The sequence below is a fragment of the Diaphorina citri genome, unplaced genomic scaffold (assembly GCF_000475195.1).
Source record: "Diaphorina citri unplaced genomic scaffold, Diaci psyllid genome assembly version 1.1 scaffold1053, whole genome shotgun sequence".
NCBI classification, from domain to species: Eukaryota; Metazoa; Arthropoda; class Insecta; order Hemiptera; family Psyllidae; genus Diaphorina; species Diaphorina citri.
Window position 1 is genome coordinate 23,488 of NW_007378482.1, and position 72,089 is coordinate 95,576.

Sequence of the window (72,089 nt, forward strand, 5' to 3'; positions counted from 1 at the left end):
TTTAACTAGGTATAAAATATTACCCGCTGGGATAAGAACCAGCATCCTCATCACAAAGCGTTTGCCCCAAATTATCTTGCGTTATCACTGTTATCAGTTGTCAAGGCTAGTACCTATAGTTTTTAAATAATAATAAATACACACATGTACCTACATTACCTACATGTTTAGCGCCACGATAGATATCTACCTACCTATTCGCCATATTTTACAACAGTCTACAGTTTTATAGGTACAGAGGTACTTATAGCATAGGCAGGCATCTATGTTTTTCCTAGGACCATGCTGAATTGATGTGTTTTGCCTCAGACAGGAATGACACTTTTCTGATATCTATACCGCTATACCTATATGATACAGGGTGTACCTATTTATGTAGGTAACGACTGTCTTCAACATGTCAGACATGTAAACAAGGGCCAAGTTAAACTTAAAATGTGACCTCATTTTAGGACACCCTGCCTCGAGGGCCGCAATATTTTACAAAGGCTTAGGTTAGGTGATAGAGAATGGACGACCACTGTTTATGTCAGAATATTTCTCTAGATATTACCAATATTATAGGTGTTATATTATTGTATTATAGGTGTTATATTGTTGTATTATAGGTGTTATATTATTGTATTATAGGTAGTAGGGTATAGTAAGTGTACCTACCTACTATTTTGTCACTGTACCTATGCAATAACCATAGCATGCGTATTTTACTAGGTAGGTATTAGGTTAGGTGTTTGATACAAGTCGCCTTGATTTAATTAATTATCTGCGTTAATGGTTTTATAATTAATTTTGTCAACTAATGTTTGACAATATGTCTGGACAGTTTAGACAATGACATTGTCAATAATGTCATGCGTTACCTGTAGTGATGGGTAAATACCCGGGTACTTATTTTTGGGGTAAATACCCTGGGTATTTACCCGGGTAAATACCCAATTTTTATAAATACCCGGGTATTTTCAAGAAGCGCCTCAGTTGAATTGTGCCCGGGAAATTAAAAAAAAAAAATCAAGTGATGATGTTTTTTATTTATTTTTCTTCTTTTTTTAAAATACCCGGGTATTTACCCACCCATACACCCATTACCAAAGAATCTCATCGGCACTCTAAAAACAGAGGTCAACCTATGTACCATCAAAAACATCTACATGATAGGACCTCATGGGAAAACATCCCCAGTAAACATCTTGAGGAAAGCATAGAAGTTCGTAACAAACCGAGTGTGTTTCATTCGAGTGAACCGCAGTGTTACTGAGCCAGGATAGGAGGGTTCTCGAGGTCTAAATGATTTGTCTTGTACAGAATGGTGTTCGTGTGGTAAGCAGAGAAGTCTTGGTTCGATCCCAACCGAGACATGGAGTTCTATACTTTTTAGTATGGGTTGATGGGAATGGGATCCGAATTTCGGGATGTTACTTGCGTACATTCATGCATTGTATAGGTACCATTTGTAGGTAGGTTAATTATAAAATTATAATACCTACGTACAGCGACTATAGAGTAAAGTACCTGTATGTACTATACGTATCAAGCATGGCTTAAGGACTTACGGTATACAATTACTTTCTTTTGTTCCTGGAGAAATTAAATCCAGCTACATAATCTAGAGTATCTAGACTCGTACCTAGTTCAAAATTATTTAATTATTTAACTTTTTAGGTACTGCACACGGAAGTAGGTACACAGGTGCAAGTAGGTATGTCAGATAAAATCAGTCCATGAAAGAACATAGGTGTACTGCAAAAAAACTAACAGAATTTATAAAGCTTCTTGCCAAATACACGAAAAAAATCAGCATGAAGTTTCTTTTTTCTTATCTTATCTCTTGTAATCAAGTTCTTCTAAATACATCAGGTAGGTAAGTTATTTTTGAAACCGGGTTCCTGAAGAAACTTAGCATCTTTTTTTTTCAAGCAAAGGTTTTTATCAGGGATCTCAATGTTTTTCTAGAAGTTATGGGTCAAAGAGCGAGAACTTGGCTTGGTACACTGTCGTGATACTAACGACCTAAAATTGCAATTTCTGTAAGATCATAATGATCATTTGGTGTGTGGTGCTTTGTTACTTAGGTATACGGACCAAAGTGAAAGAATGCTATGGTGATTTCAAGTGAATTTCTCTAGTGTAGAACTATTGTAGGTACCTACACTACCAACATCTCTTAGATACATGTAGCTAGATATGTGATACGTAATTATGTATTATCATAAATATCAAATTTCATACTTTTGTAATTAAATGTCAGTTATTTGTAATCCCTCGTGGCACGATGAAATTCGTTCTACGCACGTAACTAGGTAAAAGTTTTATATCCTTTTAGATTTATTTCTATCTTGGTTGGGAGTCAAAGTTCAAAGTTTTCAAAAAAGTCATCAGGAAATGGAAAGCCTTGCAGTTATATGGGAAGTCAAACAAAGACTGTTCAGAAGTCTTTAAAAAAGAAAATGCAACTAATACCGAATTACATGAAAATATCTATTCAGTTAGTTAAGCTGTTAGATATGCCGTCAAATAGGACCATATTGCCGTTAATTTAAGTGGACAGCCACCCAAATCTACAGACCTGAAGTCTAGAGGAAGAGGAAACAAATACTCAAATATACACTGACCAAATACACCCGAAAAATCTGATAGGTATACAGACCAAATAAACCCGAAGTATCTGCTATCTATTAGGTCCTGTCTATGAAAACAATAAACTCTTAGATAGTTTCACACTCGATTATCTAATTGGTGTAATTCTCTCTCAAATCAAATTGTTTTTCTGTGTGATGTCGAGCAATGTTTTGGCAAACACATCTTTGTCAGTGTCACCTAATGACGGCCTTCCATTGGCAAGTAGTTCTGTTATGCCTTATTGAGATACTGATGTGAGATCAATACCCGAGATCTTTCAATCATTCATGAGTTCATGACTAGGTCAAGTGGTAGAGAATGCCTCAGGCATTAACTTTGCCCCCATTGCAAAGATGAAGTTTTCTTTCATTTTTGCTCCTTTAAGTTTTTATGTCGACTTTTATCGTTTGTGTTGAAATAAATAAAGTGTTATGTAATATTGATATTGATCTACATAACTATATCATGGAAAGGTTTGACCATAATATTACAAGAAATAGATATTATTGCTGACGTAGGCAAAGGTCTTTCTTTAGCCTCATTTGAACCAAAAAAAGACCCGCCGGCGGTGGATTTTATCCTGAACGGATGAGGTTCGTTGTCGGAATGACTGCCTTTCTAGTATCCTGTCTTCCTTCTCTCTTCGATTTCGGGATGATATGACCTTAGCAGTTACAGTTCCCTGCTCTGTCAAACCTCTTTTTTTTTAATCTTCGAGTATCTTCTTACCTCATAAAATTTTGCTTCATATTTCGTTGGATTTGTTTTCAGACACTCCTGAATTCCGGCAATGAGACTACTATCTATATTATTGCCAATCCATACATTGATGCATAGGTTGAAAAGTTGATGCTAGGTATCACTTCTGATCAATTATTATTGCTACTTGAAGAACCTATCAATATTCCTCTTCACACCTATGAACCAAGGCAGAAGCAGAACACAAATGTTCAGCAGAAAATATAGGGATACATTTTGGTGGATCGGCAAAAGGGTTTTCGATGATACCAGAAAGCGCCTCTGACACTTCCACCAAGACTTAGTGATGTGTTTGTAAAATTGATTTTTTTTTTTTTTTTTTTTTTTTTTCACATTCACAGCATTATTGACTCTTAATTCCGCTCATTTCTCCAGTCCAATTACCTTGGAAGGTAGGGTTTATGTAGAGTGGTTGAACATATTTCAATTTTCACAGAACCAATTTTTAACCTTTTTTCAAAACTCCTGCAAAATAATTTGAACTTTGAACGCTACTTGATTGAAATGATCGCCTTGGATGATTACTGCAAAAAACTAGTAGCAATAAAATTTAGAGCTCAAAATAATACTTGTCTATCAATAAGTGGATATGGTAATCTTAGGAGGTGAGATATGGGCTAATAGATATAGCTACTCGAAAATGGGTAGGTAGGGGCTACGGGTATAATTGGGTATCCTGCCCATGAAAATAAGCTTCGTGCTTAAATTTCAAATTTAAATATTATGTAGAGTAGTTGAACCTATTTCAATTTCCACTGAACCAATTTTTATCTTTTTTTTTCAATCTAAAATAATTATTGCATACCTAGATATATTATGTCAGTAGTAGGTATCTACATGACTAATAATTGCTCCAAGTTCAATTAGGTACCTAGCTCCCACCTAGAATAAGTATTGGTGGGTAAGTGTTTTTGATATTTTTCTGATCAAATATTTTACAAGGGGGCTATTTAATTTCGAAATATTGGCAAGGGTTTCTTACTTTCTTTTACCCAGGTCAGTTTTAGCTGATGGTTTTGACCTCTTTGATTGACTAGTATAATTATGCATATAGAGCTAGGTCTAGGTATCTATAAAACCAGAACTTTCAAGGTAAAGAATTCAACCCTCTCAGAGCTCTGCTTGCTGAACTTTAACTTGAATAAATAATTTATGGCATAAATTTAAAAGTTTATGCCAATACTCCATTACTGTCATAACTGTCGGAGTAACTGATCTCTTTGAATATGATGAATTAGATATTACCTAATAATATTGATATTTGCACATATTACTTACTATTTTTTCAATTAATAAAAATAATTTTATAGCCACATTCTTCTAAGAAATTCAAATAGATACCTACTTATAATAAAATTTATAATTGTGGTAATTTATAATAATTTATAAATACCTAATTGTGCCACAAATCCCTCAAATACTTGGGTTTATAATTTACAAATAATGACTACATCCTATTATAGGTGTTGGTGACACAATTTTTATTTACTAATTGGGAATGCCATTCTTGGGAATACTCGTAGGTATGTTGGTTTACCAAATTATCACATAACTAGGGTGGAATTTCATTCATATTTGTTTATTCATTATAAAATTAGGAAAAACGACTTTTGTGCAATGAACTCTCAAAGAATTTGCCTATTAGAGTTTGTGTACCTAAACATGAATGTTGTATGACATGCTTGGGAAGTTGGTTTATACCTAATTATGACATACCTTAAGGTGGAAAAATTTCATGAATATTTCTGAAAATCGTGGTCCATAAAAAGAAAAACGACTCTTGTCAGAGTACCCATTTGTGTAATCATCTCTCAAGAATCTGCCTCTTGAAGTTGTTTTCTGGTCCACTAGTTCTGTCAGCTGTATGATAGTTATCTCATTGGACTAAAGATAGTACAGATAGCAACAGTAGTCAATCTGTGTTCGAATCGGTCAGGTGGCGCAGAATTTTGTTCTATTCGTTCTTCTGGATTCGCGATCTTTTTGACGAAAAAATTGACAGCACTAAACCTTACAATATCAAATGTACCACAATTTTTAGATGATTTTGTATTTATTTTATTTTTTCTTGTATAACCGATTATTTTACGAAATACCTAGGTTATCAATTTCTTTAAAGCTTCAATATTTTTCTTAATTGAATCAGTGTTTTTAGGGATTAATTTTCGGTTTTGGATCAATAGTGCCCATTTTTTATTCTATCTGGACCTTTTTTGAGTAATCTCAAATATATTGAAAACTTGGAGCCAAAGCACATTGGCATCCTCTTAACTTAGCTCGAGTTCAACACACTTTTTGGAATAGTTTTTCCACTGCTGTACTAGAGGATTGACAATGGATCATCAGTAATTGGACGCGCATGGTTGCTTTCTTCATAAGAAGGATTACCTTTATCAAAGGTAAGTGATTTCAGTAATTTTTTCAAAGATTTTGATACCTACTTTTGTCAGATTCTACTTCGCTAAGCATTGGGCAAAATATTTTTCCATAACTTTTATCTAGGTACGGTACCTACCTATATCAGACAGAGATATGAAAGCTATTCGCTAAGAAAAAATCATTTCGTTTTCCCTTCAAATTCACTGTTTATCAACTCTCTGTTGCCCTAAATTAATCGTGAAACCTGTTTTTGATAACATCTACATACCCTTATCACATCACAGATTGCCTTGTGCGCTTGTGCTTCATTTTCTTAATCCCGTCTTTTTGAATGAAAGTTTTGTGGAGCAAGGCGATCTCCTTGTTACTTTCCAGGTTATATCTGACATAACCAATCCATTTGGCAATCTTGCCATTTTGTCAATCATGTATACAGTTAAGGTTAACGGCCTAAGCAGGCCTTTGACCTAAGCAGGCCTCGCGGGGCACTTTTGTGGCCTACGCAGGCCTTAAGTGCAGTTTAAAGTTAACTCCTAGTTGTGTTCCTTGAAAATAAATGACATATTGTTGGTATGTTGGCAGGGTTGATTATTGAGATATTTACAGATCATGACACCAACTCACCTAGTGATAATTTATTCATGATCAATAAATAATTCATGTTACTTATTCGTGACACAAGTTCGTCAGTTAATGACCTTCCCATGGGAACCAGTTAGGGGTAGGGTTCCGCTATTTGCTGATTATGAGATTGCGAAGAAAATAATTGTTGGATTTGTTGGTGTTTTTTCCTCCTCTATAGGGGGCGTAAAAAGTGCTGTGGGATTCCGGTCAGAGAAATTCTTTTTGGCTGTCCATAATTTCTAGGCATTAGGTATGGGTATGGCTCATTTTCCCAAAACTATACATGAAATGTAGTATCTTTTTCAAGGGTTTCTTTTACAACCATTCCAGTAAAACCAAACTTTAATTGTGAAAATAAAAAGTCTCTAAACCAAATTAATCCCCACGTAATCAAGCTTATTGGGGTAGTGTTTAGCACTCCAAGTGAAGTCATGAAATTTATCAATGCATTTTACTGTGGGAAACGAGATTTGTGGAAACATTTTCGCTAGGTAGGTTCCCTTTTTTTACTTTCCTTATCCTATAGGAAGGAAAGTAATGTAATCGGGTCAAATTTTCGATGGTCAGTTTTTAGTGTCAAAACACGAGTGAACCGAGTTCGTTTGAAAACGATCCAGGTATTCATGCATTGGTGGAAGATGTACTACCAAACCATCAGTTAGGAGACACTGGATCCATGGGCCACTCAGACCTTTCACCAAGGCCTCTATCCATACCTCAGCCCATCGTATCTTCAGTACTAGACAAAAGAAAACCTCTCGGAGACCATTTGTCAAGGCCATACCAGATCAACTTAGTGCCAAACCAGTTGTCGCAAGACGAGTATTCTTCATGTACTACCAAACCATCAGTTAGGAGACACTGGATCCATGGGCCACTCAGACCTTTCACAAAAGCCTCTATCCATACCTCAGCACATCGTATCTTCAGTACTGGACAAAAGAAAACCTCTCGGAGACCATTTGTCAAGGCCATACCAGATCAACTTAGTGCCAAACCAGTTGTCGCAAGACGAGTATTCTTTCCAAATGGTGACCAACACGGATCCATCTAGCCCGATCCTGTACAAAACTAAAATCATGCAAAAGCATGCGCCATTACTTGACCATCACAAAGTCTTCAAACAGTTCAAAGGCAAGACGGAATCTGGGAAGAACTGTAAACCAGGTTACGGGAAATCGTACAATTCTATTTTGTGTTCAATGTCAGAGTCTCTGACGACAGCCCCAGTTGCCATCAGTTTACTCGTTGGAAGAAATACATAGGTAGTACGGTCTTGCTAATTTTTAATCCTTTAATTCCTATACCTGGAATACCTAAGATCTATTTATAGAACTTTGGTCTTCCTTTCAAAAAGGCTGGCACTAAAGGAAGTTGTTTTTATCAAAATGAGCTTTCCCCTTTGAGGACCTTTGAAGACGAGCGAAATGACCTTTGAGGAATGCTTGATACATGTCCACACCCCACACCACAAACCTTTTTTCCAGTCGATATTGATCGACTTCGCTAGACTGTAATCCTTGAGACCCAGCTTTAAGAATAAATTCTTTCTGATTCTGTAATACCTACTTATTCTGTATTCATTTTTCATTATATATGGTCCGGGCTAGATCCAGACTGGTAATTAAGAGGCTCATTTCATAGGCTTGAGGGAGAGATACTTTCTTTACTTACACTTGCATTTGTTCTGGTCCACAATAAGGGTTCGCCATTTAATGGTGGTAACAGTAATCAGGGTCCGTCATTTGGTAGTAATAGCAATCAGGGTCCGCCATTCAACGGTGGTAATCAGGGTGGTCTGCGGCCGTCTCAGGGTGGTAACTGGAATAAACCTGAGCCTTCCTACAGTAGTAATAGCCAGGCAGCACCTTCCTATAGTGGTAGCAGTAACCAAGCTAGACCTCCCAATAGTGGGGCTGCTCCGCAAAATTCGTACGGTGGGCCTTCCAAAGAATCCGTGGTTTTCCCCAGTTAAGACTGTAAAACGGCATGTTGTATTGGGCTTATGCTTTTTCGTACTTGAGATAAGATAACTATCTATAAGCTGCTTGTCCGTGCTTTCCGGCAGTTCTAAAAGACGAAATTGGGGGCCATGTTGACACGTTGATGAATTTCTTAAAACTTTTTATAACTAGAGTAGGTACCTACATCTAGACTACAATAACGTTGAACTTTTTTCGATCTTGATTGAATAATTTTGGAGGTTTGTATGGAGAGCAATGAGTAAGTGTGTTTTATATTTTGTAAATACTAGGCACCAACAGCTTTTACACACTTATTATTTTATGTTTACACCTGTACAGTACTACAGTATTACACTAGGTGCCTGATCACATCTATAAAGAGCCTGGTCCATTTCAGGTAAGTATGCAATGTGCCTGTAACATATTTATGTAGACAAGAAAAGATGATCCCCCTTTTTTGACCAAAGTTCTAAAATTTTACAGTTAATTTCCTACATTCATTATTTATTATTTGTATGTATACGTATTTTTAATTTTTACCTACTTTAATTTATCATGACGTGACGGTGCGGCAATGGAATCATTGAACTGACTACTTACCTATTTTATTTCTTTAGGATTATGTATGTACAATGTACAAGTTAACATAGGTATTAGAATCATAAAATTTTAACAAAATATAATTTTGTTGACAATATTTTTTCAATTTACTAAATTTACCAATTTGTTCTTTCAGCTTTTAATAATTACTTACTCATGTCCTAGCAGGTAATTATTTATCAGATATGCACATATCTTGTAGATCGATCATCAGGATGTCAGTTTATAATAATATGTGAATGAAACAAATTGGAAAAGTCAGAACAATTAGGTATGTATACGTAAGTAGTACGAGTATTTATACCATACATGTACAATTACATAAGGAGTACGTAGACGGATCCACATAGAATGTTCCTATTGGGTCATCTAGCTAGGCATTGGTGATTGCAAACTGCGTTAGGTACGTACCTACTTAGGAAATTTTCATTTGCGTAATGCTCAATAAAATTTTAAAGGCGACAAATACCCTATATTTTAGGTACCCTCTATATTCCATGAACCAAGGCAAAACACAGACGTTCAGTAGAGATAAGTTTTGGTTGATCGGAAACAAGAGTTTTCGGTGCTAACACCAGAAAGTATCTTTAACATATCCACTAAAAGTATTACCTATTACTTTTACTCTCTTATTTATTTGTTCTTATTGATACTATGTAACATTGGTATTTTTGGCACATCCACTGAATTAATTAGGTTTAAAAAATATGAGGTGTTTTTCTAGTACCTACCTACTTTCTTTTCTCCTAAACATACATAATTTAGAGATAGGTACCTATTTATCCGGAAATCTCTTATTAGAAAAATAATAGTCTTGTTGAAGCTTGTTAATTTTTTAATCCTTTACCTACTTGCTATTCCTATAGAATTTTGGTGTTCCTCTCAAAAAGGCTGAGTAATAAAGGAACTTCTTTTCAACAAAATTCCTTTGAGGAATGAGCTTGAAACATGTCCACACTTTTTTTTCCAGTCGACGTTGATCGACTTTGGTAGACTGCAGTCCTCTAGACGCACCTTTAAGATTAAATTCTTGCTGATTCTGTAATATTCTGTATTCATTTTTCATAATATATGGTCCGAACTACATTAGATCCAGACTGGTAATTAAGAGGCTCATTTCATAGGCTTGAGGGAGAGATACTTTCTTTACTTACACTTGCATTTGTTCTGGTCCACTATATTCACAGCTTTTAGCAGCACAGCTTTGTAAATACATGTTTCCCATGCTTTCGTTCATACCTGTCTAGTTGATTTTGTTGACTTCAGTTTGATCACTGCACTTTATTGGCACAGCTTTCAGTTTCTACTGCAGTGTACAGTTCACTTCATATTGTGTGTAGATATTCCAGGTGTTGGGAGAAGTTTCTGAAATCTATTATGTAAGTATGTTTTTAAAGTGTCCCCACAAAGTCGACGGCCTTCGGTCGATTTATTGTGAGATCGATGTGAATCGATTCACGTCGATCGACAGCCGGTCGACTGTTTGGACACACCTTTAGATGTCACTGTTAGGTATAAATAATTTTTAGGACCATTATAGAAAACCGTGGTTGCAGAAAACGTCTTCAAAGGAGACATACCTAATACATAATTTTAAGAAAGGAAAAGTGGGGCTCGAACTCCAGAAAAATCCAAAATTCTATGTAAAACATCAAAAGCAGTAAGGAATCCATGTAAAAAAGTTAAGAATGACCGTAATACGTATACGTACTTACTACCTACAATTATTTATTTCGAAAAGGCTTCACCTTCAATTTTTACTTGCCCAACTCAAACACCACCTGATGTCTAATTTCTTTTTCCATCATGTTTTTCAGCTCAACCACCTCACCAAACAACTGGGGCTATGAAGTAATAGAACATCTAATCGAGGAGGAACAACAAACAAGTAACAAAACAACAAAGAGACCTAAGCCTTCCAAAAAACCAAAACTGTTAATCCGAGTAGAAGACAGCAATGAAAACGGCGAGAGCAAAGAGCAATCTGGGGAGAAACCTCTTCGGATGTATTTCGACGTCAAATCAGAGGAAGAAGAAAAATCTGCCAAGTCCATAGAGAATTACATTGATGCAAAACTGTCCAACAGTGATGAAACCGACATCCATGAGGAACATCTTAAGAGGAGAAACTCAATGGAAGCTGAATCTGAAGAAAGAAGACCACAAACGAAAGACACAAGTAGGAAAACCAATGGTGAGCAGAGACTCAAGAGTGACCGTCACAATGAAGGACGCCAAGGTAGCAATACACCCATAACCAAAGAATCTCATCGGCACTATAAAAACAGAGGTCAACCTATGTACCAACAAAAATATCTACATGATAAGACCTCATGGGAAAACATCCCCAGTAAACATCTTGAGGAAAGCATAGAAGTTCGTAACAAACCGAGTGTGTTTCATTCGAGTGAACCGAGTTCGTTTGAAAACGATCCAGGTATTCATGCATTGGTGGAAGATGTACTACCAAACCATCAGTTAGGAGACACTGGATCCATGGGCCACTCAGACCTTTCACCAAGGCCTCTATCCATACCTCAGCCCATCGTATCTTCAGTACTAGACAAAAGAAAACCTCTCGGAGACCATTTGTCAAGGCCATACCAGATCAACTTAGTGCCAAACCAGTTGTCGCAAGACGAGTATTCTTTCCAAATGGTGACCAACACGGATCCATCTAGCCCGATCCTGTACAAAACTAAAATCATGCAAAAGCATGCGCCATTACTTGACCATCACAAAGTCTTCAAACAGTTCAAAGGCAAGACGGAATCTGGGAAGAACTGTAAACCAGGTTACGGGAAATCGTACAATTCTATTTTGTGTTCAATGTCGGAGTCTCTGACGACAGCTCCAGTTGCCATCAGTTATCAACAGCAGGAATTCTATAGGAGTTCTCCAAGAAATTAAAATGGTAGGGAGGGAGGGAGGGAGAGAAAGAGATGAAGGAAGAGAAAGGAGAGAGAGATGAAGGAAGGATCGAAGAGAGAGAGAAAGGAAGATAGAAAGAAGAAAGACGGATGGACAGGCAGGCTGACGAATAAAGAAAGTCCTAATCTCATAAAAAGGTGTTCTAACATCGGTAGGCGTTTCTCAGTAAAGTCTTCAAATCGGGTAAAGCCGCAAAGCTTGTTATTTTAAAAGGCTTTAGGTACCTACCTACATAACATTTGGAGACCATTATTCACAACAGGAAACTCAATTGATGCCCTGCATTTCCTTTCACGTGAAGAATTCTGGAATCCTATTTGCTAACAAATTATTGATAGAAGCTCCCTGTTATACATACCTATTTCTGTAGATAAAAAAGCAAAACCTGTAACTACTAAAATACATAAACATAACACAAGCACGTTATTGGTAGTTATACAAACATATTGAGATAGTTGGATGAATTGAACCATTACTGGCGTAATCGTAAATCGCATCGAAAATAAATCGAAATGAATAAACTGCATCCTCCCCTGTGCTTATGTTTACTATTAGTAGATAGTTCCTATTAACAATAAGGAATGTATGTTTGCTCTGATTTAGATTTGAATGAAACCACATTTCCTTTCCAATACACACAGCTAATATGAGCATAATATTTAAATTGATATTTTTTCTTCAAATCATCGTAGAAACCTGAGTATTTATGTTATCAATGAAGTCTTGGAATTATAATAGCGATGACTTATCAGATAATAAATGGATCGATAATTCGGTATGATGTATATGTGTTTTTTCTTTGTATAAAATCAATCACTTGTCTATTGAAGAATAATTTGAAGGAAAAGTCGTTCAAGAGGCGTAGCAGTGTTACTTGCTGAGCATTGGGCAAAATATTTTTCCATAACTTTTATCTAGGTACGGTACCTACCTTTATCAGACAGAGATACCCGTACGTACACTTTTAGCTCGGTTACGAAGTTTAGTAGATTTCCTTTAGGGATGAGCTAATCATTTTGGGGCAAATTCACGACTTTGGTTCGGGGTTGTGTTTTTAGACTGTTTAGGTCTTTTGGGCTAGTGGAAAGCTATTCGCTAAGAAAAAATCATTTCGTTTTCCCTTCAAATTCACTGTTTATCAATTCTCTTTTGCCCTAAATTAATCGTGAAACCTGTTTTTGATAACATCTACCACTACCTACCCTTCTCACATCACAGATTGCATTGTGCTTCATTTTCTTAATCCCGTCTTTTTGAATGAAAGTCTTGTGGAGCAAGGCGATCTCCTTGTTACTTTCCAGGTTATATCTGACATTACCAATCCATTTGGCAATCTTGCCATTTTGTCAATCATGTATACAGTTAAGGTTAACGGCCTAAGCAGGCCTTTGGCCTAGTGCAGTTTAAAAGTTAACTCCTAGTTGTGTTCCTTGAAAATAAATGACATATTGTTGGCATGTTGGAAGGGTTGGTTATTGAGATATTTAATACAGTTCATGAGTTCATGACACCAACTCAACTAGTGATAATTTATTCATGATAAATAGGTAAATAATTCATGTTACTTATTCATGACACAAGTTCGTCAGTTAATGACCTTCCCATGGGAACCAGTTAGGGGTAGGGTTCCGCTATTTGCTGATTATGAGATTGCGAAGAAAATAATTGTTGGATTTGTTGGTGTTTTTTTTTTTCCTCCTCTATAGGGGGCGTAAAAAGTGCTGTGGGATTCCGGTCAGAGAAATTCTTTTTGGCTGTCCAAAATGTCTAGGTATTATAGTTATGGCTCATTTTCCCAAAACTATACATGAAATGTAGTATCTTTATCAAGGGTTTCTTTTACAACTATTCCAGTAAAACCAAACTTTAATTGTGAAAATAAAAAGTCTCTAAACCAAAAGCTTATCGGGGTAGTAATGTTTAGCAATCCAAGTGAAGTCATAAAATTTATCAATGCACTTTAAAGTGGGAAACGAGATTTGTGGAAACATTTTCGCTAGGTATTCTTTTTTTCTAGTTAACCAAGATCTTTTCCTGAATTGTTAGTATAGTTGAATGTATTATTCTTTAACGCTTTAACCCATCAAATATACGAGACCTTGTTTAGACTGCTGGGGTAAACGGACTTTTCAGTCCTATTCGGGCAGGATAAACAAGGTACAGTTACTTAGGTACGGACCAAAGTGAAAGAATGCTATGGTGATTTAAAGTGAATTTCTCTAGTGTAGAACTATTGTAGGTACCTACACTACCAACGTCTCTTAGATACATGTAGCTAGATATGTGATACGTAATTATTATCATATCAAATTTCATACTTTTGTAATTAAATGTCAGTTATGTAATCCCTCGTGACACGATAAAATTCGTTCTACGCACGTAACTAGGTAAAAGTTTTATATCCTTTCAGATTTATTTCTATCTTGGTTGGGAGTCAAAGTTCAAAGTTTTCAAAAAAGTCATCAGGAAATGGAAAACCTTGCAGTTATTTGGGAAGTCAAACAAAGACTGTTCAGAAGTCTTTAAAAAAGAAAATGCACCTAATACCGAATTACATAAAAATATCTATTCAGTTGGTTAAGCTGTTAGATATACGGTCAAATAGGACCATATTGTTGTTAATTTAAGTGGACAGTCACCCAAATCTACCGACCTGAAGTCTAGAGGAAGAGGAAACAAATACTCAAATATACACTGACCAAATACACCCTAAAAATCTGATAGGTATACAGACCAAATACACCCGAAGTATCTGCTATCTATTAGGTCCTGTCTATGAAAACAATAAACTCTTAGATAGTTTCACAGTCGATTATCTAATTGGTGTAATTCTCTCTCAAATCAAATTGTTTTTCTGTGTGATATCGAGCAATGTTTTGGCAAACACATCTTTGTCAGTGTCACCTAATGACGGCCTTCCATTGGCAAGTAGTTCTGTTATGCGTTGTAGAGATACTGAGAGATCAATACCCGAAATCTTTCAATCATTCGTGAGTTCATGACTAGGTCAAGTGGTAGAGAATGCCTCAGGCATTAACTTTGCCTTCATTTAAACTTCATCTTTCATTTTTGCTTTTTCCTCCTTTAAGTTTTTATGTCGACTTTTATCGTTTGTGTTGAAATAAATAAAGTGTTATGTAATATTGATATTGATCTACATAACTAGGTATAATAGGTAATAGTATATCGTAGGTTTTAGATACTATCATTTTTGATTTGGATCAGAACCAAAAATTGTTGCAATCCTTGATTGCCTTTTATGTGATCATGATCACCATTTTTCAGTTTTGGTGTTTTCTTTCGAAAACACCAAAACTGATAATCCTTTCAAAGTTGAGCTCCAGGCTTTTTCGGAGGAACATGATCGATATATTAATTACACATTTTAACAAGTTTAGCTCCTACATACCTGTGTAATTTCTGTTAACGAGGTAATGCGATCCACCAAAGCCATCAGGGCACAATGTGTCATACAATAGTAAAAGTACTCGCACACAGATTACAGGCAAATTTCTCAAAGTACTCATTTGTAAGAGGAGTACTCATAATCTTGATTAACTCAGACAAAACATCGTGACTAAACGAACTTAACGATATGGTCGGAGAAATCAAAAAGAAATAAAATCAAACCATACCTAGAGATATTATTGGTGCTCCTCACAATCAAGATAGGCAAGATACCTAATGGCAATGAAAGAAAACATTGAAAGAAACTTCTGCACTTATTATTAGGAGTGATTTACTACATATACAATTAATTATTAGAAGTGATTTAGTACCTACTTATCCATGTTGAGAATTGATCTGGACTACTCATTGTGTTTGGGTGACTTTTCGTGTACGCATGTGACAACTAGTGGTCAAGGTGCAAGCCTGGTAGCCGATAGGTCGTGGGTTTGAATGTCGACTAAGCCATGGAAAGGTATTACATAAAGCATTTGACCATAACATTACAAGAAATAGATATCGCTGACGTAGGCAAAGGTCTTTCTTTAGCCTCATTTGAACCAAAAGACCCGCCGGGGGTGGATTTTATCCTGAACGGATGAGGTTCGTTCTCGGAATGACTGCCTTTCTAGTTTCTAGTACTTAACTTGTCCTGTCTTCCTTCTCTCTTCGATTTCGGGTCGATATGACCTTAGCAGTTACAGGTTCCTTCTGTCAAAACTCTTTTTTTTTTCTAATCTTCGAGTATCTTCTTACCTCATAAAATTTTGCTTCATATTTCGTTGGATTTGTTTTCAGACACTCCTGAATTCCGGCAATGAGTAGCCAGAGATAACTGCAAGCCATGTCAAACGTAAGCCGAGATGTAAGCTACTCATTCGTGTGGCCGGGAGATTACAACTGGGGCAATGCCGCAAGCTATCCCCTACCCAGGCCGCCTCTGGGGGAGAGCGGAAATTTTACGGCCGCCAAATTAACAGGTTAGTTGGACAAACATCTTTTTTTTAATTTTGAATAGTGTCCGTTTGATCAATTCCCTTCAAATCTCCAGTCCAGTTAAATTGGAATGTAGCAAGCCTAGCTAGGTAGTTAGCTTGGTTGGTAGTGCGTCTTCCTCATAAGCGCTAGACCGTGGGTTCGATTCATGCCCGGGACGGATTTTAATTAATTCATAATGTTCGGTCTCGGAACGGCTGGATTTTTTCTATCCTGTCTTCCTTCTCTCTTTCGATTTATCTCCAGTCCAGTTAAATTGGAATGTAGCAAGCCTAGCTAGGTAGTTAGCTTGGTTGGTAGCGCCTCTTCCTCATAAGCGCTAGACCGTGGGTTCGATTCCTGCCCGGGACGGATTTTAATTAATTCATAATGTTCGGTCTCGGAACGGCTGGATTTTTTCTATCCTGTCTTCCTTCTCTCTTTCGATTGAAACTTCTGTAAGTGTGGCTAAAGAGGCGATAATTACCCTGCTGAGAGGATCAACAATTAAAATACATTAATATCAGCTATGCTACCATCTATATTATTGCCAATCCATACATTGATGCATACGTTGAAAAGTTGATGCTAGGTATCACTTCTGATCAATTATTATTGCTACTTGAAGAACCTATCAATATTCCGATTCCGCTCATTTCTCCAGTCCAGTTACCTTGGAAGGTAGGGTTTATGTATGTAGAGTGGTTGAACATATTTCAATTTTCACAGAACCAATTTTCAACCTTTTTTTCAAAACTCCTGCAAAATAATTTGAACTTTGAACGCTACTTGATTGAAATGATGTCCTTGGATGATTATTGCAAAAAAACTAGTAGCAATAAAATTTAGAGCTCAAAATAATACATGTCTATCAATAAGTGGATAATCTTAGGAAGTGAGATTTGGGTTGATAGATATAGCTACTCGAAAATGGGTAGGTATGGGCTATGGGTATAATTGGGTATCCTGCCCATGAAAATAAGCTTCGTGCTTAAATTTCAAATTTAAATATTATGTAGAGTATAGTTGAACCTATTTCAATTTTCACTGAACCAATTTTTATCCTTTTTTCAATCTAAAATAATTATTGCATACCTACCTAGATATGTCAGTAGTAGGTATCTACATGACTAATAATTGCTCCAAGTTCAATTAGGTACCTAGTGCTCACCTAGAATAAGTATTGGTAGGTAAGTGTTTTCGGAACTAGGTTAGGGTTCAATGTAGGTATATTAGGTATTTGATATTTTTCTGATCGAATATTTTACAAGGGGGCTATTTAATTTCGAAATATTGGCAAGGGTTTCGTACTTTCTTTTACTCAGGTCAGTTTTAGCTGATGGTTTTGACCCCTTTGATTGACTCTCGATATAATTATGTATATAGAGCTAGGTCTAGGTAGGTATCTAAAACCAGAACTTTCAAGGTAAATAATTCAACCCTCTCAGAGCTCTGCTTGCTGAACTTTAACTTGAATAAATAATTTATGACATAAATTTAAAAGTTTATGCCATTACTCCATAACTGTCATAACTGTCAGAGTAACTGATTTCTTTGAATATGATGGATTAGATATTACCTAATACTTATTGATACCTATTTGTATGACTATTTTTTTTTTTTTTTCAATTAATAATAAAAATAATTTTAAATCCACATTCTTTTAAGTAATCTACGTACATAGGTACCTACTTATAATTGATAATAGTTGTAATTTATAAATAGGTACCTAATTGTGCCACAAATCCCTCAAATACTTGGGTTTATATATAATTTACAAATGATGACTACTTCCTATTATAGGTGTTGGTGACACAATTTTTATTTACTAATTGGGAATGCCATTCTTGAAAATACTCGTAGTTATGTTGGTTTACCAATTTATCACATAACTAGGGTGGAATTTCGTTCATATTTGTTTATTCATAAAAAAAATAGGAAAAACGACTTTTGTGCAATGAACTCTCAAAGAATTTGCCTATTGGAGTTTGTGTACCTAAACATGAATTTTGTATGACATACTTGGGAAGTTGGTTTATACCTAATTATGACATACCTTAAGGTGGAAAAATTTCATGAATATTTCTGGAAATCGTGGTCCATAAAAAGAAAAACGACTTTTGTCAGAGTACCCATTTGTGTAATCATCTCTCAAGAATCTGCCTCTTGAAGTTGTTGCAAAGAGACATGGGTTATGTATGATGTATACGTACCTACGTGTGGGAATGAGTTGGTTTACCTTTACCCACATAACCCACATTAGGTATAATAATTTCAATCAATATTTATGAAAATCCATAAATAGGAAAAACGACTTTTGATGGAATTGTCAGCATTTGTGCAATAATCTCTAAAGAATTCGCTTGCTGGGGTTTGTTGCAAAGAAACATGGATTTGTCAGTTAATTGCTTAGGTAATCAATCAATCATTCAATGAAGATTGGTAAAACAATTTTAACATTTTTTTTTTATTTATTTATATTTATTTAATAAATGTATAAATAAAAAGAAATTAAAAAATGTTAAAATTGTTGGGGGTTATTAAAGTAGAAACCCTCTTTATGTAAGTGTGAACACTATACTAGGAGCTAGGAGGCTGCTAGTTAGTTATAAGCTAGTTGGTTTATTCTAAATAGTTTATAGACTTTATAGAGATAATATCTGCCACATGCCACACTAATTACTTACTTAACAGGTAGCGTCAGTGTAAACCACATTGTGGGTAGCAGTCCAGTCTGAATTCCGATGAAATAACAATAAAGTGTCGACATATATAAAGTTTCAGATGCAACCGAATGCATTAGTAACAACTGGTGCATGGAAAAGTGGAGGTAGAAATGCACTAGCCTCAACGTCACATGAGCTCATGGGGAGTCAGAAAGATGTGGTTCAAAGTTTGCCCATTATACATATAGTAGGTATAGTAGGTGATTTCTTTTACGATAGTTACATTGGCACGAAGTTAGCCACGCCCAAAACCGAGGCGCATGGAAGAGGTTGATTCAAAACGTCGACCCCACTTGAGTGGGAAAAGACGCAGTAAAAGTTTTTTTTTTTTTTTTATTTAGTTTTAAAAAGATGAGTGTTCCACCGCCGTTTTTATTTCGTAGCAATGGAACAACTGCTACATTAGACGCTTCGACATATAAAGGTTCAGATGCAACCGAATGCATTAGTAACAACTAGTGCATGGAAAAGTGGAGGTAGAAATGCACTAGCCTCAAGTTACGTGAGCTCATGATGGGGAGTCAGAAAGATGTGGTTCAAAGTTTGCCCATTACCTATATAGTAGGTAGGTGATTTCTTTTACGATAGTTACATTGGCACGGAACGTGAGCTTATACGTGCTGTGAGGGCAGTATGTTTCTACCTTATTAGACGAAGGAAAAGGGACGATTTGAAACGAAAAGGAAAGATCTAAGAGAAGAGAGCGCCAGAGCCTAGTTAGCTGGGAGCTGGAAGGGTTACAGGGTAGCGCGCCCGCCTTGTAAGTTTGATTCTCGCTCGTTGCAAACTTTATTCTAACGTTTCCCAGATCACATAATTATGGGGTTTCCCGGAACTGCTGATGCTGATGGCTTTTCCTATCCTGTCTTCTTTGTCTCTTCAATTTCGGGACGATAAGACCTCTATAACTCTAAACCTAGTTACGATTCCCTCTATAAAAAGACTTGGAAAAAAACCTCATCCCAAGCACTTACTGCAAATTTTAAGAACCTCAAATTCAAATCAAATCCTGCTCACAGTGCTCTGATTTGTTACAGTGGGCCATATTGGACAAGGCTCCCCTAAATCGTCTAATCTGATTGGCACGGAACATGAGCTTACGTGCTGTGAGGGCAGTGTGTTTCTACCTTATTAGACGAAGGAAAAGGGACGATTTGAAACGAAAAGGAAAGATCAAAAAGAACTTAAGAGAAGAGAGCGCCAGAGTCTAGTTAGCTGGGAGCTGGAAGGGTAGCGCGCTCGCCTGGTAAGTTTGATTCTCGCTCGTTGCAAACTTTATCCTAACGTTTCCCAGATCACACATGGCATATGGGGTTTCCCGGAACTGCTGGCTTTTCCTATCCTGTCTTCTTGTCTCTTCAATTTCGGGACGAAAAGACCTCTATTAATAACTCTATTACCTTGATTACTCTATACCTAGTTATAATTCCCTCTATAAAAAGACTTAGAAAAAAACCTTATCCCAAGCACTTACTGCAAATTTTAAGAAGCTCAAATTCAAATCAAATCCTGCTCACAGTGCTCTGATTTGTTACAGTGGGCCATATTGGACAAGGCTCCCCTAAATCGTCTAATCTGGTAGCCGGGTTTATTGGATTAGCTGAATAACTCGTTACATTATTAAATTAACCGATTGAATCGGGGAGTCTATCTTTATTCGATCTTTATTGCCGTGGCGTAATCTAATAGGTTATTCTACGTGCGTGTTAATAGGTAAATAGGTATAGGTTCACTCAAGACTCCTTAATTTTATAGTAGGGATGGGCGATATATATCGATATTTCCGAATATCGATATTTTGGTTTCGATATATCGGTAATATCGATATTTTACTTTCGATATATCGATATCGGAAATATTGATATTTTTATAAATATCGCCCATCCCTATTTTATAGTAACCAAGTTAGCGGCGATAGCACGTTGAATGCCAAATTCCCAATGGATCACTAAAGAAACTGAGCAATATTGCTTGCTGACTTTTGCCGACACCACTCAGGCTTGGTGAGGTTAACTCCCAATGGAGCTTAGAACAACTGTTACTTTTCCAATTTCTTTGCAATTTCTTCTTCTTTATCGAGTGACACTTTGCAATTTCTTCTTCTTTATCGAGTGACACTTTGCAATTTCTTCTTCTTTATCGTATCGAGTCACACTTTGCAATTTCTTCTTCTTTATCAAGTCACACTTTGCAATTTCTTCTTCTTTATCGAGTGACACTTTGCAATTTCTTCTTCTTTATCACTGATGTTTACTGCGGTTTCCGTTCAAGTGAGTGGAAATATTTGGGAACTTGGGAGGAAAAAATCAACAGTAGATAACCAACAAGGATTTAGGTTTTGTCTGCTGCGTCTGCCATATCAACCACAGGCTTACAACTTAGTGTAAATCGAGTCAATAGGCATAAATAGATAGATGAATGGGCTTACATTTACATAGATATTATTTATCTCTGTTGTGATTGAATGAAAGAGAGAAAAAATTTTATAAAATATTTTTTGAGATAGATTGGGAAATGCTCGACCACCGAAAATTAACGCTGGTGACATTGTCCTTGACGAAAAATATTTGAGGGTAGAAGATTGCAATCCCGAGACCTCGAACCTTCAACCCGTGGATTACAAGGTAAGAGGGTGTGGTTAAAACCACGGCAGGCCGACATCTCAGTGGTTGTAATCACGGGGTGTGACCTTGTTCAAAAGTCCACCAGGCTTATCCATTACCCTTTTCAATCAACTTGGATACTACGGGATAGGCATGCTACAACACCAATCATGTAACCATGTGAGTCTAATGTAACAGTTGTTTCATTGCTACGAAATAAAAACATCGGTGAAACACTTTTTTTTATCAACTTGGATATAAACCATTATATTACATTCTATTCTATTCTAATATTCCTTTTATGGTTGATCTTACTACTGAGAGTTGACACGGTATTTAGGGTTTTCTTTGACGTCATCCATGATTTACACAAGCTAGTATTTCTTGACCTCTGGATCCACTGAAAACTCTCTGTGATAAGTATCAAGAAGGTATGCTTTAAGACACAAGAAAAGGGTTCCTGTTTTTATCCCCAAAAAGGTCGAACTCCCCCACAACTTGTCTCCGACTTTTTCCCACAGGCTGTGCCCGTGAGGCTCGACCTGTTGTGCATACTTTATTGTTCATTGGACATGGTTGACGAATCACACACCGTCTGATTCAATTATTTTGCTAGCTCGCGTGGTCCATTTGAGTTCCTATTGTTTCTGGGCATACGTCTACTTATTAGGAGTGATTTACTACACATACAATTAATTATTAGAAGTGATTTAGTACTTATCCATGTTGAGAATTGATCTGGACTACTCATTGTGTTTGGGTGACTTTTCGTGTACGCATGTGACAACTAGTGGTCAAGGTGTAAATAAAATTGTTGAACGAACAGTGTGTGTTCTCAGCTTCCAAGTTTTCACTGTGGAAGGTAGAAGTTTTCACTGTGGAAGGTAGAAGTTTTCACTGTGGAAGGTAGAATGACGGCCAATCCAAGCTCAGACTGTCAAACAGACCGCGGTGTGTCGGCCGGGTCTGAACGCGTGTGGCTGGAAAAGCTTATTCAGACCGTCTGAGAGAGACCTTGGTCTGTCAGACCGTCTGAGAGAGACCTTGGTCTGTCAGACCGTCTGAGAGAGACCTTGGTCTGTGCCGTGGCGTAATCTATTAGGTTATTCTACGTGCGTGTTAATAGGTAAATAGGTATAGGTCTACATATAGGTCCACCCAAGACTCCTTAATTTTATAGTAACCAAGTTAGCGGCGATAGCACGTTGAATGCCAAATTCCCAATGGATCACCAAAGAAACAGGATTGCCTGGTTTTGGTACCCGGACGGGTGACCATCTGAGCAATTGCTTTCTGACTTTTGCCGACACCACTCAGGCTTGGTGAGTTTAACTCCGAACAACTGTTACTTTTCCAATTTCTTTGCAATTTATTCTTCTTTATCGAGTCACACTTTGCAATTTCTTCTTCTCTATCACTGATGTTTACTGCGGTTTCCGTTCAAGTGAGTGGAAATATTTAGGAACTTGGGAGGAAAAAATCAACAGTAGATAACCAACAAGGATTTGGGTTTTGTCTGCTGCGTCTGCCGTATCAACCACAGGCTTACAACTTAGTGTAAATCGAGTCAATAGGCTTAAATAGATATAGATGAATTGGCATACATTTACATAGATATTATTTATCTCTGTTGTAATTGAATGAAAGAGAGAAAAATAAAATAATAGTTATAAATATTTTTTGAGACATATTGGGAAATGCTCGACCACCGAAAATTAACGCTGGTGACATTGTCCTTGACGAAAAATATTTGAGGGTAGAAGATTGCAATCCCGAGACCTCGAACCTTCAACCCGTGGATTACAAGGTCAGGGGGTGGTTAAAACCACGGCAGGCCGACATCTCAGTGATTGTAATCACGGGGTGTGACCTTATTCAAAAGTCCACCAGGCTTATCCATTACCCTTTCCAATCAACTTGGATACTACGGGATGGGCATGCTACAATACAAACCACATGACTCTAATGTAACAGTTGTTTCATTGCTACGAAATAAAAACATCGGTGAAACACTTTTTTTTATCAACTTGGATATAAACCATTATATTATGACTTGAGTACAATAGGTGGGTGTACCTACATGATATTTTAGAACAGAGATTGTCTTGCAATTTGCAAATTCAAAAGAACTGTCTACGTGAAATTTATCAAAATACCTATAAGTTTAGTACCTATACAAGTAGTACTGTATGAATTAGGGCACATATAAGATCATAAATCATGAACGCATGTAGGTTACCTATTGCCTGGGTATATGTAACTGCAGACTTCAATTGATACATTTTATTGCTTTTTACCATTTCAATAAAGGTGAATGAAATATTTGGCATGGGTGCATGAACACTTAGAACTTTTATGACTACCGGACTCTTGTCATTCCTATGTCATAATGCCCGCGAGGAGTCATTTTGACTCAATGGGACCAACGTAGATTTTGTCCTCTACATACTGTTCATTGATTGGCAGTGAGGGTAAGATAGGAGAGTGAAAGAAAGGGAGAGACAAGAAAAGATCTAGAAAAGGCTAAGAGAAATATCCCTTCGCCTCCAAGGAAATCACTGAATGAGATAATTGTTGATCTTGAATAATTATCGATATAATTATTGTCAATTCAAAATCAAATATTATTGTCAAATATTATAAACTATTCAGTAGGTACCTAAGTACCAAAACTACAAACTATTCACTCGGTACCGAAGTACCAAAACTACTGCGTAAGGAATTTTTGGTATCCGTGGTACTTTGGACACAATAGAATTCTCAATCCACGCACGAATATATCATCATTATCTCCAAATTAAACTCAATGAAACCTCAATTATCGAGGGAATCTGGCATAATAAGTCGTGTAAAATTAGGGGACCTTGTCACCCTGCGCGTGATTTATGATCTAGTGAGCAAGATAATCGATGAGAGCAATGAATACCTAATTATAGGGAAATATTTTTGGTGTTTCCTAATTTGCATTAAATTATTATTATTTTTTTAAAGAGGTTTGACAGAGGGAACTGTAACTGCTATGGTCTTATCGTCCCGAAATCGAAGAGAGAAGGAAGACAGGATAGGAAAAAGCCAGCCGTTCCGAGAACGAACATTATCCCATCAGCTTAGTTGGTAGGATAAAATCCGCCCGGGCGGATTTTATCCTACCAACTAAGCTAACTAGGCTGGCAAAAAAGATCTTTTATTTTCACTGCCCTGACGCAAAGACCAGTCCCTATAAAATTGTTGAACGAACAGTGTGTGTTCTCAGCTTCCAAGTTTTCACTGTGGAAGGTAGAAGTTTTCACTGTGGAAGGTAGAATGACGGCCAATCAAGCTCAGACTGTCAAACAGACCGCGGTGTGTCGGCCGGTCTGAACGTGTGTGGCTGGAAAAGCTTATTCAGACCGTCTGAGAGGTCTAGGTCGGAAGATTTTTCAGCCACACACGTTCCGACGTGGTGACGGTTTGAGTGTGAGTGGCCGGCAAAAGACTGGGGATAAGAAATAAATCTTCAGTAAAAGGTAATTCAAGAGAATAAATTTGGAGACATTTACCATCCCTTAGGTTTTACTCCTAAACCATGGGAAAAGTGACACATCCACTGTCATTAGTGCAGAATTGGAGATGTCAGAATCCCCGTCACATTTTATCTAAACCTGACATACCTATTCACTGAAATTATTTGAATTCAAACATTTGTATAGGTTATGTGATTGAAATATTATTGAATGAACGAAGTGAGGTCGAAGCTTTTAAGTTCAACCTCAGAAAGTGTGCTGTGTCGTTTTGGCAACCCAAACTTTGGACAGTCCGTCAATAAATTTTATTGATTGTTTCTCTCCTTAAGCAGTCCACAATTTTGCATTCGGTTTTATCAGTAAATCCTTTTGTACATAATTCCAAAACGACTAGTAAGTAGGTATGAGTACATAGTTTGGTTAATGAATGAATACCAACAGTTCGTGTTAGAAAACCGGTTCACTTATCAATACCAGGTCAATAACTAGATGATTAGAGCATTATGAGATCATGTTAATGACATTATGCGAGTCTCAGGTCCTGACAACTTGACACCAACCTGACGTAACGTACCAGACTAAGATTTTTCAGGTTCATTGGATACTCACATCTTGTAAATGTAGTCATAAATTAATAATAATTATTGGTCCGGTGAATACAGTCAAGTTTACAGCAAAAATAGCTCCTATATTATTGAAATATGGTCATAATTTACTTAAATTATGCTTGATATTCGACATCACGTACAGGATAAATACCAACATTACTAATTTTACTGTCTCCAACTTGATGACAGAAATGTCTGCCAATGTGCCAACACACTTAGGTACTTGTAGCACCAGTACTATGTGATCAGTCTCCACTCTCCAGTTTTTCAGAACATTATTCAAGTACCCCAAATCAGGATAAATGTTGTTGCTACGTATACCTTTGCGGATTTTCTCTTACAGTTATTCATCAATAAAAACCTATGTTTTTTCAAAGCACCCCTTAACGTCACTCTATAGGTAACTGCTAAGATTTTGAGTGACGAGGATTTTACCCTCTATTCGGCCACAGACTACCCACCTTCTCACATTAACCTCAATCAATAAGAAAGTGGGGCCGGGAAAAGCTAGAAGCCCGCAATTGTCCAAATGGTCACCCATCCGGATATTAATCACGCGCAAAGTTGTTTAACTTTAGTGATCCATTGGTAGGTAACTGGTTTATTCATCGTGCTATCGCCGCTGTGCTGGCTATTTGGCTAAAGCTATCTCCTGATAAAAAATATAGAAGCATAGGGCGTTGACTAGACAAGACGTCTGTACATCACGCGACAAGGTAGATAGGTACCAACTTCAAATAATGTCTTCATCTGCCGTTGGTACCTATTACAGACAATTTTATAGGTATTGTCTTCTCCTTATCTAATCAGTGGCAATAAATACCACAGCTGTACTTACTAAGTTACCTTACTGTGAAGACCTAGGTCTGTCAGACCGTCTGAGAGAGACCTTGGTCTGTCAGACCGTCTGAGAGAGACCTTGGTCTGTCAGACCGTCTGAGAGAGACCTAGGTCTGTCAGACCGTCTGAGAGAGACCTAGGTCTGTCAGACCGTCTGAGAGAGACCTTGGTCTGTCAGACCGTCTGAGAGAGACCTTGGTCTGTCACACCGTCTGAGAGGCCTAGGTCGGAAGATTTTTCAGCCACACACGTTCCGACGTGACGGTTTGAGTGTGAGTGGTTGGCAGAAGTTTGGGCATAAGGAGAGACTCTTCAGGGAAAGGCAACTGAAGAGAATAAAAGTCGAAGAAATTTCCCATCTCCGCCTAAATCATGCCTAAATCATGGGAAAAGTGACACATCCACTGTCAGTAGTGGAGATGCCAGAATCCCTGAAATTATTTGAATTGAAAAATTTGCATACGTAAAGGAAATTATTGAAGGAACGAAGTAAGGTCTGACCTTATAAATAATATTCTGGAAAACTGGAGACTGATTACATAGTGCTAATGCTACCTGTTGGTACATTGGCAGACATTTCTGTCATCAAGTTGGAGACAGTAAAATTAGTAATATTGGCATTTACCCTGTACGTGATGTCGAATATCAAGCATAATCTAAGTAAATTATGACCATATTTAAATTCAACAATATAGGAGCAATATTTGCTGTAAACTTGACTGTATTCGCCGGACCAATAATTATTATTAATTTATGACTATAGGTACATTTATAAGATGTGAGTATCCAATGAACCTGAAAAATCTTAGTCTGGTACATTACGTCAGGTTGGTGTCAAGTTGTCAGGACCTGAGACTCGCATAATGTCATTAACATGATCTCATAATGCTCTAATCATCTAGTTATTGACCTGGTATTGATTTAAGTGAACCGGTTTTCTATCACGAACTGTTGGTATTCATTCATTAACCAAACTATGTACTCGTACCTACTTACTAGCCGTTTTGGTGTTATGTTGAAACAAACGGATTTACTGATAAAAAATGTACATTTGTCGAGTAACTGTACCCCAAATGAAGATAAATTCTGTTGTTCATACGATCCTACGTAAACCTTTGCAAATTTTTAGGTGTATTTTCTTTTCGTAAACGGAACTGATTCCAATGGCGCGCCATGCTTTAGGGAACCCGTTTCGTTTCCGAAAGTTTCCCGAAATTAAAATACACTTTTTTTCGTAAAGTCTTCCATCTGTAAAACCTATATTTTTTTAAAAGGGGTTGACGTCATTGTATAACTGCTAAGATTTTGAATGACGAGGGTTTTACCCTACATTCGCCGACAAGCTGCCCACCTCCTCACAACCTCAATCAGCCTGAGTGGGTCCGGGAAAAGTTAGAAGCCCACAATTGTCCAAATGGTCACCCATCCGGATATTAACCACGACCAATGTTGCCTAACTTCAGTGATCCATTGGCAGCTACATACGTAACTAGTGCATTCACTGGCCGCTGCACTGGTTAAAGCTATCTTCTGATGATAAAGATAAAAGCAAACCACATTGACTAGACAAGACGTCTGAACATCACGCGACAAGGTAGCTACTTCAAATAATGTCTTCATCTGCCGTTGGTACTTATAACAGACAATTTTATAGGTATTGTCTTCTCCTTATCTAATCAGTGGCAATAAATACCACAGCTGTACTTACTAAGTTACCTTACTGTGACCCAATCCTTCTCCCCTATCCCAACTGGTCTTACTTTGATGATAGCAACTGCAACTCGTTGATATCTGTGTTCCGAATGTCTGTTGATAAGTGTGATAGACTCTGGATCATGGATACCGGTGTCACTAACATTCTAAGCTCAATACAACAACTTTGTCCGCCCAAGATCATGGTATTTGACTTGAAAACCAACACACTCATACGCAAATACATTCTACCAACAGCTCAAGTGTTTGAAGGCTCCTTGTTCTCAAATATTGTCACAGAAGTGGTTGAGGATTGTGACCATGTGTTTGCGTATGTTAATGATGTCTTCCGCTATGGTTTGATCGTGTATGACTTCTTTAAGAACACATCTTATCGGCTGACTCACCCCTACATGTATCCGGAACCGACACAGTCCACGTACATTCTGGATAACTTGAAGTTCAGATGGGTTGATGGTATTCCGTGAAAAACTAGGGGAACACTCCCTTCCTATCTATTCTTCTTCTTCTTCTGCTTTACTTTTCTTCGTCTTCTTCTTCCCCCTTCTTCTCCGTCTTCTTATCCTTCTCTTCCTCCTTTCTCTCTACTTTTCTTCTTCTTCTCTTCCTCCTCCTCCTCCTTTTCCTTCTTCTTCTTGTTCTTCTTCTCACCCTCTTACATAATCATTTACCTAGACATTCTAGGCTACAATGGTAAGAAATAGTTGGTTCAATCTTTATTCTAAGACCACCAGCTAATTGGCATACTTTGTATGGGTTTATAGCTTCCCCTTTTGAAGATCTTACGACCCGCCACTAGTACGAGGTACATTTTATCGGTTTTACCGGTTGTAAACAATACTACGCGTAGTCTAGTTATCGCCCCAGACAACTGGTTTATGATCTGGAAAATATTATCCATCTATTTGTGATAAAGTGATAAACCACCGATTTGTCTTAGGTATCAAAGAAGGAATTTTAATGTCTCTAGTGATTTATTGATAAAGAGGTAAGGATCTTTGTTTCCTTACTTGGAATAGGAAGATTGATAGCAGATGAAAACTATAGCGCTTACAAGGCAGACTCGCTATGTACCTTCAAAGCTGACTACTAACCAGGCTGGCCCGAGAAATTTTACTTTTACAACTAAAATGTGTGTAGTACCTACTTCAACTTCTAAACCATGGGAAAAGTGACACATCCACTGCTATTGGTGGAGATGTCAAAACTCCCGTAATACTTTATCTACATAAACCTTGAGCGTACTGACACAAAAAGTGATAATTAACCTTTTAAAATTAATGTGACCTTTGAATTACAAAGATGTCTAATACGGATTGATAGGAAAATATAATTAGGTAATAATTTGCATAGGTATGTAGGTATTGCATAAACATTATTTGCTTGTTACAATGTTACATATTATTTGCATGTCACTAAATGTAATGAATGAAATGTAGGTCTGTGTCTACTATCTAATATCTATCAAGGTATGCTGGGCTTGGATGTTAAATGTCCTTCTGGTTGTTAGGCAGAACATATCTAGGTAGATAATAGTGTCCATCACCTCACATAGTGTTTGAGATGTCAGTTATTAGTTCAGGGGTGTTAGATATAAGGAACCGTAGCATAATTCTAGTTATTCATTCATAAGATCAATGTGGTTCTTTTTAGAATTATTTCTGAATATGTTTTTTGAGAAAAATTAAAGGACTTTGTTTTACTGTCAAAATTGTCAAAGGATTTTGTTTTACTCTCAAAAGATAGCCTCTATGATGGGTATTTTACTATTTTTGGTGATGTTTACCTAATATAAATTTTAATGAAGACGGAAGTTCCTCTTCTCCAAAAATATTAGACGGCGTGAACGACCAGGGCATTCCTGTGTTAAAACGCCTTATCCGAAAAAAAAAAAAAAAAAAAAAAAAAAAAAAATATTAGCCTAGGTATACCAATACTTATTTCTTATTTTATGCACTGTGAACTTTGAAGTTTACCAGGAGTTTTTTAATGTTCCCTAGACATTGAAGGTCCCTTATATGTTCCAATAGACTAACACCTACATAGGTAACTCCCTTACGCACTCTCCTGGATAGTCTTATATCACAAATGTAGACACAGGTAATGAATGTCAGATGACATTTATGTCACATCTTACGTGTCGCGAAAATACAACAGCTCTGCAGTTTACGAATGGGTCGGTCATTCACTTGTGGTGCGATATTGTTTAGTTTGAACGTGGAAGAAACTTCAAGTACCTACCTACCTACCTAGGTACCTAGACATATTTTATGGAATAAAACTAACATTAGGTATATATATAGTTCGTTCTTTATGTACATGGATTACATAGGTTTAACTCCTAAAACTTTGGAAAATACATGGATTCCATTTCTAACCATTTAAAAAGTGACACATCCACTGAAATTAGTGGAGATGTCAGAATTCGAATAGTGTTGTATTTTCTAAACTAGGTACCTCTAAATCCGTATTGATCTTTTGATCAAATTGAAAAATTACCCCTGTTTCTTTGTATTGAATTTTCAATAGAAAAGATTACATTTTATAACTTTATTATAGGAAATATGTTAATGAAATTGATAGTCCTTGCCTTCAACATTAACAAAATAGAAAGACATAATAAAAACTGTTTAATTATTCATTTCCTATTTCTCTGTTTCAGAAAGTTCTACAGTGTTGCCAGCATGGTTGCTCTCCATGTGGTTTATGACTACCATACATCCCCCTCTGAAATCATACAGGCAGAACGTAAAAACACCAATAAGTACCAAACAACTCCTAGAGGAAAACAATAACATTAATCTAATAGTACATCCAGTGCCAAATAAAGTTAACCAATATGTAGATTTACCAGTAGAAAATCAAATAGGCGGAGGAGGCATTGAAGTGACGACCTTTCGGTATCCCAACGCATACAGATGGACAAAGAATGAACTGAAACCCAATCTCCCGCAAACCTACGCCAACTCATTGAAAACTTCTGAAATCAATGACATCAACAACAATCTCTTAACAAATCCAAATTTGAATGAAATACCAGGCCCTCCAGTGAATATCAGAAGTACGACACAAAAATCGCTCAGTAATCAAGATCCTTTCAATGATTTCAATAATATCCTGATCAATTCAAAGCTTTTCAAACATTTCAATGCTATCACATCCTATTCTCCTCCGTCGTCCTCCAAAAACAATATGTCGCCGAAAGATCTAAACGACTTTATGACAAACTCGCTTGGTAATTTAGACATGAAGAGTACCAATAACGATACAAGCTTTATGGATAACTTTAGAAACTTGAACGTGTCTCCCAAGGAGGTGATCCCATCAACAAAGGAATTTTTTGGAAACTTGATGCCATCGAAAGCGCCAGTTAATAATGTCTTTTCCAACTCTATAAAACCAACAAGCAATGAGCTCTATGATATGAACAACTATGGAAATAAAATGAATTCTGAAGAACAAGCATTCCATTCAGCTGAAAATATGGTAAGTCCCAATATCAATTCACAATTTGAAAACACCGTGAAATCTATGAATAAGCCCTTCTCTAGTGAAATGGATAACACTATGTACTTCAATATGGATACCTTACCAAAAGGGATACCGGACAGTGGAGAAATAAACGTAAATTTGAATAGCATTAAGAATAATGATATGTTTTCCAATGAAAATGTCCCATCCTTGGAAGATTCCAGTAGTAAGGATATAACGGATATGAATTATTTCGTAACGAAGAGCAACTAATGATATTATGTTTTCCAATGAAAATGTCCCATCCTTGGAAGATTCCAGTAGTAAGGATATAACGGATATGAATTATTTCGTAACGAAGAGCAACATGGATAGTACAGAACTGAAATTCAATTCTAAAGATAGGGATGTACCAAACAGTAATAGCTATGCAGATCAAAACAGTAATAGCTATGCAGATCAATTCAATATGTACTTGAATAATATCAACGGCCCAAGTCCCGTTTATATCAATCAATGATATGTTTTCCAATGAAAATGTCCCATCCTTGGAAGATTCCATTAGTAAGGATATAACGGATATGAATTATTTCGTAACGAAGAGCAACATGGATAGTGCAGAACTAAAATTCAATTCTAAAGATAGGGATGTACCAAACAGTAATAGCTATGCAGATCAATTCAATATGTACTTGAATAATATCAACGGCCCAAGTCCCGTTTATATCAATGGCATAAGAACTGTAAACCCTCATACATTCTTCACCAACACCTTGGTCGATACTGATGATGCCAAAAATCTCAACAATAATCTCAACAATATGGATACTTCCAACATCAACATGGCTGCTCCAAATTTAGAAACAGACACCATGGTAAACGCCAATCCCAATAACAGTATATCAATGGTATAAGAACTGTAAACCCTCATACATTCTTCACCAACACTTTGGTCGATACTGATGATGCCAAAAATCTCAACAATATGGATACTTCCAACATCAACATGGCTGCTCCAAATTTAGAAACAGACACCATGGTAAACGCCAATCCCGATAACACACGAATGGTTAATCCGAACTTTGTCGATTGGGAAAAAGAACTTTTCAATACGAACTACACAAATAATTTCTTGAATGTAGACTTGAAAAAGTTGAGACCACAAAGTCAGAACGAGAAAGAAAACAGAATGCCTGTGTCAACTCAAGCACCAGCAGTGACTACATATAGACCCATGGCTCCTTCAGGACCAAGTCAACCCATGAGACCTGCTATGGGACAGAAGAATAACAATCAACCACCAAATACCAAGTCCAATGCGGGTCCAGCAAGGCCAAGTACTGACCAAACGAAATCATTCTATCCCAGTGTACCTTCTAATGGCCATCCTAGTGTGCCTTCAAACGCCTATCCCAGTTCTTCACACTTCCAAGTTGTCTTCAGATGGAAGATCATGGACTTCGTATTCCGAGATAATAAACAGAAAGTAAATCTCATACGAAGCAACAAGTTCATTCCTGAAAACAATCTACCGTTGGGTATTGGTATCTGGAGAAGCACCATCTTTCTCTCCTTCCCCAAATGGAAAGCAGGCATACCCTTCACATTAGCTTCCTTCAATATGAATGACCCAAGTGAATCGCCAATCCTTCTCCCCTATCCCAACTGGTCTTACTTTGATGATAGCAACTGTAACTCGTTGATATCTGTGTTCCGAATGTCTGTTGATAAGTGTGATAGACTCTGGATCATGGATACCGGTGTCACTAACATTCTAAGCTCAATACAACAACTTTGTCCGCCCAAGATCATGGTATTTGACTTGAAAACCAACACACTCATACGCAAATACATTCTACCAACAGCTCAAGTGTTTGAAGGCTCCTTGTTCTCAAATATTGTCACAGAAGTGGTTGAGGATTGTGACCATGTGTTTGCGTATGTTAATGACGTATTCCGCTATGGTTTGATCGTGTATGATTTCTTCAAAAACACATCGTATCGGCTGACTCACCCCTACATGTATCCGGAACCGACACAGTCCACGTACATTCTGGATAACTTGAAGTTCAGATGGGTTGATGGTATATTCGGAATGGCCATTAGTCCTGAGCTAAGTGGTTATAAGTACAAGAGACATCCCTATGAGTACTATCACTACAACGTTCACCATTATAACGGCACCAATGTCGACAAAACTATCCGGGATGATCAGAGATATATGTACTTCCACTCCATGTCGAGTAACAGACACTATTACGTGTCTACCACAGATCTGAGGAACTCTAGCCGATATGTGAACTCGAGTGACATTGACGAGTATTTCCATTACTTGGGATCAAGATTTAAGAACACTCAAGCGAGTGCCTCTGCTATCAACAGCAATGGTGTCATGTTCTACAACCTGGTGACTAAACACAGCGTCGGATGTTGGAATACAAAAACCAAAGTCTACTTACCACAAACCCAGGACATTGTACAGACGAGTAGAGATATCTTGAACTTTCGAGAGGAGGGAGAAGAAGAAGAAGAAAAAGAGAATACATGTACTTTTCTTGTTAATAAATACGTTACTTAATGAACAATCTCATGATGTAAAATACGTAGTAAACCAAGCTCTAACATGACTTCTGAGTAGTTCTGAGGGTATTCCACAATTTCTACGCATCTACATAACTCTGACTCGATTGGCGTCACTCTTGTATAATATTGCATTACCTACTACAGTACTACATTCACAATTTTCAATGGACAATGCCTACCTATTGAATTACACAATTAACACTCAAGCATGGAAAACTCTAGCCCTCCAGGCAAATGTGTCATCAAGGCAGAATAGAACAGGCATTATGAAGAGAAACATCTTGAATAGATTTCAGCCTTGCCAATATGACCTAATCATCAAGTTGTATTATTGTAGAAATGTACATAGGTATTATTATGCAAAATGTACGCACTTATCAATAATATCTTGATAGGTCCCATCATCAACTCGTATAAATGTTTATGATGTGTAAAATATAGGTACCCATATTATCCAACTCCCTTTCATAGTCTTCTTCTAGTTTACCTTTTCCCGTTCAATCTCTCTTTCATATTAAATCTCTTTCTCTTTCATCTCTCTTTCATAGTAAAATTTCAAAACTAAAATTATTAAGAATAAATCTGCACTCACTATAGGTACCTACACAGATAGCTGTCAAAGGCATAGGGTAGCTCTTCAAGTCTTCATAGATTCGTAGAAGCTTGACCCATCCTTTAGGTCTGTTTGCCCCTACACCTAAGCCTCGGAGTGGGCTTTTTGTGTATGGCTCGTAGCTCTTAGATCAAGGGACTACTCTGGACAGGGAAATTAAGGAGCGCGGTAGCGCTCTGCCCCGCCAAGTCAAGAAAGATTGACCGCGCTACTAGAGGTATTATACGGGATTATCAGGCGCGAAGCAAGGAATTTATTCCTAGAATCAGAAATCAGAAAAATCAGGATTACATATTTCCAAATAAAATTTCTTTATGTTCTAGACAGGTTTTCTAAATTTGTTTCTCTCCATTAATCAGGAACTTTTCGCGAAGTGTCTATGGATGGGGGACCATCGGAGACCATCGGAGCTTTTCCAGCCCCACTCTGGCTGGGTGAGTACTGAGTAAGCGGGTAGTTTGTCAAATGAAGGGTAAAACCCCGGTTACCAAAGACCTTAGGAGTTAACAGTGTATTTATTTAAGTCTTCCATTTCTTGTAAGCCCTTTTCCCCATTCCAATTGTCCAATGTCTTCTACTGAAATCGCCCCTAACAGAGCATCATAATCATGACTAATACTAGTACTAAACTTGGATAATAGTTACTTGCTGTTAAGTTCTAGTACTCTCTTGTACTTGGTTCTAGTTCTGAAGATTACAATAATAACTGTTATATTCATAACTGAGGTGAGGTATATGTTTTATGTTTACAATGCTAGAATGAAACTAAAGCGAGTACATTTATCCCAGAAATAAGATCTACCAGGATCCAATTTGGAAAACACAGAGATCTGGGATACTAAGCCAAGGCGGGCAGATGAGTGAGGCACAGAGAAAATCAGAAGAGTAATCTTGGTCATTAATGAAAATGGAATTGTTTGAAAGATAATAACATAAATAAAAAATAATCAAGACTGAAACGTATTTGGGCACTTAAAATTAATGTCTTAAAAAGAATACCTAGGTACTTGAGATTCTAGATTTAATTGTTTTAATTTTAACCCTATTCGGCTTGTCAGGGTCTTTGTGTGCTACTGAAATTGTGTTGATCTGTCTTATACACTTAAGCCAGAGGAAATCTAAAGAAGGGTTAAGAACTTACTTGCGAAAGAGGTAGGGTGAAAAAATTCCAAATAGGAATTGGATTTCCGGTCAGAATTTCAAGGGAGGAAAAGCCCCTTACTTGATATTGTTCAGAAATAATTTTATTACTGAACAATCTGAATATGATGAAGTTGATAAACAAGTTTTGGGTCAAGATAGGGTTAACGCCTGCTGTGTCATAAAATTCTGGAGATCTGTTCCATAAAGTATTTATTCCAAATGGATTTTCAAAACAGGCTCTTCAAATAAGCTCGTTTAGAAACACATTCAAAATATTCAAATGTCTATTTCGAATGTTTTAAACTGAGAACAAATTAGTTTACACTAAAAACCTTACCAGTTTGACGTTAAACCCCATAAATTAGTTACATAGCACTTCACTCTATACATAGTATAGAGTGAAGAGTGAAGTGTTTCGAATTAACAAGAGGCAGCTAGACCCTAGAATGGACTCTATGAGTCTTGAGATAACTATCTAACTATCATATAAGGAGAGATGTCTGACTAAAAAGAATAAAACTGACACCTAACTTATTACTACATACTTAGAGGTGTGATGGTACTAATCTACATTTTTACTTATTTTGACAGCCGACTTTGTATTTCGTCACACCTAACACTCAACCTTATCGTTGTACCTACCCACATGTAGGTACGTTGTAAACCCTAGGTAAGAACCTACCCAAAACATAATACATTCAATCACATAGGTCTAATACTCGTTTACTAATCTAATACTCGTTATGTTCCGCCCCTAGCTTATTAGTTCCTTCTTATACCTTCTGTGGGGTGAGGAAAATTTCCATTTATAGTGGGTTTTCAAACCCAAGTCGAAAGTAGGATTTTTTTTTTATTTATTATTATTATTATTATTATTATTATTTTTTTTTTTTTCAAGATGAGTGTTTCACTGGCGTTTTTACTTCGTAGCAATGAAACAACTGCTACAGTAGACACATGTTGTCTGTGTGTGTGTGTGTTCTGTGAATTACAGGATGGGTGGGTGAAAACAGTGGTCTGGAGTCTCCAAAACTTCTGACCACCCTGTAACTATCTTATTACGTTAAATTAAATACCTAAAGGTAGTAAGTTTTGTATTTACCTATTTCATAATTTGGATAATGAGGTTTTACATCACTGTAGGTACAACTGCTAAAGTCTGACGGGGGTTTTACCCTGCATTCGGCAACAAGCTAGCAAGCTACCCACCTACTCACATCAACCTCACCTAGCCTGAATGGGGCCGGGAAAAGCCAGACTGCTCCGTCATAGGTATGCCCGAAAACCGAAAAGTTTCTTATGGATGAACAAATTTAATAAACCTGTTATAGACATAAAGAGGGGAAGTGTAGGGAGAATGGGATAAATGGGATAGTTTTTCGAAATGATCGAAAAAGAAGACGCGGAGTACGCGAACACGCGGAGGGAGAGAAAAATGAGGAGACAGATAGAGAAAAGAAAGAGAGTATGTATTATTTCATGTTTTTTAAAGAACATATAAGATCGTAAGAGAGAAGAGAGAGAGAGAGAGAGAGTGAGTGAGTGAGTGAGTGAGTGAGTGAGTGAGTGAGTGAGTGTTCCATATTTTGGCGCAGAGCCAGAAATGTGCAATGTGACGAATCCCTACCATATTCATTATAAGTTCTCGTACCTACGTACCGTACACCTACATAGGTATAGGAAAAAGAAAAGAGAAAAAGGAAATCCATAACCAAGGTATCCATCCCTCTTTCACTTATGATTCTATGCAAAATAATATGTAGGTAGGTATCACGAACATACACTTTAAAATGATAAAATCTATATTAGGGGTGTAGGTATCTAATCTAGACTGAAGGAGGAGAAGAATCACCAAATAAAAAAGGAAAATGCATCATCAACGTACCCATCATTTCTCTTTGAACTATGCAAAATATCACGTAGGTATATTTGAATTTATAATCTAGGAGGGTGTACGAGTATATATAGGCTAAAAGGAGGGGAAGAAGCAGCAAATAAAGAACAAACATAGGAGAGGAAAGAAAGGAGGAAGAGGAAACCCCTCTCTCCCTATAACCACCCATCCCTAAGTCCCTAACCTTTTACACAAAACGTCCATTAGTGTTCCCTATTTCCCTGATGGCATTAACATGACATAAACAGTAACAGCTGTGTCGATGTTATATACATGACCTAGTAAACCTTTAATAATAATAATAGACTCTTGAGTGGAAGGTAACCACTAGGCGAGGTTAACGCCTGAGGCGTTCTCTACCACCTAACCCTTAGAGCTCCATTATTATGTGGTCAAATTCTCAAAAAAAAGAGGATAAATTCCATGCCTCGGCTGGGATCGGACCCACGCCCTCCTGTTTACCAGGCCTGCATCTTGGCCACTACGCCACTGAGGCAGGTGGCGTAGTGGTCAAGGTGGCGTACCTTTATGACCTTTTGTCATATTTGACAGAGGAAACTGTAAAACTGCTGAGGCCTTATCGTCCTGAAAGCGAAGAGAGAAGGAAGATAGGATAGGAGAAAGCCAGTGGTTTCGAAAATCTTACCTGTTTAGGATAAGGTTCACCCCAAGCGGGAATCGAACCCGTGACTTAGCGCTTACAAAACAGATGCTACCTTCCAACTTCCAAGTGATCTGGCCTAATGACCTTACAAGACACTGAAATACGCTGAATGTCATGAGAGAAGGAAGAAAGGATAGGAGAAATCCAGTGGTTTCGAAAATCTTACCTGTTTAGGATAAGGTTCACCCCAAAGCGGGAATCGAACCCGTGATCTAGCGCTTACAAAACAGATGCTACCTTCCAAGTGATCTGGCCTAATGACCTTACAAGACACTGAAATACGCTGAATGTCATTCATATTTCGCTCTTTATGGAAATCTCAGGTTTTTTATCGGTTAGGATATGACTATATGAGTGACATTACCTATGTTAATGTAACCTTGGCCTACAAGACTGACAATGGAAGTTTGCTCGCTTTTGGAAGGATGTTGTTCGAAATATTGATGTTTTTTCAACGGGAAGCATAGGAGGGGCAACTATCAGTCATTTCCTGCTGTGCTTTCAAATTCCTCTTCCCTGCTCCCTGAAGTTCAAGTTTGATAAGAGCGATATTCGTTCTATGTAAACTTTAATAGGTAGGTAGGGAAGGTCTCAATTGCATGTCTAATGAATGAAAACTGTGTCTACTGTCCACTTGTCCAGTGTCCACACAGTGTTTACTAACCTAGTTGAAACATGGCCATTGGCTAGTTGGCTAGTATACTGCTAGTAGTAGAAATAGAAAGTACGAGTGGTAATCAAAAGCAGTTTTACGTAGGTATATACAGAAAATATAGGTACCTATCTACCTATGTACATTTGTACATGACTAGTCAAATGCAGTTTTCTACAGAAAGTACATGGCATACAGATACTCGTAACTCATATAAGATGCAGTTTAAATTTATGTCCACTGCAAACCATACTACATCTACGAGTACTCAAGTACTGTGTATAACCACTGTGTAAGGTTAGGCTGATTAAAATAGTTTTTTTGCTTGAATGCAATTTATTTGCATTCAGCTTATAATATTTGTGCCTAAATGATTTTTCTTTTAATTACCTATAGGTTACCTACCCATATTATTTCACTTTGATTTCATATAGATCTGTAAGTAGGTATATACTTATTTATACATAGGGTTAGAATCTCTAATATTTATTTATTTCATCATTTTTACTCTAGGGTAAGTGTACCATTTATTCGCCCACCTAAGGGTTTTTCCAGACAAAAACACTTATATCTCTGGTCCTAATTATTTTGGAATAGTGATCTTAGGTTCATTTGAAGCGGAATTTAGTCCTTAATAGAATGTATTTATAGCGAAGTCGCTAATCATAATCATTTAATCAATAATGCCAACGTTACTTGAGGCAGGTCACATCGTCACTTTATGACTTACCAAAGGCTGATGTAGGTATATTCAACGATGTAGGTACTATGTAGGACAAGAGTGCGAGGGGGATCCACTCGTAAAATTTTGTAGCTATCAAAACCAAATGTCAGCCAAAAACCAATCATCCTAGGGCTGATTGAGAGTCTGACAAAAAAAAAAACGCCGACATGTCTGTACACGGGAAAAGGCGAAGAAAAAGAAGAAGACTAGCAGGCAGCTCTGCAATCCGCAGAAAGCATTCAGGGAAGTGTTGCTCCAGTTAGTAGAAGCAACACAGTTACATCCACCTCGACGCGATAGATCTAATCGTCCATAGATCCCCAAAATGCTGTTATTATTGCGGTGATATCGCTAATCATAATCATTTAATCAATAATGCCAACGTTACTTGAGGCAGGTCACTTCGTCACTTTATGACTTACCAAAGGCTGATGTAGGTATATTCAACGATGTAGGTATGTACTAACATGTAGGACAAGAGTGCCAGGGGCATCCACTCGTAAAATTTTGTAGCCATCAAAACCAAATGTCAGCCAAAAACCAATCATCCTAGGGCTGATTGAGAGTCTGACAAAAAACGCCGACCTGTCTGTACACGGGAAAAGGCGAAGAAAAAGAAGAAGACTAGCAGGCAGCTCTGCAATCCACAGAAGCATTCAGGGAAGTGTTGCTCCAGTTAGTAGAAGCAACACAGTTACATCCACCTCGACGCGATAGATCTAATCGTCCGTCCTCTTCGAGAAGAAGACTAGCAGGCAGCTCTGCAATCCGCAGAAAGCATTCAGGGAAGTGTTGCTCCAGTTAGTAGAAGCAATACAGTTACATCCACCTCGACGCGATAGATCTAATCGTCCGTCCTCTTCTATCGTCCATAGATCCCATTACCTAGGATCACAAGATCTCTACTTGAGGGTCCTATCTTGATTCTAAGGGCAATCTCAAAACCAATATCCATAGATCCCATTACCTAGGATCACAAGATCTCTACTTGAGGGTCCTATCTTGATTCTAAGGGCAATCTCAAAACCAATATCGTCTGCTTTTCCTTTTCTTCTCGTCCACAGAACTCCTCTCAGGCGTTCCTAGATTTTAAGGTCTAACATCTCGATTCCAAGGACACTGAAGATTTTTGGAAGGTCATATCTTGATTCCAAGGTCAACATGCCACTTCCTCGTCAGCCAGGCAGAGTCCTGGACAGTTGCTGCTGCGGGTGCTCCCTCTCTCGTCCACAGAACTCCTCTCAGGCGTTCCTAGATTCTAAGGTCTAACATCTCGATTCCAAGGACACTGAAGATTTTTTGAAGGTCATATCTTGATTCCAAGGTCAACATGCCACTTCCTCGCCAGCCAGGCAGAGTCCTGGACAGTTGCTGCTGCGGGTGCTCCCTCCTACATCTACAATTCTACATAATTATTACCTAAACTGCCCAGCTATCAAGGTACGGTATCTACGAGTAGGTACCTACTGTAACCTATAATAATTAATAAATAATCATTTATACTTATATTGGTGCTCCCTCAAAACCGGTTCAATCATCAGTGGAATTCTTGGCATCGTAAGTAGTGTATCTCTAGTAGCGCTGTCAACCTTTCTTGACTTGGCGGGGCGAAGCTCTACCGCGCTCCTTAATCTACTCACAACTTACTATTAAGAATATTAGGTAATTAGGTTACAATATGAGTTCCCGAAAATAGGGATCTTTTTTGGTCTCGTATAAAGACACTGGCGTCCAAAGTCCAATAACATTGTGGTCCATTGGAAGAAAGTGGGTCCAAATTAGTGACCTGAGGGGTAGGTATCTTGGTATCTAGCCTTATAATAGTCACCTAATAAGTACATAATTCCGGTGCGAACGAAATTTATCAACATATTAAAGCCTATCGAAAAAAGTTCACAATTATGTATCTATTGTATAATCAATTATCGATTGGTGTTAATTTTCAGATCATTGGAGCCCTCACCTTGGTCCTCATTCTGACGACGGATATGAAAATCAAAACCATCATCATAGACACACTCCCACCCAGTATAGGTAAGTAACTGTAGACCTCACTCTCAGGCCAGCCCTCCACCATCAGGTAGACCTGACAGGCGGACCTGCTCAGGTGTACCTGTCAGGTCTACCTCAGTAGGTAGGTATCCAATGTTTAACATGACATATTTAAACAGTAGCGAGCTAGGTAGATACCTAGCAATAATTCAGCTACAAATAAACGACTCTCAAATCGTCTCAAGACAAAGTGACTAGAAGTTCCTGTTATGGGACACAACGTCACACAACCAATCAAAGTTCCGGACAAAAAAAATTCAAGGTCAACTTGATTTTGATAAAGCTGCGGAGCTATGTAGGTATGTATATGGAGGCACTGAAAATATATTATGTATTTCTATCAAGATTTCATCATTCCACTTAACGGACGTGGGTGTAACCTCAGAGAGAAACAATAAACCCAGGCACTGTTTGATCTAGGGGACTTACCAGGGCCTTGAACTTGGAGGCCCAATAGGAATCTAAACTTCTGGGTTCATAAGGCCCGGCCACAAACTAAGGGACAAGACCCCAATCGGTACTGCTTTTGACCTAAGAAGTCATCGAATTTTTATTCGATGCGATGGGTCGAACTAGTCTTCTGAATTTTCTCTTTGATAATCGTTACGACATTAATTCGTTAGTTAACAGTAACGTTATTTCTCTTCCCTGTATACTTTTCTATCCTTTAAATTCCCTCAAGTTAATGTATTGACAAAGCTAATGGTTTTCCAGTTTCTAAGTAGCGATAAAACGTCGAACGCAAATGTTGCAATAACTCTACTGATGCTTCGTGTTTATAGCTGTTTCCTAATCTTGTGTCCCACCCAAACTTACCAGGGCCTTGAACTTGGAGGCCCAATAGGAATCTAAACTTCTGGGTTCATAAGGCCCGGCCACAAACTAAGGGACAAGACCCCAATCGGTACTGCTTTTGACCTAAGAAGTCATCGAATTTTTATTCGATGCGATGGGTCGAACTAGTCTTCTGAATTTTTTCTTTGTAATCGTTACGAAATTAATTCGTTAGTAAACAGTAACGTTATTTCTCTTCCCTGTAAACTTTTCTATCCTTTAAATTCCCTCAAATTAATGTATTGACAAAGCTAATGGTTTTCCAGTTTCTAAATAGCGATAAAACGTCGAACGCAAATGTTGCAATAACTCTACTGATGCTTCGTGTTTATAGCTGTTTCCTAATCTTGTGTCCCACCCAAAAATTGATAAACAAGTTGTGGGTCAAAATAGGGTTAACGCCTGCTGTGTCATAAAATTCTGGAGATCTGTTCCATAAACTATTTATACTAAATGGATTTTCAAAACAGGCTCTTCAAATAACCTCGTTTAGAAACACATTCAAAATATTCAAATATTTCGAATGTTTTAAACTGAGAACAAATTAGTTTACACTAAAAACCTTACCAGTTTGACGTTAAACCCCATAAATTAGTTAATACATACTATAGAGTGAAGTGCTTCGAATTAACAAGAGGCAGCTAGACCCTAGAAAGGACTCAGTCTTGAGGTACCTATCATATAAGGAGAGATGCCTGACTAAAAAGAAAATACATAGTACCTATAGAGTGAAGTGTTTCGAATTAACAAGAGGCAGCTAGACCCTAGAAAGGACTCAGTCTTGAGGTACCTATCATATAAGGAGAGATGCCTGACTAAAAAGAATAAAACTGGAACCTAACTTATTACTACATACTTCGAGGTGTGATGGTACTAATCTACATTTTTACTTATTTTGACAGTCGAATTTGTATTTCGTCACACCTAACACTCAACCTTATCGTTGTACCTACCCACATGTAGGTACGTTGTAAACCTTAGGTAAGGACCTACCCAAAACATAATACATTCAATCACATAGGTCTAATACTCGTTTACTAATCTAATACTCGTTATGTTCCGCCCCTAGCTTATTAGTTCCTTCTTATACCTTCTGTGGGGTGAGGAAAATTTCCATTTATAGTGGGTTTTCAAACCCAAGTCGAAAGTATTTCTCCTCTTCCTGCTTTCAATCCTTCTTCCCACTCACTCATTCTTTTTTCGCTATCTTTCATTCGTTTTCTCTCTCTTTCCCTTCCTGCTTTATTTCCTTTTCTTCTTTGTCTCCTTTCTCGATCACTATCTAGGTATAGGTGTCCTTCTGTTCCTCTCTCTCTCTCTCTCTCTCTTCTAATGGAAGAGAATAAAGGAGGAGAAAGAGAGAGAAGAAGATGAAGAAAAAAAAAGAAGAACTAGTAGTAGAAGAAGAAGAAGAAGGGAGAGAGCGATAAAACACAGGGGAAATTGGAGATTTTCTCTTGTGGAGAGATAAAAATGTAAAGTTGTTCTTGTTGAAAATAATAAAAACACACTCACTCAATTGTCAGTCAAAATAAAGCTAGTAAGATACCGATACAAACATATAGGAACCTACGAGTATGTTTGAAATGTGGAGTAAAATCCCGATATATGTATGGAGTAAAAGTAGAGTTAAAGCTAGCATTTAAGTTTGGAGTGTATGGAGAATCCTAACACAGTAGAACCTCGATTATTTCAAGTAATCGGGACCGGAGGTACCTAGTTGAAATGATCGAGGTTGAAATTATCACTTTCTAACTTTCTACATAGGTATTATGATCTTTTCCTCTGATAAGTTAGGATATCCTTTGGAAGATAGAAAAAACAAGGGATTTTAGAGTTGAAAATGTTGAAATAATAGAAAGTTGAAATAACCGAGGTTCTATTGTAAACCCCAATATGTGTGGAGTTAAAATCTCAATACCTAGGTATGTGTGGCGTACCTATGTATGTGCGGAGTTAGGATGACAGAATACGAGGTGTCAATTTACGAGCGTTTCAAACCATGGGATGTGCATTTTGTCCAATTTATTTTCCTCCAAACCCATCACAAGACAGAATGCAGTTTGTCTTATACGCCAGTAGACAGTAGTACACATAGTGTGATGAAATTCTCAATTAAATGGGAGAGAGGGAGTGAAGGTTGATGGGTAGAATCCGGAGCACAGTGAAGAAGGGTGCAGTGAAGGTTGTTGTGAGGGGATGGAGTGAAGTTTGAGATTGAGAATGAAGAAGAAGAAGAAGAAGAAGAAGAAGAAGAAGAAGAAGGAGGAGGAGGAGGAGTAGAAGAAGAAGAAGAAGAAGAAGAAGAAGAAGAAGAAGAAGAAGAAGAACCTCCTCCTTCTGAGAATGAAGAAGAAGAAATTGAAATTGAAACATGGTAACATTTTATTTTTTACAATTAATAGGAGGAGGAAACAAGAAGAAGAAGAAGAAGAAGAAGAAGAAGAAGAAGAAGAAGAAGAAGAAGAAGAAGAAGAAGGAGGAGGAGGAGGAGGTTGAAGAGGAGGAGGAGGAGGAGAAAAATGAATAGATAAAAAGCTTAGACCCCGTCCGGTCTCGGTTAAGGCAATTATATTCCCGCCTACCTATTTTGAATTTATATTGGATGATGTTTTTAATGTCCTACATGGTCATAAAATTAATATTGCTGAAAGGTTAGGACTCTCAGGAGTTATGAGTTCAACTGCAGTGGCTTTCGATTGTAAAATACACGTGGTAAAGCCTGATAAGAGTGGTAAGTCAGTCTGGTTAGCTTTGAGGCCAGCCCGTCTACCTTGTAAGCGTTAAGTCGCGAGGGCAGACCGTCTGCCTTGTAAGCGCTAAGTCGCGGGGGCAGCCCGTCTGCCTTGTAAGCGCTATGTCGCGGGGGCAGCCCGTCTGCCTTGTAAGCGCTAAGTCGCGGGGGCAGCCCGTCTGCCTTGTGGAGGAGGTAGGTACTGCTGATTGTTGAATCAATACCAATATCATCAATCCATACTGGTAGGTATATTAAGAGGCGTAACTATCCGCTATTAGCATGGCTGATAAGCAGCGCTAGGTTGCGGGTTTCCGTCCAGGCAGATAAGATTCCAAGGATAGGTAGACAAGATTCGTTCTCGGAACAACTGGCTTTCTCCAGCTAGGCATGACCTGAATAACAATGAATGTTGTAGAGACTAGGAGACAACACTTTTCAGTTCTGCGGAATACTCAGTTAGTGAGTCAGATCCTTGTGTGAGTTATGTACATGAGGCAGGATCTACCTACGTCATTGACTGAGTAGTCCACTAATAATTATTGGAGTTGTTCTGTTTAAAACTCACTCATGCACTCTCTACATACATATCTCCACTAGGGAGGGTTTTATTATTTTTCCTACCCCTGTAATTCATGGACTCAAAAATACACCACTATGCATTTTCAAATCTTTATACACCATACGTCCTTCTCCTCTTCCTCCTCCTCCTTCTTCTTCTTCTTCTTCTCATCCTCCATTTCCATCTCCTAAAGTTTCATTTCAGTACAGCTCTCGAGTTGTAGAGAGTTTGAATTGAGGGGAAGGAAGAAGAAGAGAAGGGGGAGAAGAAGTAGGAGGAGATGGAGGGGAGGGGGGTAACGTTCGTGTTATATTATAGGTAAGTTCTGAGCTAATAAAACTTGGCAAAAGTTATTATTAATATCATATATTATTTTTCTGCCTCTTCAGTCCGAAATTTTGGAAGAAGCTGAATGGAACGCTTGATACTGCAAATTCGCCAGTCGGCCATGAGCCATGACGGCAAGAAATCTCGAGAAATCAGCTTTTTTTAAGGAGATTTTTCATAGAGGAAACTGAAACTACCAAGGTCTTATCGTCCCGAAAGCGAAGAGAGGAGGAAGGCAGGATAGGAGAAAGCCAGCCGTTCCGAACCATACCTATTAAGGATAAAACGAACCTTAGCTGTTAAGGATAAAATCCTCCTTAGGAGGAAATGGAACCCGCTATACCTAGTGCATGCAAGTTGCAGGTAGGTGTCCTGTACGGCGGTAGTTCAGTCCTCAAGAAAGCGCTAAATTCCCTGTTTAAATCTTCCTACGTGAATGTTTCACGGCTTGTACCTAAACAATTTAAGCATCTCTTTTTGTAAGCGACATGACGCAACCTTCTAGGAGCTGGAGGGTATACTGATCTGTGGAGCTAGGGGGGGGGGGGACTGAAGGATTGAAGAGGTCGATATTATAACATACGCAAACACCACATTTTCAAAGTAGGCTTAGGCTTGGCTCGACTTGGTTCACACCTGACACCATGTTGTATTCTATCTAATAATAAATGAAGAACACACTATTTTATTTACATTACTTAATAATTAACTGGCCTTTTTATTGTAGAACATTAAATTTACACCAAACACAAAATCTTTTCTACTTTTTACATTCTCGCTCCTCTGACTTCTAGCGTCATGGTTTTATAACTGACGTCATGGTCTCTTGTGATTGGCTGACGTCATGGTCTCTTGTGATTGGCTAATGTTAGAATGCGGAAGTAAAACATGATACATGATAGGTAGATAGGTAGATATTATCACATGATAGGTAGATATTATCACAATCTTCCTCAACCTTATCTCTCCACCTCAGTTTTGGTCTCCAAATAACAGACATAGTTCCACAAAACAGCTGAAATCTCGTTTCCCAAGAAAAAGGAACAAACCTTGGAGCTGAAAATATTTACAGAGAAAGGATTAGAGAAGGGATCCCGTGCCATATTTGCTTTCCGTTAATTGTCCGGGGATTAATTCGTTAATTTCTTCACTAAATGCGTGCTGGGAGCTTTTTCCTTGCCCTCGGCTTTCGTCTCTCGTCCATTTATTGTAACCTTTTTCTCTCTACAAATCTTTTAAATCGTTTTCGGCCCCTCTTTTGGTCGGACTTTGTGTTGTGACGTCATGGAGTGTCCTTGTTTCAGGTGATTTTCGAGGTGGAAAATTAAATTCTCATTTTTCGAATGAGGTCATACCTTTTACAAATTCATTAAGTTCCTAAGTTATTATCAAGTTCTTCTTCTTCATCTTCTTTTTTTTTGCCTATTCCAGTGTTCAGACGGGGTCAGCGTTTTTGGTCAGCCTTTCAATCAGCCTTAGATTGTTTTGGGCTGACTTTTGGATTTTGGAAATTTTACATATTTTCTGTTTTCTTATTTTCACAGGTAAGAACTTCAGTCTTCAGTAGTGTTTCACAGATTGGATGAATGCGTGCAGATTCGCAGAATATCCAGATTCCAGAGTGAATGTTCTCATCTCTGAGGTAGGGTAAGCACCCCTATTATGCCAGACTATCACTATCAGGTTGTCAGGTCTCTAGCCATCATGTTTAATTGGCTCATCCTGAACCGCAGTCAACAATCGTGAGAACTTGTGCTTGTCCTTTAAAAGCAGGTTATCAGGTCAACCTGATAGTGTGTGTGCTCATCAGGTAGACCTGACAGGCAGATCTGATCAGGTGTACCTGTCGGGTTTACCTGATACTGAGTGGCTGGCCTTAGACAAACACCGATAGTATGTTTTATCCCTCTCTTTGTCTACCCTCTCCCTTGACATTAGCAATTTATTCCTTTTCTTCCCCAATAATATATATATTAGGAGCAGGTACTTAGGTGGGGGGGATTTTATTTTTGACGTGTTGAATAATGTGACCTATATGTTCTCAGTGTTCAGTTACGGTAGCGAAGCATGGACCTTCAACAAACAGATGAGTGATAGAATAACATCCCTAGAGAATTGGTGCTATCGAAGAATGTTGAAAATTAGCTGGACTGAAAAGATTAGTAACGTTGAAGTTCTGCGAAGAATTCAAAAAAGAAAGTTTGAGCTACTTACCATGATAAAGAAGAGAAAGTTACGATATGCTGGTCACATACTCCGTGGATCAAATGGAACACTCCTACCCAAAATCATTGAAGGAAGAATAGAAGGGAAACGAGATCGTGGAAGGCAGAGAAGGACGTGGATGGATGACATCAAGGAATGGACCAACATACCAACATACGGGGCAATCAAGAGGCTGGCGCAAGATAGAGCAAAGTGGCGAGAAATGATTGAAGAAATATAGAGCTACCTTCTCCAATAGAAGACGCAACCTATGAATGAATGAATGAATAATGTGAAAGTGATGAGGGGAGTTATGCTGACTTGCTGATAGGGGATAATATACTGTAATCAAGTGGGAGTAAACAAATAAGCATCATTGTATATTGTGTTGTATACCTTACATCCTTACAAAGTCACTATTGTGTTGTCACACTCTTGAGCTGTGTCCACACTCCACATATACCTAGTCGACTCCGTCGATCGATGAAAAGGTGAATCTGTGTTGTCAAGGCAGTGTACGGTTTCAGATCGAAAATCGGTCGACGCGACGTAGATTAACGATTGATCAACTATGTTTGAACACAGCTAAAAGCTGATAAAATTCCTTGCCTCAGCTGGGATTAAACCTGCGGCCTTCTGTCTACCAGGCGTCCAGGCGAGAGTCTTGACCACTAGACCAGCAAGGGATTTAGAGGTGCTGGGTATTTAGCTATCTAGTACACTTTGTCGCAATTACCTACTATGTTTGGATTCCAAATGATTTTGTGCTGGAAGAAGAAAGAAGAGAGAAAGTAAGAAAAAGATGGAGAGTAATGTGGAAAGAGAGAGGATATAAAATTTCAAGTTTTCTCCTTCTCCTCTTCTTCGTCCGTCTCCTCCTCATCCACCTTCTTCTTCTCTATTTCCATATTGGAAAATTCTCCTTGATCGAGAAGAAATGGAAAATCTTCTCCTCTCCTCCTCCTTCCTTTTTTTACCTTCTTCCTCCTCCTCCTCCTTCTTCTTCTTCTTTCTTTTTCTTCTTCTTGTTTTTCTAAATAAAAATACTCTTCTGTTTTCTGTGGCAGCACGTATTGAATTAAAGTTTAATTTTCATTCAATTTTCAGCAAAGTAGTATAATTCTTGAATTCTTCCCCTCTCTTCTTCTACCTCCCCTCCTACCTTCTCTCCCTCCCCCTCCCGTTCTTTATCTTCCAATGTCTTCCTTCTTTTCCCTCTGTGAGAATTTTTACCCCATCTTCTTTCTTTATCAGTTTTCGATGTTTCTGTTTATCTCTCTCTCTCTCTTTTTCCCTATCTCTTTCTCTATCTCTCTCTCTTTCCCCATCTCTTTCTCTCTCTCTCTATCTCTTTCTCTTTGTAGCTCCTCTCTAGCGATATTTCCTTCTCTCTTAGATTGGAAACCGCCATGTTTGCCACATTTTCTTTCTCTCTCTTCCCTTCTCTCTCTCTCTCCTTCTCTATTCCATGAAAGATTGGAAACCAATATGGTAAGAACTCGTTATAAATAATCGATGAGAGAGAAAGGGAGTGATAAATATGGAGGAAGAGAGAATAAAATGAAGGAGAGAGGGATAGAGAGAGGGGGAAAGAATTATTAGAGGATGAAAAAGAAAGAAAGAGAGAGAGAGAGAGAGAGAGAGAGAGAGAGAGAGAGAGAGAGAGAGAGAGAGATAATATGTGCAGAAGCATATCAGAAAGTGCTTTATATTGAGTCGTTTTCTGTCTCTGTCTAGCACACTGCCAACATTTCTGGTGAAAAAACTGACACTAACTCAACGTAAATCCGTTTTGACATCTCTCTCCCTCCCCCTAATCCTCTCTCCCTCCCCCTAATCCTCTCTCCCTCCCCCCCCTCTCTCTCTCTCTCTTTTCTCGTATTTCAAGTTTGCTTTTCACGAGGGGATAAGAAGAGGAGGAGGAGTAGAAAAAGAAGAAGGGGAGTAGAAGGAGGAGAAGGAGAAGGAGAATGAGAAGGTGAAGAGAAAACGTGTGACAAAAGGAGATAAATAAAGAAGTCAGGGCCGACACTCACTTCAATATTTCAGGAATCAGCAGCAGTCACCTATGTAGTTTAAACACAGCTGTGGTCCCGGCCATTAAAGAGTTATAAAGTTATACCTACCTATATGAGTGTATATCTCCAGTTAAGGCCAGTTCCCATAATATGTCGTTCGAAAATGGGAACACTGTCGAACACTTATGACTCAAGTTGGAACGAGCCTTTACCGGTATTGGAAAGGCTCTAAACATTTTCCTGCTTTTTCCCAGGGCAAAATAAGTCAGATTTTTTTTTTCCAGAACTATCGCATCGAATATTTCTGACATCAAGCTATAAATATACCGGTAATGTGAAGGTACTAACATGTATACCTATGTAGGTATTATCTATAACTGTATAGATAGATAGCTGATAGGGGGGTTTGCTGTCTAATAGTGTAAGATCACGATTCCTGTAACAGGTGCTGGCCTGGCGAAGAGATTTGCCTCCTGTATTTCGACAGCATAAGAGAGTTAGGGAGTCAAAACTTCTTATTTATTGTCTCTCCCTCTCTCTCTTTTCCCTATCTCTCTCTCTCCCTTTCTTTTCCCTATCTCTCTCTCTCCCTCTCTTTTCTCTCTCTCTCTCTCCCTTTCTTTCTCTTTCGCCCTCTCTCTCTCTCTTTCTCTTTTACCCTCTCTCTCTCTTCTTTCTTCTTTCTCTCTTTCTTTCTTCCTTTTATTCTTCTACAGCAGTACCCTCTATTTGCTTAGAATTAGCTTTTCTTTTTCTTTTCCATCAGATATTTTTTTCCAAATTTTGATTTTCAAGACCAGAATGCGGATACTCATATTTTTCCTGCGAAACTCCACAAAAGTTAGCCGCGTCTAAGTTACCTTGTCTGTCAAATTAGAAACTTTCAACGTCATAAAAGTTAGCTATTAAAGGCATCAAAAGAGGATGCTTTGAATTTTTCAAGACCAAACTTGCTTTTTAAACATCATCCCATCATAGCACTTCACTCTATACATAGTATAGAGTGAAGAGTGAAGTGTTTCGAATTAACAAGAGGCAGCTAGACCCTAGAATGGACTCTATGAGTCTTGAGATAACTATCTAACTATCATATAAGGAGAGATGTCTGACTAAAAAGAATAAAACTGACACCTAACTTATTACTACATACTTAGAGGTGTGATGGTACTAATCTACATTTTTACTTATTTTGACAGCCGACTTTGTATTTCGTCACACCTAACACTCAACCTTATCGTTGTACCTACCCACATGTAGGTACGTTGTAAACCCTAGGTAAGAACCTACCCAAAACATAATACATTCAATCACATAGGTCTAATACTCGTTTACTAATCATACTAATCTAATACTCGTTATGTTCCTCCCCTAGCTTATTGTCATAAAAGTTAGCTATTAAAGGCATCAAAAGAGGATGCTTTGAATTTTTCAAGACCAAACTTGCTTTTTAAACATCATCCCATTATTATTGCATTTTACCTTGGTTTTCGAACTTTTAATTATTTCAAGGTTTTCTGAATGGAGTCAAAGAAAACAAGAGGGTATTCGTGGAAATGGTGGATGTGCCAAAACTCCATGTTGATTATGTTCTTATTAGGTAGGTATATGTATGTATTTTAAATTTTGTTGGACATATCTTGAATTGACCATTATTATTTACTTACCTATAGATCTACTAAATCCCCCCCATAAAAGTCCTGAGGTTCTTTATAAATACCTATAACCTTCAACTATTTAATAAGAAGAAAAACATCTAGCCTTAAGGTCCTTTAGGCACTTTTGATTAAGAAAGAGTGAGAGAGAGAGAGAGAGAGAGAGAGAGAGAGAGAGAGAGAGAGAGAGAGAGAGAGAGAGAGAGAGAGAGCTACCCACATTTAGGTAGGTAGGTACGTTGTAAACCTTCGGTAAGGACCTACCCCAAACATAATACATTCACATAGGTCTAATACTCGTTTACCTAATCATAATACTAATCTAATACTCGTTATGTTCCTCCCCTAGCTTATTAGTTCCTTCTTATACCTTCTGTGGGGTGAGGAAAATTTCCATTTGTAGTGGGTTTTCAAACCAAGTCGAAAGTAGGATTTTTTTTTTCTCAAGATGAGTGTTTCACTGGCGTTTTTATTTCGTAGCGATGAAACAACTGCTACATTAGACACATGTCGTCTGTGTGCGTGTTCTGTGTCCTGTGAATTACAGGATGGGTGGGTGAAAACAGTGGTCTGGAGTCTCCAAAACTTCTGACCACCCTGTAACTATCGCGCTACAGTGAATCTGACGAGCGTGAATAATGCAAGGTCTAAATTTAGAATTCTAAGACGTCGAAACATCAACAAACAAACTCAGGACTCAGAAGAGGAAGAGGGGAAGAGGGGAAGGATGGGTGGGTGAAAACAGTGGTCTGAAGTCTCCAAAACTTCTGACCACCCTGTAGATCTCGCGCTAGAATAAAACTGACGAGCGTGAATAATGCAAGGTCTAAATTTAGAGTTCTAAGACGTCGAAACATCAACAAACAAACTCAGGACTCAGAAGAGGAAGAGGGAAAGAGAGGAAGTGTAGGGAGAATGGGATAAATGGGATGTTTTTTCGAAATGATCGAAAAAGAAGACGCGGAGTACGCGAACACGCGGAGGGAGAGAAAAAAGAGGAGACAGATAGAGGAAGAGGGGAAGAGTAGGGAGAATGGGATAAATGGGATGTTTTTTCGAAATGATCGAAAAAGAAGACGCGGAGTACGCGAAGACGCGGAGGGAGAGGAAAAAGAGGAGACAGATAGAGAAAAGAAAGAGAGTATGTATTATTTCATGTTTTTTAAAGAACATATAAGATCGTAAGAGAGAAGAGAGAGAGAGAGTGAGTGAGTGAGTGTTCCATATTTTGGCGCAGAGCCAGAAATGTACAATGTGACGAATCCCTACCATATTCATTATAAGTTCTCGGTATAGACATTTGTTTGTTCGATAAATTCTCAATTCCTTTTTCTGGGATCTATAATACCTAGGTGTTTTCACTAGACAACTACGTATAGCAAAGTAAGTACAAGTAGAAAGGTAGAAACTCACGTCACGTGAGCTGATGTGGGCTCATGGAGAGTCAGAAAGATGTGGTTCAAAGTTCTCCCTTAATATAGTAGGTGATTTTGTTCACTATAGCTACACTTCCCCACCAAGGTATCCATCCCTCTTTCACCTATGATTCTATGCAAAATAATATGTATCACGAACATACACTTTAAAATGATAAAATCTATGTTAGGGGTGTATCTAATCTAGGCTGAAGGAGGAGAAGAATCACCAAATAAAAAATTTGGACCGATTGCAATACTTTCTCATTACCTTGTATAGGTTCCCTATACGTAAGGGTAATAGAAAGTAAAAAGGAAAATCCATCATCAACGTACCCATTTCTCTTTGAACTATGCAAAATATCACGTATATTTCAAATTATAATCTAGGAGGGTGTATATATAGGCTAAAAGGAGGGGAAGATGTAGCAAATAAAGAACAAACATAGGAGAGGAAAGAAAGGAGGAAGAGGAAACCCCTCTCTCCCTATAACCACCCATCCCTAAGTTCCTAAAGTGATCTACACGGCCGTCGTGTTCATCATTGCCGGCGAGGTGTTCGGGGGCATGTTCTGGATTGTGGGCGGCCTCCTGACTGTGGGTAAGTACGAGAGAGTGGCCATAATACAGCAGAGGGACTGGCTATATTGGCCATCGGCCTGGCCTTCTCGGTGATCTACACGGCTGTCGTGTTCATCATTGCCGGCGAGGTGTTCGGAGACATGTTCTGGATTGTGGGAGGCCTCCTAACTGTGGGTAAGTAGAAGGGAGTGGCCATAATACAGCAGAGGGACTGGCTATATTGGCCATCAGCCTCGCCTTACACGGCCGTCGTGTTCATCATTGCCGGCGAGGTGTTCGGAGGCATGTTCTGGATTGTGGGAGGCCTCCTAACTGTGGGTAAGTAGGAGACAGTGTTGCTAGACGTAGAATAGAATATACCTTGTTTATCCTGCTGGGATAAGACTGAAAAGTCCCTTTTCCCCGCAGTCTAACCAAGGTCTTATATATTTTGACATATTAGGGGGAGTCCCCTAGCTACTAACTAGCTTTAAGCAGGAGGGAGTGGCCCTAATATTACAGCAGACATGGAAACCACAAGGGGTAAAATCGTATTAGCTCAACCCATCTTTTGGGGCAGTTGCCTCTACACCTAAGCCTCAGAGTGGGCTTTTTGTGCAAATCAAAATTAACCACTAGGGGTGAACTTTTTTCTTGCTGGATTTCTCCTATCCTGTCCTCCTTCCCTCTTAGATTTCGGGACGATAATACCTCCATTGTTACACTTCCCTTCATCAAAATGTAAGAAAAAGTTTAGTATCTAATAGCGAATAAAAAGTGACAATATAAATGGGCAGTGTGTGCCGTTCTCGTATATATATGGACTTGAAAATAAAGGCCATAAGTAATGATAATAAAGATAGCACTCATCTAACTTATCTAATAGGTACTGGTAATTTGTTACAGGGATCTACGTGTACATGTGGCTGGTGGTGTACAGCTATTATCAACTCCTAAGAGAAGAAGCTGATAGAGGTCCCTACTCCAAACCCGCCTACCGAAGATAAATGCCAAGTACCCAACACAACACCTAGGATGTGCCTACAAGAGACCGAAACTTATTTTTTTACGTACGCCAGGTTCTTACCTACATAATATTTAAATTAGAAGAAAAAAATAATCTAAAAGGCCATTTTTTGCAAGAGCAGTGCCGAAGTTACAGAAGTAGGTATAATAATAATTAAGGTAGTGGATGGGTCTTTAACATTGGGAAGATCATTTTAATATTTAACATTGGGAAGATCATTTTAAAAGTGTGTACCTACCTATAAAAAGTATTCACTACATATACCTAATTGTGTTTATGACTGGCAAGTAGGTACTAATCTATACAAAACGTAGAAAAAAAAAAAAAAACTTTAAACTACCTATAATAATTAAAACTAATTAGGTATTAGGTAGTAATATTGGTAGGTTTGAATTGAGTTATTTTATTTTTCTCTCTTCCACATTAGGTTTCAGATTTTTTTTTTACCATCTTACCTCTATTTCCCCCGTTTTTCCACCGGCCCCCCCACCTCAACTTACTATTCGCCACTGAGTTGGTTACGAAATATTAAATTAGAACTTATGAACATAATTATTAGGTACGCAAAATGTACCTACTTGGAATTCAAAAAAAAAAAAAAAAAAAAAAAAAAACTGGAGTGGTGTTGTTGTGTGCTTTTCGCAGGATATTATACGTCTTTTTTTCTTCCTTTCGGTTAGTTTCACACTTTTCTTTCACTTTCTTTCGCCTTATTATTTTTCCTTCTTCTCTTTTCTTTTTTTCTTCTTCTTCTTCTGCTACTTCTAATTGTCCTTCATCTTCTTGATTCTGTTCTTCTCTTACCTCTCTCTCTCTCTCTCGGTCTTCTTTTCTTGTCTTCATCCATCGCATCACATAGGTTAGTCCAAAATTTGACAAAATAAACATAAAGGAAATACCCTAGTGCGTTCTAAATAGCTAAATAACAGAAATAACTATGTATGTAAAGGCATAGAATCATAGAAAGAATACCTATAGAGTTATAGACAATCCCCTTTTCTTCTTTATGGAACGAAAGACACTTGAAAAATCAGAGTTTATCAGAGGGTACACCGAAGGCTTTTTATTGAAGAGAGAGAGAGAAGCGTTTCATTAACACCTCGCAGAACATAATATCTATTAAAAGTCTATCTCCCTCCTTGTCTCTCTCTCTCCCTCCCTGTCTCCTTCTCTCTCACACTCATTCAAAGGTCTGGAACTGTGCCATCATGTTTTCTATGTTGTTCACACTCAATATCTCTCCCTCTTTTTCTTTATCTCTCTCTCTCCCTCTATGCCTCTCTCCCTCTCTTTCTCCTCTCTCGTTGCTTTCATAGTTCTTCTTTTTCTCTCTCTCTCTCATTTCGTTCTTCTTTCTATTCCCTCATTCTCTCCCCCCCCCCAACACTTTATCACTCATTTCTAATTCTCTAATCCTCTATAGGTCTATCTTCTTGAAAAAGGGGATTTTCTCCTCCTTCTTCTTCTTCTTCTCCTTTTTCATTCTCTTTTTCACACTTTCTTTCCTGCCCCATCCCCTGACTTTTTCCTTTCTCCCCTCCCCTTCTCTCTCTCTCTTTCCCCTTTTCCTCTCTTTATTTCACCTTTTCTCTGTCTCTTTCTTTCTCTGATTTACCTCAACATTCCGTTCTTGGCTCTTCTGAGTCTTCTACGCCCCCCCTTTTCTTCTCCCCTCCACTCCTATTTTCTCCTACTCCTCTTCTTATCCATGCCAATCTTCTCCTTCCCCTCCTTCTCCCCTCCCCTCTCTCCCTCGCTAACGACGATTACTCTCGAGCGATATCACCCATTATTTCCCGCCATTATAGCGAATGCTTTCCTATCCAGGGGCGGCGAAATCAGGAGTTTCGCATCACGTCGGCTAAATTCGACAATAATCGGGGGTGTCACTCTCTGGCGGCACGCTTATATTTCCGATTGTTACCGAAGGAATGATGAAGTGGATTACTAACCAACTAACCCTTTTATGTCGGTCAAACTCGACAATCATCGATAATTGGGTGTCATTCTCTGACGGCACACTCAGGTTTCCGATCTCTCCCGAAGGTATAATGAAGTGAACCACTATAATAAATCCTATTAGGAAAATGTCGGATAGGTCGTGTAATGTCGGTGATCATCGGGAATCGACTGTCACTCTCTGACGGCACCCTCTGACTAGGGCCCTGACATTGACATTTGAAATCACACTCGACATTTTCACGACTTCACTTGAGTGAACGTAAAGTTTTATGCAAGTGTACAACACCACTGTAGTGAAATGTAACACTTCTGTAGTGTAGTGTCATGTTATAATGTTGTTATACCAACATGAAGACTTTTTTTATTGTACTACAAAAATTACAATGTTATGTAGACTACAAAATTTACAATGTAAATTCTAGATAGCCATGTTGATTTTTTTTTTCTTTTTATTTATTTAGATTTATTATAAATATTTTTTTTTTTGTTTTATTCGTTTGTTCCTTTTTGAGAAAGAATTGCTTTTTTTCCACGAAATCATTGGTAACAAAAGAAACCTTATTATTTTCAAATTCCAAGACAAGAAAACGGATAGATATCACAATTTTCTTCAGAATAGGTGATTGGTAGATTTTTCAAATTAATTTAACTTTAAACTCGTTGCTCGTTGTTTCTCTGGCGAAACTAATTTGAACTAAAAATTACACAGATACCTCTGTACTGCGAAAATAAATCATTTCTAGGAATCTAGGTAACTGTATTTTCCCCCCTATTATTCTTCTCCTTCGTCTGCTTTTCTTCTAATTTCAATTCCTCTTTCTCCTCCTCCTCCTCTTTCTCCTCCTCCTCTTTCTCCTCCTCCTCCACCTCCTTCTTCATCTCCTTCTTTCTTTTCTCTCCCCCACTCCTCTGTCTCTATCTTGGTTTCGTTTTGCATTTTAATCATTTTGTATAAGTTATGTTTTTAAAATTTTAATTTAACATTTTTCTTCTTTGGTGCTTGATGCTTTTTTTTTTTTTTTTTTTTTTTTTTTTTTTTTTTTTTTTTTTTTTTTTTTTTAAAAAATATTGATTTTAAAGGAATGACATTTTTTTTTAAGACAAAAGAAACCTTCTTGTTTTTTATATTATTATCATCTTTTGTAACAATAATCCTCTGACTACACACATAGTTCATCCATTTCTTCAGGTTCTTCGCACAAATTTTCTTGTTCCTCATCCTCAAATCCTTCACTTGACAACACTTTTTTTGAAATACTGTAGGTTATTATTTTCTCCCCAACTGTCACCATTATGTGTACTTAACAATTTCTTAACATCTACCAGTTTCGCCGGTTTGACGCCCGTTCCATTCTGAACTATTTGAGGATTGAAAACTGTCATGTCTGTTTTCGCCTTGGTAATGTATTTAAAGGATCCAATGCTGTGTTTATAAACAGGCTCACCGTTGTAAACTGTTCAAAAGAACTTTAATATTACCGTCTTCTACTAAAAAAAAACTTTGAAAACAGGTGAACTTTTCACAAACTCTTATCAGTTTCTATAGGTACCTACTGAAAGAGTATTGTTTTTGCAACTGTGATTCTACACAATGTCAACAACATAATTATATTATTCTGCATTGGAAATACCGTTTCACTCAAAAAGGGCCAAGCTAGGGTTAGCTCCTACAATCTACCGTACCTACCTACATGTTAATAATATATGTAGACCCCATACATGCTAATACACTCACAATTACCCAAGTCAAGTGGAAATTATTACGCTCTAACCTTCACACGACTGTAACCATATACACTAACAAGACAGAATGGAGAGCACCCCTCCCGGAGAAGTAACTTGAGCTTTTTAGGAAAGATACTTTCGTACAATGAAGATATTAAAAGCCATTACGGAGCTTTCTAATGTAAGCAATAATTAGCTTTTATGTACATTCTCATTGTGGGATAAATTTATGAGACGCGCTGGGGAAAGTTTAAAGTCCCGAGTTATTTGAAGCGGAATGGCTTTTCCAAACCAATTTGAGCTTTCCCTTGTCTATTCTCTGTAATGAATTTATTTCGAGAGGTTTTTTGGCCGGGAAAGGGTTTTTTTTTGCCCGAGCTCTAAAATTAATGTACTACATAGAGCGATGGTATTTTGAACACATTGTGTCCCCGGCAATATTGTGTGCTGTAAACCTTATAATCTTTTTTTAGGGGACTTTTTATTCGTCCCTTCTTTCTCCCGCCTCGTCTGTTTACATCTCTCGAATGGGTTTAAACTTTAAAGCATTTTTTCCCCGACCAATGAAATTCACTTTGGACAAAATCCTGTGAAATGTTGGGAATTGCTGGAGTACTGGGAATATGATTTGGTATTTCTGACATAGAGAGCTCTGAGCATTTTTTTATTCTTCTTTTTTTAATAACAAAATCCCCTGTCAAAGGAAGGAAGAGGTGGGGCGTTGGGTCCGTTAAATAAACATTATTATTTAATAATTAAAATAATATTATCACTAGGTATTACACATACTTCGCCTGTGAAGGTCCGTAACATGCGGTTTTGGCCTGTAAGGGTCTTTTTCCAGGGAAATGGTAATGTCTGTAGTCTGTAATGGTTTGATTGAGAATTTAGTGGAAGAAGAAGATGACCATGACGTAGGTAGGTATTGTTTACTTTACACAGATTGCTAAGTGAATTTGGATCATTAGTTCATTACCCTTTGTCGCTAAGGCATGCTGTATAAGTTGGTTTCAATAGAATCAACCCCCACAAAACACACAAACGTGAAAAAAGGCCAAGTTCCTATCCAAAAATGTCGGCCTATAAAAGTGGTGATATCAGAAAATTAAGGCCAAGTCTGCATTGTTTTTCGTGCCTGCTGAAAATGCTGAATCTTAATTCCTTCAACCTTATCTCAATTTCAACTTGGCTATGTTTTTCCTTCAGGTTTCAGGTTTAAGTAGAAAACATAGGTACCGATAAATCGCGGACCACTTGTATAAGTGCTGGACACTTTGGGCCGCGAGTGGGGTCCAAGGTTTATCAATCTTTTGAACCATCTGGAATTTTATGGGGTATACATTTGGACCCCATAATTCCCAATAAATTTCAGCACTCTGAGATATTAATGTGGTATAAAATAAACTTCAATATTATTATTATTATTACAATGTCAGCCTAAACTCTAGCACTCCCATCTGTTAGGATGGTAGGTATGAGTTTTTCCGTGGCTAAAAGGGAGGCCTTTTTTTAGTCTCTATTCTCAATATTTGTTATTTGGTAGTTATGTGCTTGTGCTTTCAGCGAAGGCTAAAAGCGCGGCTTTTTTCAGAGTCCAAAGTATTTTCTGCTTTTTGAAGTAAATTTTTATACCTCGATTGTTTAAAGTTAAAAGCATTGCCAAGCTGATGTGAGGTTTTACGGACAGAATATCGGTCTATTTTTATGTTTTTTTTATACTGACATCGAGAATTTTAGTTAGAATAATGTTGTCACCGGCATGCCCTAAAAACGTCTATGCTCGTAAAATTAGCTACTTCTTCTTCCCCTTCTTCCCTTTAGTAGGTGTTATCCTTACTGTAGGGTAGGGCTAAGAAGAAAGGAGCTAATCCTAATAAGGGAAACTAATTTTTCTCAAGTAAGTAGGTTAGGTACCTGTAGGTTGGTAGGTCTCTTGTCCTATTTTTAAAAATACATAATTTTACCTAATCACCTACCTACCTACATAGGATAAAAGCACAAGATCGTAACTGTAAAAACCTAAAAACTGACATAAAAATAAATATAGGTAGGTACGTAGGTTGTACATCGTATAATATGAAATTAGGCACTTCTGTAGGTACATCCACATAATAAGGTATAGGAACATACTACATAATTGAGGGGTATCATGTCAAAACCTGCAATCTCCAAAATTTTCGATTTTCGGTTTTTGTCATAAAAATATTCTCTATATCTATACCTACAAGTCTGTAAAGTCCATTCGTCTCAAAGTAAACTCCTTCCCCCTTAAACATGGTGTTAAAAATGAGCGTTCATGTCAAACCCAGCAATATTTATTTGAAATTCATGTCAAACTTGACAATCTCCAAATTAGCCAATAGGAAGCCGTTTGATTGAACCACGTGACTTCTTTTTTTACTTTTTGATTTTATTATCTGAGGGGTATCATGTCAAAACCTGCAAGCTCCAGTTTGCTGTTTTTTGGGAAATCGCTAAAAACTGTTTGACCATGATACAGTTGGGCCAGAGTTTTGAAATTTTAATAGGAGGTAGAAAATTGTTTTTTGAAACAGCTTAATCAATTTTTTATATAAATTCAATTTTTCTCTCCTCCGTCCAACATTTCATTCGTTTCTTTTTCTTGCTCAGCATTTTCTCTAAAAGCACTAGCAAATCTAGCTATTGAATCCATAGATAGAATCTAGTACGAAAAAATATAGAAAGACTTTTCCAGTTCAATTATTATTAAATAGTACCTACATTCCGCTCCAAACTAATATCGATATTTTTTTCTTTTCCCAGAACGTTCTGTAGTTTTAAAAACGTGGTATATGCTCTTGTGTTGTATAAATTTAGCAATTTAGCTATCTACAAAATTTTTCTTGGGTAGTCTTTGTCCACAAAAGTGCAGCCTTAATGTAGGTCATCCCTGAAGCAGGGTATTAATTTGATGGCCTCAAGATCCAAGGCTGGAATCTTGAGGCTTTAGTCAGACTAACATGCTGCTTTATATCGCAGCTGAAATTCTCAACTCAATTACTCAATACCTTCGTCTGTCTGGAATCCAACCCACCTGTTGACCAAACGACCTGTCGTTATTTCCTTTCGTATTTCGGTATCACAGAGATTCAAAAGCAGAGCACCTCAGATTTTCAGAATGATGTTAGATGGAGAGAAATGTTAGATATTTCCCTTTTCGAGGGAAATTTGCCTCAAATTTGCAGTTCTACCGATGGGAATTTTTGACACAAGAGGGATTTTTTCAAAGGTAAAATTGAACCTTTCTGCATGACCCATTCAATACAGATTCAGGAGAGGGAAAAAATTAGGTCAATTTTCCCCCTCTGTAGGGATTATCTCCCTAATCACAATATCCCCCCGACCAACTGTCCCTCATCATATTCTCCCATGTACCACATTATCGCCATAATGTTTAAAACTCGGGAAATTATCTGAAAATGAGTTGAAAAGGGACGGCAAAAAAAAGTTTTGTAATTTTGCCAAAAAAATGTATAAATTTTACCACACACACAAAAAAGGGAAAATTAAAAAACGGAAAAAAAGTTAGTGTCCCTCTTATTCACTCTCTTTCTCTCTCTCTCTCTCTCTTTCTCTTTCTCACTCACTTAGATAAGACCAAAACTTCCTGTTACAGATTTTTTTTTTTTGTCTCCCTCCCTATCTCTCCTGTTCTTCCTCCTTCTCTTCCTTCTTCTTCTTCTTCTTCTTCTTCTCCCCCTCCTCCTCCTCCTTTTCCTCCCCCTCCTCTCTTCTCTTTTCAACAGATGTCTGAGTGAAAGTCTCCCTCCCTATCTCTCCTGTTCTTCCTCCTTCTCTTCCTTCTTCTTCTTCCTCTTCTTCTTCTCCCTCTCCTCCTTTTCCTCCCCCTCCTCTCTTCTCTTTTCAACAGATGTCTGAGTGAAAACTTTTATCTGACGTTCCATTATTTTTTTCCCCTGTCAAAGGAAGGAAGAGGTGGGGCGTTGGATCCATTGAATAAACATTATTATTTAATTATAATAATATTATTACTAGGTATTACACATACTTCGCCTGTGAAGGTCCGTAACATACGGTTTTGGCCTGTAAGGGTCTGTTCAGAGGGAAATGGTAATGTCTGTAATGGTTTGATTTAGATTTTAGTGGAAGAAGAAGATGACCATGACGTGGGTAGGCATTGTTTACTTTACACAGATTGGTAAGTGAATTTGGATCATTACCCTTTGTCGCTAAGGCATGCTGTATATAAGTTGGTTTCAATAGAATCAACCCCCACAAAACACACAAACGTGAAAAAAGGCCGAGTTCCTATCCAAAAATGTCGGCCTATAAAAGTGGTGATATCAGAAAATTAAGGCCAAGTCTGCATTCCCAGTTTTTCGTGCCGGCTGAAAATGCTGAATCTTAATTCCTTCACCCTTATCTCAATTTCAACTTGGCTATGTTTTTCCTTCAGGTTTCAGGTTTAATCATTTATTTATTTGAGTAGAAAACATAGGTACCGATAAATCGCGGACCACTTGTATAAGTGCTGGACACTTCGGGCCGCGAGTGGGGTCCAAGGTCTATCAATCTTTTGAACCATCTGGAATTTTGTGGGGTACATTTGGACCCCATAATTCCCAATAAATTTCAGCACTCTGAGAGATTATAATGTCAGCTTAAACTCCAGCACTCCCATCTGTTGTTAGGATAGTAGGTATGAGTTTTTCCGTGGCTAAAAGGGAGGCTTTTTTTTTAGTCTCTATTCTCAATATTTGTTATTTGGTAGTTATGTACTTGTGCTTTCAGCGAAGGCTAAAAGCGCGGCTTTCTTCAGAGTCCAAAGTATTTTCTGCTTTTTGAAGTAAATTTTATACCTCGATTGTTAAAAGTTAAAAGCATTGCCAAGCTGATGTGAGGTTTTACGGACAGAATATCGGTCTATTTTTATGTTTTTTATACTGACATCGAGAATTTTAGAATAATGTTGTCACCGGCATGCCCGTTTCATCTATGCTCGTAAAATTAGCTACTTCTTCTTCCCCTTCTTCCCTTTAGTAAGTGTTATCCTTACTGTACCTAGGGCTAAGAAGCTAATCCTAATAAGGTACATATAAACTAATATTTTTCTCAAGTAGGTAGGTACCTCTCTTGTCCTATTTTTAAAGATACATAATTTTACCTAATCACCTACCTACCTACCTACACAAGATAAAAGCGAAAAGATCGTAACTTTAAAACTGACATAAAATAGGTAGGTATGTAGGTTGTAGGTAGGTACATAATATATGAAATTAGGAACTTCTGTAGGTACATCCACATAATAAGGTATAGGTAGGTACCTAATTGTTTTTGCAACTGTGATTCTACACAATGTCAACAACATATTCTGCATTGGAAATACCGTTCCACTCAAAAAGGGCCAAGATAAGGTTAGCTCCTACAATCTACCTATCTACCGTACCTACTTACATAATTATGTAGACCCCATACATGCTAATACACTCACACTTACCCAAGTCAAGTGGAAATTATTACACTCTAACCTTCACACTACTGTAACCATATACACTAACAAGACAGAATGGAGATCACCCCTCCCAGAGAAGTAACTTGAGCTTTTTAGGAAAGATACTTTCGTACAATGAAGATATTAAAAGCCATTACGGAGCTTTCTAATGTAAGCAATAATTAGCTTTTATGTACATTCTCATTGTGGGATAAATTTATGAGACGCGCTGGGGAAAGTTTAAAGTCCCGAGTTATTTGAAGCGGAATGGCTTTTCCAAACCAATTTGAGCTTTCCCTTGTCTATTCTCTGTAATGAATTTATTTCGAGAGGTTTTTTGGCCGGGAAAGGGTTTTTTTTTGCCCGAGCTCTAAAATTAATGTACTACATAGAGCGATGGTATTTTGAACACATTGTGTCCCCGGCAATATTGTGTGCTGTAAACCTTATAATCTTTTTTTAGGGGACTTTTTATTCGTCCCTTCTTTCTCCCGCCTCGTCTGTTTACATCTCTCGAATGGGTTTAAACTTTAAAGCATTTTTTCCCCGACCAATGAAATTCACTTTGGACAAAATCCTGTGAAATGTTGGGAATTGCTGGACTACTATGATTAGGTATTTCTGACATAGAGAGCTCTGAGCATTTTTTTATTCTTCTTTTTTTAATAACAAAAAATAAAGCTCAACTCAATTTACTCGTGGACAAACGAAATTGATTTAGGTACGAAGCTAAAAAAACTTCTGAAACACAGCAAAGAAGAAAAAAAAGTAAAAACAAATGCCCTCATCAGAAAATGCAATCAACATCGAGAGACGAAGCAGCACAACAAAATATTCCGTTGTTAGCGGACAAGTGCTGAGTTGACAAGTCTCATATTTCCTGATTGAATACACTTCGATCAGCATGAGGGGTAAAATGTATTCCACCTATCCTGCTGACGCAACCTTTTTACTTTTTTTCTACGGAGCTCTCTGGGAATCAGGGGATAGCGATTTTGCTCAATATATTTCTCAACGTTTTCGAGAGTCTTTCTTTTTACTTTTTTTCTAGTTCTAGTCGTTTTTTTTTTTTTTTTTTTAGTCAGATGCAGACTCAATATCAGCTCACACCTCATTGTCATCGTCATCACTTCTTCTTCTTCTTCTTCGTCTCCTTCTCGTGTCTAGTACGAAATAGCAGGTACGCTTTCAGAATGGTAAGATGTTCCAGCTGCAAAAATGCACTTCAGACTGGTCCCATCACAATTCAGACTGGCTTTCTTCACTTTCACACTTCTTTCAAGTGTTAACCGTTTGAAAATAAGTACACCATATTACCAAGGAGGAGGAGAAGAAGATGAAAAGAAGAAGAAGAAGAAGAAGGGAGAAAAAAAAACATTCGAATAAAATAACCATAACCGAAGAACATTGGAATAACAATAAAGGAGAAAAAAAGAAAGGCGTAGGAAAGCAGAAGTTAATACGGGATATTGGAGGTATAAAAGGAAGAAGAAAAACACGAGGAAAAATTATATTTTAGCGTCTGTGTCCATTCTCTGCCCTATCTTCCTCTTCCGGCTTCCGGTGTCTTTGAATATGATGCCTCATTTTCCACACACCTATCCCATTTCAAAAAGCTTCTACCTTCGACCTATCCCATTATCAAACTACCTAGCCCTATCCCATTTTCAAATGATTCTCCAGTCTCCCACCTATTCCATTTCCAAAAGAAAAGAGTTGTCCCATTTTCCGATGATGTTCACTCTCCCGCGTATCTCATTTTCAAATGCACCCATCTTCGTTTGGCCTAACCGTCTACAATGTCCCTCCGTCCACCCAAATGCCGAGTATCCCTACCGCGCCTGCCTCCTAGTATCCCCAATACCATCGCGCCTGCTAAATCCCTATGCCTGTATTTCTCCATACCACCCCTGGACCGTCTACCGGTCTTTTCAAATGGTGATGGCTTTCTACCTGATGATTTTTTCCCCCTCCGGCGCGGCGTTCCAACGCTGAGAATCCCCCCCAGACAGATTTCCCGGCTGGACATAAAATTTTACGAGGAACGTAAACTTGCGAGATATATCAGACGGATGGTAGTGGTTGTGGGGGAGGTGCAAGTGGTGGAGGAAAAATAGATAGTGGTACGAAGATTGGAGGGTAAGGTTCAGAAAGAGGTGTTGAATGAGGAATGGAGGGTTAGGGGTGGTATAAAGGATGAACGGTAAGGAAAAATAGATAGTGATAGGAAGAATGGATAGTAGCGGGAATAAAGAGGAGTCATACGGCGGATGGAGGGTACAGGTCGATGTACAGAGGTGTATAAGGTATAGATAAATGGAGGGTAAGAGGTAAAAGTGGTAGGAAGAATGGATTGTGAGGGATAAACAGAGAGTGGTACGACGAATGGAAGGTAGGCTAAGGGATGGATAGAGGTCTTAAGAGATGGAGGATAAGGTGCAGACAGAGGTATTGTATCAGAGATAGAGGGTAAAAACGGAGGTGTGTTATGAGGAATGGAGGGTAAAGGGAAGGTAGAGGTGTGAAGGGATGGAGGGGAGTACATAGCTGGAGGTAAAAGGGATGAAGGGGATTTGCGCAACTGGAGGAGTGGGGTAAAGGGAATAAAGAGGAGTCATACGGTGGATGGAGGCTAAGGGTCGATGTACAGAGGTGTATAAGCGATGGAGAAATGGAGGGTAAGGGGTAAAAAATGAAAGGAAGAATGGAGAGTGAGGGGAAAATAGAGGAGTCATAAGAGGAATGGATTGTGAGGGATAAATAGATAATAGTACGACGAATGGAAGGTAGGCTAAGGGATGGATAGAGGTCTTAAGAGATGGAGGGTAAGGCGCAGACAGAGGTGTTGTATCTGAGATGGAGGGCAATTGAAAAACGGAGGTGTGTTATGAGGAATGGAGGGTGAAGGGAAGGTAGAGGTGTGAAGGGATGGAGGGGAGTACATAGCTGGAGGTAAAAGGGATGAAGGGGATTTGCGCAACTGGAGGAGTGGTGGAGGAGGTTTACACAGGTGGAGGTAAACAGGTTGGAGGAGAGGTAAACAGGTGGAAATATGAGGTGGAGAGTGGAGAGGTGTAGGTTAGTTATATGGCACTTCCATCCCCTGCCATATTCTTTTACCTGTCCTTTCTCGTTTTATTTCTCCTATTATTATTTTACAAGTCTCCCTTATGTCGTTATTCTAGACGTCTGCATTTTTCCTGGTGTGCGTTACTTCAACGGTGAACATCTTCAAGTATTTTCTTGGATGGTTAAGCTTTCATTCGCCCTTCTCTTGAAATTTGAAGAATTTGGTGAGCAAGGACCAAAGATGTTAGTTTCCTCTTAAAAAAGATGCTTGAAATACTGATATGCTTACTTGAAGAACAAAACTGATCGGACACCTTAATTCTTGGAAACAATAGACTTAAAGCCGGGAGATTGAAGGAATTCAAGGGATCATGGACGGAATCGAAAGGTCAGTGGTTCAATCGAACCACTGACCTTTCGATGAGACCACCGCGCATATATAAACACCAGGCTTTGGGTGATTGATACCTAATACATAAGATGCTAATACCATCGCGCCTGCTAATCCCTATGCCTGTATTTCTCCATACCTCCCCTGGACCGTCTACCGGTCTTTTCAAATGGTGATGGCTTTCTACCTGATGATTTTTCCCCCTCCGGCGCGGAGTTCCAACGCTGAGAATCCCCCCCCCCAGACAGATTTCCCGGCTGGACATAAAATTTTACGAGGAACGTAAACTTGCGAGATATATCAGACGGATCGTGGTGGTTGTGGGGGAGGCGCAAGTGGTGGAGGAAAAATAGATAGTGGTACGAAGATTGGAGGGTAAGGTTCAGAAAGAGGTGTTGAATGAGGAATGGAGGGTTAGGGGTGGTATAAAGGATGGACGGTAAGGAAAAATAGATAGTGATAGGAAGAATGGATGGTAAAGGGAATAAAGAGGAGTCATACGGTGGATGGAGGCTAAGGGTCGATGTACAGAGGTGTATAAGCGATGGAGAAATGGAGGGTAAGGGGTAAAAAATGAAAGGAAGAATGGAGAGTGAGGGGAAAATAGAGGAGTCATAAGAGGAATCATAAAAACAAAAATTAGAAAAATAAATGTGGGCAGGTGGGCCAATAAATGGTAGGTACGTTTTTTAAGTGGGCGAATAAATGGTACACTTACCCTATGTAGGCGTAGGTGAATTTGTATGATTGTTTTGAAATGTAGGTATCTGTAAAGGAAGTTTGATAATGAGAGGTTTTGATTCCTACATGTCCCAAATTTGATTTGACGCTTTGATTCAGAGTGTCTGCACCGGAAATATGTACCCTACATGATGCTTAGGTTCTTCTAAATTTGTTGATCGAGGAGACTGAAGTTTGCAACAGATTTTAATCACAAGGCAACCTTTGTGACAATTTTTTTCCACTTTTCAACTTTAACGAATAGGCAGTTATCATGGGGAATAAAAATAGTATTAGTATTGTGTCTTGTGTCTCTTATCGCCCATCTGATGAGAGGCAGAGAGGCATACTACGGGATGGGCATGTTACGACACAGGCCACATGCGTCTAATATAGCATTGTTTCATTGCTACGAAATAAAAACGGCGGTGAACCACTCATGATTAAAAAAAAATGGGGAGCATTTCTTCTTCTCCCTCTTTGTCTTCTTCTTCTTTTCTTGACCACACGGACGAACGGACCAACCTGCTAGGAGAAGAGACACACAGACGAAACGAGAAACAGATAAAATATAAACTAAAGGATAAATGTCTGTAGCTGACCAATTTCTAAGTTTTTTCTTCTGTAAGGCGTTTTAATGCTTTTACCTTTGAATGATTTGAGTGAAGCAAAGAAAATTAAAGTTTTGTTAACTTTGTTCTGATGTTGGTAGCCTATTAGGTAACTAAAATTTATAAGTATACCTGTCTGAGAGCCTAGGTACCTTACCATTCGTTCTAAGGATATGAATTTGAATCATACCTGTGAATGTTTGTGGTGAAGTTTAAGACCCAATTTTGTGGGCAAAGTTTACGACCCCATTTTTTGGGCACAAGCGACTCTTTGATTTCGATTTTGACTCATAAACCGTACCTATACTGGTCGATTTTTCTCTTCTATCCTGATGGGATAATGCTCGTTCTCGGAACGGCTGGCTTTTTTTCTATCCTGTCTTCCTTCTCTCTTCGATTTCGGAACGATAAGACCTTTGCAGTTACAGTTCTCATGGAGGTATGAATATAAATATCTCAGTTTGATGATTTTCATTTATTGCCCTTTTTGCACCCAGCTCCTCAATTCTGTCACTTTCTTCTGTTTTCAGGTATGTGCCCAAAACAATAATAAGTACCTAATACCTATATACATGGAATGTCAAGCTGGAAAAAGGTGAAAAGGTGAGTAGGAAGAAAGGTCACGCACGAGTTTACTCCCCTGTGACCAATTTCTGAAAATTCTTTTTTAAAGAAGTTTTTTTTTTTATTTTTTAAGACCTAGATAAGAAACAGCTATCATCATCAGAAGCCTCCGAATGCTCTACTTTCTATCTGTTCGGATCTAATAAGAGAAAATAGACACACTTAAAATTCCAGTCAAGCTTTCCCATTTTTTTCTGAGAAAAGGAGAAAGAACGTAGCCTTGCTATACTTCGCTTTCCAATGAGAGTTTCGTATGTGTTTCTCTCTTCCTCCACAACTCCGCATTTTCCGAACAGCTTTTTTCTCCTATTGTACACTATAAGGCAAGTACACACGATGTGGCCGTTTGGCTCCGTTGCATTGATCATGGGCCAAATGAGTCGAATGAACACCGCAAGTCCATAAAGAAAAAATTCGGCACGAATGCCGCTTTTGCACGATGCGATCATCTCTGTTTTTGGACTGGGGATTCGCTCACCGCAAGTCCATTCCGTAGATTCATGGACACTGACACATGATGGATTTTGGACTTGTCGAAAATCCAGCAGAGCAGAGCCACACAATCGAGTGCGTCCATTACAGATTTCGCTACATACGATGCGTTTTGGATTGGCTTCAGTCCATTTGGACTTATGGACTCACTCGTCGTGTGAAGGCACCTTCACTCCCTTCTTTGTCCCTTACAATCTTTCCTCCTCTGCCTCCGCCGCAGTCTTTTCCTCACACAATCCTCCTTCTCCTCAGTCGGAACTTTTTTTGCCACGCTGTTCTTTATAGTCTTGTCACATATCTGATAATAATGGTGTCAGCTTTAAAACCATTACACACACTTGCTTACAATATAAATTTATAAACCTACACACACACGAGAGAGAGAGAGAGAGAGAGAGAGAGAGAGAGAGAGAGAGAGAGAGAGAGAGAGAGAGAGAGAGAGAGAGAGAGAAAGAAAGAGAGAATGGAGTGTTTGTCCTCCTTCTTCCATTGGCAACCGACTTCCTTGTCGAGCGTTGCTTTGCAGGGAGGGAGTTGAAGTAAAGGGAAGAACAAAGTTGAAAATAAATAAGGATTGAAAGAGAATGGTGGACAAGAAATCGGAGAAACATAAAAGGAAAAAGATTTGGAAAAAGAATGCTGGAGTAAGAGACTGTTCCCTTGCCTTACAGCATGGTTAATTCTAAATAGGTCAATAGCGGGGGTCCCCATGTCCCCATTTATTGGTGTGACTACATGCAGCGCTGTTTATCAACGTCCCCCCCGTCCCCGTTTATATCTCCCATCCCTATTTATGTCTCCCCATCCCCATTTATATCTTCCGAACCCCATTTTATTCCAAGTATCTTGTCTTTCCAATGGGTTCTGGAGCACTTGCAACGTGCATGTTGGAGAGGAAACGATAAATTCAAATTCGTGTTGGCAAATATAAACTTGTCTCGGGTTTATTTACGTAGGACTTTTCGGAAAACGCTTTGTGTGTACCGTCCCTAGGGAGCTGTCACTATTTTGCTGAGATTGAATGCGTTTGGAGTAGCAATAGTGACAGCAGCAGTAGTAGTAGTAGTAATAGTAGCAGAAGGAGTAATAGCATCAGTAGTCATAGAAGGAATAGCAGCAGGCTCTATGAGTTGAGTTGGGATTTTTGTACATATTTAAATGAATGTGAGTGAGACGGCTCCCAGTTTGCCTTTTTCTTGAATAAATGCTGGACCTTGCTTTTTTTCTTTGTACAAACTGAGTTCTATTCCTTTTCCAAGTCCCGTCCGGCTGTATTACAGCTCATGTGATTTATCATATGGAAAATTCAGAATGCACAGAATGGAGACAACTTGAGTTCGATTCAATGTCAAAAATGTGATGACTCTGTTGAGACTGTCGACCTGACCTTTAGAGGTTTACCGTGGTTTACCAAATTTCAACTGATTTTTCACGAAAAGTTAACGACAAGACGTGACTTCTTCAAGGCAGTCCTGTGATTACATTGCTCCCAAATGGGGACAAAGAGTACACAGTCTCAAAGGAAGCAATATAATAAGCAACATTAAACGTTATTATCATACATGTACATTATTCCTATGTATCCCATTATTCCTATACATAT

General features: G+C 38.2%; 4 protein-coding genes and 1 long non-coding RNA gene across 5 annotated transcripts; 4 read left to right on the forward strand and 1 right to left on the reverse strand.

Annotated features, from left to right (window-relative positions):
* Positions 1–5,724: 5,724 nt before the first annotated feature.
* LOC103513960 (putative uncharacterized protein DDB_G0282133) lies at positions 5,725–32,032 on the forward strand. The gene is made up of 3 exons (XM_026827045.1): positions 5,725–5,774; positions 16,119–16,300; positions 30,951–32,032. The coding sequence occupies exons 2-3, from the start codon at positions 16,165–16,167 to the stop codon at positions 32,030–32,032; spliced, it is 1,218 nt and encodes a 405-aa protein (XP_026682846.1). The 5' UTR covers positions 5,725–5,774; positions 16,119–16,164.
* LOC113469386 lies at positions 10,203–11,852 on the forward strand. The gene is made up of 2 exons (XM_026827042.1): positions 10,203–10,321; positions 10,760–11,852. The coding sequence occupies exon 2, from the start codon at positions 10,947–10,949 to the stop codon at positions 11,850–11,852; it is 906 nt and encodes a 301-aa protein (XP_026682843.1). The 5' UTR covers positions 10,203–10,321; positions 10,760–10,946.
* A 248-nt stretch (positions 32,033–32,280) lies between the features above and the next one.
* On the forward strand, positions 32,281–34,337 carry LOC103513961. The gene is made up of 2 exons (XM_008478819.2): positions 32,281–32,607; positions 32,658–34,337. Exons 1-2 carry the CDS (start codon positions 32,281–32,283, stop codon positions 34,335–34,337), a joined length of 2,007 nt encoding a protein of 668 aa, XP_008477041.2.
* A 7,873-nt stretch (positions 34,338–42,210) lies between these two features.
* On the reverse strand, positions 42,211–49,123 carry LOC113469387. Its single transcript, XR_003392828.1, has 3 exons — positions 48,756–49,123; positions 46,229–46,231; positions 42,211–42,222 (listed from the first exon to the last, which is right to left on the reverse strand). It is a non-coding gene; the product is annotated as an uncharacterized LOC113469387 (long non-coding RNA).
* Positions 49,124–53,852: 4,729 nt separating this feature from the next.
* LOC103513962 lies at positions 53,853–55,445 on the forward strand. The gene is made up of 4 exons (XM_026827046.1): positions 53,853–53,859; positions 54,438–54,587; positions 54,645–54,731; positions 55,299–55,445. The coding sequence occupies exons 1-4, from the start codon at positions 53,853–53,855 to the stop codon at positions 55,397–55,399; spliced, it is 345 nt and encodes a 114-aa protein (XP_026682847.1). The 3' UTR covers positions 55,400–55,445.
* The last annotated feature ends 16,644 nt before the right edge of the window (positions 55,446–72,089 follow it).

Coding starts and splice junctions, on each gene's coding strand:
- LOC113469386 (XM_026827042.1), top strand. CDS start 10,947: ATGTATTTCGACGTCAAATCAGAGGAAGAAGAAAAATCTGCCAAGTCC.
- LOC103513960 (XM_026827045.1), top strand. CDS start 16,165: ATGTCAAACGTAAGCCGAGATGTAAGCTACTCATTCGTGTGGCCGGGA. Junction 16,301..30,950: donor TACGGCCGCCAAATTAACAG/GTTAGTTGGACA, acceptor TCTCTGTTTCAG/AAAGTTCTACAGTGTTGCCA.
- LOC103513961 (XM_008478819.2), top strand. CDS start 32,281: ATGTTTTCCAATGAAAATGTCCCATCCTTGGAAGATTCCATTAGTAAG. Junction 32,608..32,657: donor CTTCCAACATCAACATGGCT/GCTCCAAATTTA, acceptor TCCCAATAACAG/TATATCAATGGTATAAGAAC.
- LOC103513962 (XM_026827046.1), top strand. Junction 54,588..54,644: donor GGGAGGCCTCCTAACTGTGG/GTAAGTAGAAGG, acceptor ATTGGCCATCAG/CCTCGCCTTACACGGCCGTC. Junction 54,732..55,298: donor GGGAGGCCTCCTAACTGTGG/GTAAGTAGGAGA, acceptor AATTTGTTACAG/GGATCTACGTGTACATGTGG.